The sequence below is a fragment of the Vidua macroura genome, chromosome 2 (assembly GCF_024509145.1).
Source record: "Vidua macroura isolate BioBank_ID:100142 chromosome 2, ASM2450914v1, whole genome shotgun sequence".
In the NCBI taxonomy this organism is placed as follows: domain Eukaryota; kingdom Metazoa; phylum Chordata; class Aves; order Passeriformes; family Viduidae; genus Vidua; species Vidua macroura.
This window is the reverse complement of record NC_071572.1, coordinates 55,986,052-56,058,140: the sequence shown is the minus strand read 5'-3', so window position 1 is coordinate 56,058,140 and position 72,089 is coordinate 55,986,052.

Sequence of the window (72,089 nt, the reverse complement as noted above, 5' to 3'; positions counted from 1 at the left end):
AACACAGTACCTGACAACACAGAAAAAAATATTTAGTTAAGATCTAAGTTACAGCAGAGATAAAGAAAGCATGAGTCTCTCTAGAAAGAAATGCTTGCAGAAAGTGATTTTCAAAGTTTAAAACACAGAAATTGCTGTAACCAAAAGAAATTTTCAGCTTCTATCCCACATTTATTATGTGGCTGTTAGTAAAAAAAACAAATTTTGCAATAGTGATGTTTCTGCCACAACCCTGTTTACTGTTAGCACATTTATGCAATAATATGTCTAATTTTGATTTGACCTATGTCAGACTGAAAAAAATGAAGTTTGTGTTTGATTAATTTACTTCTAGTCTTAAAGATGTGGAAACAATCTGCACATCAAGACCTATTAAGTGTAGGTTATTTTTTTCTAAACAGCTTTAAAGAAAAGAATGACTGACAATTTGAAGGAGGGGGTTGTTTTTTTCCATTGACAGTTTGTTAATTAACTTTTTATTCAGTTAAGATGATTGAAAATCTAAGGGGAGTTTTATGGATTATTTTGAAAACCTACATTTTAATAACATCTCTTGGCATTAGTAGTCTAATAAGTCTAATTTTCTGAAAGAACATTTATATATAGATACTTATACATATTTGTGTGTGTATGTCCTGCAAGGGATAAAGAAATGTAAAAAACATACTTACAGTGACTTTTAAGTAGAATTTTCATTAAAATAATAGTTTTAATTTCAGATATATCTTGATATTTTTTAATGAGGAGGCCATTTTCAGAGAAAAAAAAAGTTGGCAAATAGGCTGCTCACTTTAATAGAATGAACTGTAATAATTTTTTAATAAAAGTAAAATGGCTATAACTTGCAGTCATAATATTAAGGGGCTTCAGAAAAAAATAAAATGTACAATTACTTATTCAGTTTCCTACTGGAATTTTTTAGCAAAGGGATTTTCAGTTTTGGTTTTGTTGTTTGGGTTGTTTTTGACAGAGTAGAGACGTTTGATCTATATTTTAATTTAGAAATGTGAGACTATTACTCTGAATCTCACCTTCTTTTACTATTCCAGAAAATACACCTGATTTTTTGCACCTTGACTCTTTGAAGAAGTGATCTCTTTTTAATAACTGACTGAGGAGAATCTGCACTGTGCTCCTAGGTCATGCACAGGTTGTATAGCCCAGAATTTGAGGGTAAGACGGGTAAGACTTTTGTGTCACCCGACTATTTATAGAGATGCTCAGGCATTCTTCCTTGGTTTTGCCGAGATAGAACCACTATTTGCTTCTTCAAAATTTTTTCTTATATAGCATTCTCCTATTAGGTTTGACTTTATTCATATTAAAGATGGTATTTTCAAAGTAGATATTGATAAGTTGCTAAATAATCTAGCTCTCTTCTACTAGACTGGGGCCTGCTCCTGTGATTGCCTAAGCCATTTTATTTCACGCCTGGGGTCTCTGTAGGAATCATGAAACTAGAGTATTCCTAAATAATGCATAGGTCAAGCTCTGAGTCAAGGGAATAGCCACAAAATGCAATGCAAACTAGATAACATAAATATGTGATTTGACCCATACATTACAGAGTGCTCCAAAGCTGTCCCAGCAGGTTTGGCACACTTACTGCTCCCTAAATCACACCACAGCTATGCAACACATGCAAGAGACTCATGCCATATAAAAAATACTTTGGTGGATGCAGCACTGCTTTTGCCGTGTTTTGCACACTTTAAGCTGAAGGGCAAAAACAATAATAAAAAAAAAATTAAAAATACACCAAAAAGAATTATGTCTTACTGTCACAGAAATGGTGGATGAGGCCAGAAGACCCAGTGCTGTGGAGTTCGTACATAGTACATAGCATCTAATTTTCCATGGAAGAAAAAAATCCCTTTCCATGCTACAGAAAGCCTTGAAGAGTGTCATTGCAAGCTACTCCTCATCACTTTCCTAAGACTAAGAATCACTTCCTGGGACCAGTGCACTTAGCAATGTACATTTAGCTAAGGGTATGTCTTTAATGGTAGATGAGAAAGGGCATAGAGTGCTAGTTCTATTTTACAGGATGCCAGGGCCTGTTCTCATTCCCTGCAGGAAAGTGCCAATATCTACAATGTGTCCATACTACTGAGCAGGAAATCACATACACAGGGTCTACTGGAAGCAGCCTATGGCTGCTGCTTTTCCATGAACAGCATCAAAGATCATCTCAGAGACCGAAGCTGGTCCAAGTGCAATGGATGTGAGCAGACAGTGTCACTTAGTTCTAAGAAACAATGCTTGCAACCAAAAAGTACAAGAAAGGCTATTTATTAAAACAACACAGATTTCTTTTCATTATAAGGTTTCATGAAAAATGAGTCACACATTTATTGCTTATTCAATTTTTTACTTTAGCATTTTTTCATACAGAATTTGTTTACTTCAGACTCAGAGGTGGTCTCTCAAAGGAAATACCAGAGACGCACTGTCATTTCTGTCTCTGTGACTCAATGCTTCTTTTGTGCACTATTATGAGTCACAGTACATTTGCTTTATGTCATCTTGTGTTATAAGTTGATTTCAAATTTTTGCCTAACGTCACTCCCTGATCTGTTTAACTTTCATGTTTTAGCCCTCCTGTTGATTGCAAAGTAAGAGTTTCAGACCTTCATTTTTCTTTAGATGTGGTGGCTTACTTTTTTGTTTTACTTTCAAAATCTCATTTTGGTTTATATATCTGTTTACTCAATTTTTCTAGCTTGACTTTTTTTTTATATTTATGTCCTTGGTAGGGTTTGAAAGGTCCCTTGAATAAGTGCAATCTGCAAATACTATTAACATAATGGTCATTCCCTCCTAAGTGGTCTAATGAAGTTGTTAAATAAGGACAGTTGTGACACAGTTGGCAAGTTCTCCAGAGGTCCTAACACAAATTATATTATCTTGAGACACACAGTTTATAAGATCTATTTGTTAAGAATCACTAAACATGTAAACTTTTATTTTGTATTATTTTGGGCATTACGATTTCTTTGAATTAAATTCTTTTAATTCTTTTAAAAGAATTTTAAAATAATTTTAAAAGGAATTTTAAAAGAATCTCTAAATTCTTTTAATTAAATCCACTTGAAAGTTTGAAAATGTAAAAATCATATTAAACTGCACTGAACTGTTTTTAATAAATGGATGAATAAAGGAAGAGAGGGGAAGTGAGACATTTATGAAATTCCCAGAGTTAGAAGAAACTAAATTCATCATTACAGCATTGAAAGCTTTTCCCGAAATTGATTTTGTTCTAATACTCCTAATGTATATAAAAAACAGTGAAAACTCATAAACTTATTTGGTTGCCTTTTCCTTTCTTGGCTGACATTTTGGATTCCAAAACTGGAGTCCAAAATTCAAGCCAGATAGCTACTTTACTCCTACCACCCTTTGTTCATATGCATTTTCTGAATAAGGTTCTAACAAGCATGTGCAGAAATGCCTTTATCTGGGAAGTACTCAGAGACTTTTAGTTCTTTTTTTTTTACCTGACATATCTACAAATAATCTCTGCTTCCTGGTCTCATTTCATAGATACTTTCACAGAATATCTACTGGATTTAAGCCAGCAAAGGCCTCAGCCTTGCTCCTCTTTGATTGCTCAGTGATTAAGTAATCCATTTAGGATACAAGAAACCAAGACTCAATTTCATTCTTTGCCTCACCATTTCCGACGGGAATGCACTAAGGACGTGTTCTGCAATAGTGCAATTTTGGTCCACCCTGCTCAGTCAGTTCCACTGTACATTGTCTGGGAAATATTCATTAGGCTGGAGAGAGAGAACATGCAAAAGCCAGTAGAAGATTTTGGCCATTGACTAATAGACTGAAAGCACAGTCTTGGGCCCCCTGAACAGGGGATTTACAGAGTGTGGTACCTCAGAGTGGAGATCCAGGATGGTGCTACTTAGGCGAGATGCTACTATTAGCTTGACAATGAGAAATAATACAGAGTTCTTATCTTCCACAGGGAATCTGTGGCTCAAACATAGTCTTAGAAATCATCACCAAAGCAATAACAATCATTAATTTAAAGAATAAACCAGAGATTATGCTTTTTTTGCAGCACTAAATTCCAGTTAAATATGTAAATATAAATATATAAACATATTGCTTTTAATGTAGATAGGTATATTCTTGTATCTTCATATTAAAAAAGACATCTTCTCATCAGAAGACTTTTCCAAATACTATTGACTGAAGATCTAGGGACCACAGATTCACCTGTATCATGTTTATTTATTTTAATAATACTTAACTTTTTCAGCATTTTATCTACCTCAGTTACTAAAGAAAGGTTTTGTTGAGGGTGTGTGGAAACCCAACTACTAAAATCTGTACTGTCACAAGGTGGTGCTGTTGGATAAGAAAAATCTAGGGAAAGAACAGTGAGAAAGGTTTTTACAGTGAGTTAAATAAAATTAAAAGAACGACAGCTTCATTCACCTCTGTCATGTCCAATCTTTCATTTCTTCTTTTGACACAAAGATTTTAAATTAGGCAGAATCGTTATTCCTTGGCTTGTATTCTTGATAATTCACACAGTAGAGATCTTTAACATGAATTTCATGCCTCTGAAGACTGACAATTAATGAGGCTATTATTTTCATTTTTAAATTGGTCAAATGTGGGACATAAAATTGATAGTGTTACATCTCTTACTGTTACCTTTCAGTGCAAATTTTATTCTTCATCTTTTAAAACCTTTTATAATATAAGGTGAATGCCTAAATCATTGGATGATTCAATATGATATTTTCTATTGCAACAAGTATTTCACTAAGCCAATAACCTTGTTTACTAGATATAAATGGCATGCTTTGAAAAAAAAATGAATACCAGCTCAAATTACTTTGGCTGATGTAACATCTTGACATTGAACTACATGTCATCTAATCATCTAATTTACAATCTTTCTTCAGGAATGTCCTTTTCTCTAAAAAGATGTTCAGTGCAGTAGCCATAAACAAAGTCTTCAATTTGACAGTCTGTGCTTATAATACTGCAAGCTAAAGGTATTGAAAATTTCAAGAGAGCTCCATGGGATCTTTCAGTATCTTTGGAAGAGTGTGGAGGTGTCCAGTTTTAAAATTACTGAATAGACTAATTTTATCTTTCCTGATTGATAAAGCAGCAGGTAATGACATATTCCGGGTGTGCTGAAATTATTTTTTAATTGTGGAAGTCATCGTTATGTTAACTCTTTTATCAGATTTAGTGGATTTTGAACTTCTGGTGCTCCCACTAGGATTACATTATAGCACTGTATGTGAGGCCAGAAAATATGTCAGAGCTTTAGCAGGGATTTTCAATGACAAAATGAAAATTTTTGAATTGTACTTTGCCTCAAAGAAAGGGTCTCAGCAGTTGCATTCTTTGTGACATTGGTAGGCAGACACACCATTAGCATCTTTGACTTACAAGAATAGGAAGCCTGAGGGTCTAAATTTTACCCCTTTACAGTTAAAAGATGAGGCACTGAGATTATGCCTGTGGCCAACTGCTGTTTTCAATATAAGGGGCAGAGTAATCTCTCAGTTTATTTCCACCTTTCACCTTTGTGCCCCATGTGTAGTTTTTTGGGGGGCTTCGTTGGGGTTTTTCAATTTTTATCTTACTTTGGATGGAAATCCTGAGTGAGATCCTGACTATCTTTAACTCCCTTTGTGACTAGCAGAATTTGTAAATGCAAATTATGTTATCAGCACATTTTAAAATGCAGAGTATGTTATCAGGACCACTTGGGATCTGGTTCAAAGCCTTGATGTGTTTGATTTATTTTAGATGTGTTTGATTTGTATTTTATTAAAAGAAGCCCCTTCAAAGGTAATGGATAACATGGTTCAAAGACAAAATGTACTTGTGATCTCACAGAACCAGCATGGTATACTGGGTAAGTATTAACCTGGGAAAATAAGGTTGGAATTTCTCGGTATTTCTATCATCATTCATTACACTGCTGAATTGCCTGCAGCAAGTGGTTCCCTCACTGTGGCTTTGGTAGTTTTTTTGTTTGGTTTTTTGTTTGTTTCTGTCTGTAAATAGAGATGATTGATGAAAAGCTGATGTCAAAGTTTGGCATTGTTACCACACTCAGAAGAAGATAGTGCCTCTTTCCATTGGGGTAAAGGAACATGAAGAGAAGCCAGAAATAAGCGTGAAAACTCTGCATGTTCTGTATTGCTTTACACACATTTGTATCTAAATATAGCAGTGTGTTGTTTCTTTCTTCTTCCTGTGTAACTTCTGTGTTCTTCTTTTGTATTACTAAGTATTTCTAAGCTGTTGTGTATAAAAACTTTTTTCAGAGAAGGCTAAAAAGAGCAGTAAGTCCAGATACAATACAGAAATACACATTTCTCACTGTACATGTATTTTTTGTTCCTCATCCATTATTCAATCTGCTGTAGGAAAAGCTTGTACGTGTGACATGAGACTAACAAAAACATTGCAGTCATCAGTATTTTCAATTCCTAGCATCTTATTGTTTGGCATCTAAATCTGCATGACTTGTTTTTTTCCTGCTGTGGTAAACAATCTTGTTTTCTTACCATTTTCCTAAAGATTGTAGACATGGAGAATAGCTGTGTCTCTAGGGAGTGTGTACACTACAGTTGGCACCTCGAGTCTCAGAGTAAACATAAACATTTATGCTCTTATGTCAGTAATATAATCTCAGCACTCCAGCTGAGTATTCCCCTGATTATGCAGCCACATTAGCCTCTCAGCCACAGCACCACACTGGGAGCTAGCAAGATCATGTTCAGCTGTTTTTAACTTGAAGGAACAGATTGTTAGAAAGCAACATGTCCTCAGCTTCGTTGATTTAGAGCTTGGGCAAACCTCTATGAAGTGAGAGTTTGGGGATTTCAGTGAGATCAAATGAAGCCATATTCTTGCCTAAATAGGAAATATTTAATGCAGGATTACAGTTTAGCTTGCCTATTTAACATCATTTTGTAATGCTCATGTCTCCTACGACACTAGGCAGCTGATATTGTCACTGAAGTGAGCAGGAAGGAATTGATAATTAAACAGATAATGAGTAGTAAAAATTCACTAAAGAACACAGGTGATATTTCCATGTCTGTCTTTTTTCTACACTTCATTTTCTTTTTGCTCTGTTGTCTTGATGCAGCCAGTGCAACTGAAAAACTTGATTGCAGAGCTTTATTTTTTTAGAAGATGGGGGGCCAGGTTTTTGTGATGCTGTTCCTACACCAAGTACAAACTAGCCCCAGAGCTGCTGTAAACAGCCTGGCAAGTCCATTAAGTGCAGACGTGATCCAAAACTAAAAGTGAGCAGGGATTTTTCTCTCTCTTCTCATGCCTGAAGCTGGGAAATACTGGCATTACTCTAAGAAAACACAAATGGCCAGTGTGTTGCTGTGCCAGGAGTATTTTTCCTTGCAAGGGAAGAGAGTTCAAAATCACTTCCTTTTTGTAGTTTGATGAAATGAAGACTAAAGGCGTTTAGGATTCTATAGGGGTCCTAGTTTAAAAATAGCAACATCAAAACTGAATTGATAATCTAAGTCCTTGTTAGTGGGAATTTTGCTGCTAGTGTAAGCCAAAGGGACATCATGATGCTCTGATTCAACACAGAGCCTTATGCCACCCTCTCAAAATGGTTGATATCCCAGCTGATATCCCTGTATCAGCTGATGCCCAGTATCTCACCTCCATTTTTTCAGTTTTATGCAGAACTGTAACAGAACACAATGAAAAATACCTATATATTTATACTGTGGTATATTTATCTGAACTCTGACTTTCTTTTAACCACAGATCTAAAAATAATGTTTCCATATGCTGCTTCAGCAAGGTAATTTCTGAGCTCTATAGCCTGTCAAGGTCCTAAGTTTTTCCTAATATTTATCCCTTTTTCCTAACTTCTACTGTCTGAGGACTTGGGCACCCACACCATAAACTATTTCAGGGACTTGATCCAGCTAAGGACTAATAAGTGGTTTCTTTTCTTCTTTCTCTCTCTCTCTTTTTTTTCTTTTTTTTTTTTTTTTTTTAATTTCTTCTACTCTGTGAATTTTTGGCCATTCAGCTCCCATAATATTTCAATACATGATTACACAAGACACAGTGCCAGTGCAAGGCAGGAGAGTGCACAGCTGGGGATGGAAAAGGCAGCTGAGATCACAGCAGTCTCAATTTAGATCTGTTGAAATGATTATGGATATCCACCTTTCATTTCCTGAATTTTAGCTGCTGCTGAGACAAAAATATTTTTAACCAGACCAGTTCATCATGCAGCTATAGGAACTTCATGCACTTGGCATTTAGAAGGTGGCAGAAGCTAGAGGCAAGCAACTGAGGGAATGAGTGATATATCTTTAGTGACAGTTTATTTCATCTTATAACTATACTGAAACTTTGTGTGTTTTAATTGAAATTTATTTAAATTTTTTAAAATCTGTTTAATTTCTTAAGGAGTTTAACAGAGCTACAGTTGTGTTTCTTGAAACCTTATATGCTTAGCGTTTTTCCAGAGGAATTTCAACCTGGCCATTCTTCACAATCTCCCCACCTTGTTCAGTCTCTGTTCTTTGCCTTCTCAGCTCCTCCAGATGCACAGAATGCAAGGAATTATGTAGGAGAATAGAGAATGGGTTTTCATGTTGTTATTATCTAGTGATTTGCAAGATTTCAAAGGTGTTGGTCTTCAGTTCAGAGATAAACAATTCTGATTGTCTCTAATCATATTAGTTGCCTTTGAATACTATTCAAACGTATAAAACATTTTGCAATAAATTGGAGATGACACACAGTGAAAACCAAATATGTGTGAACTTGATAATTAGGAATATGTCATTATTCTTGATAAGTGTCTATCTGACTGGCAAACCCCAAAGATTACAGTACCACACTTACTAATTATCAATGAAAAAGGTGGCTTGTTTCCTAAGGTATTACACACCACTAAAAATACTGCTTTTTCTGAGTTGTGCTTAGGGCATAACAGTAACATGGTTGCAAACTAGATTTATTTTGCATCCTTCAGGCTGAGCTCCTAAACTGAAGTGTAATTGATCAAATTATGTATTGTGAACAAATCAGACAAACATGGGAATTTTTCCTTACAGAAATTTTTTCAATTTTGTTTTCATTTTCTTGGTTTAATGGAATAAAATATGATTATATCTAAAGTCCTCTATCTCACAATTTTATAAAATAGGTAATTATAAAATTGATTTTAACAAAAATGAAAATAGGAAAGTGGGAAAGAAAATATTTAACTAACACTGCAAAAGGAATCTAAGTATTTAATATGAACCGTGATACTGGTACTAATTTATAAACCTCTTTCTATTTAAAAATTAACAATATTTGATAAAATGGATGAATACAAAGCCACAATAAATATGATTTTTTTTTTCCAGAAACATAAAAGTTGGGCTTAGGACACATATAATAGAAACGGAATTCTACCATATTTTTTCAACCCTAACTAGGCACTTTAATACACTTTTTATCTTAGTTCAATATCAGGTTTTGCATTCATTAATGAAGTTTTTACTTTTTGAGTAAATTTCTAGTTCCTTCTGTCTATTTTTAGAAGGTTTATAGTTTAATTAAATTACCTTATTGATTAGCATAAAATAGTCTTCTACTATACAGCTTCTCATAACTTAGTTAAATCTTTTGCAGTTCACTTGACTTGCTATTTTTATTTAGTTCCAAAAAAAACCTGGCCTATGGCATCTTCAATTTTCATTAGCATTACTAGGTGAAAAAAAATAACATAAACCCAGAAGTGCATCTTTTATTACAATGTCAATATTGGCATTTCATTGGCTAGCAAAGGTCTCCAGCTGACTTCATCAGTGAATAGATAGGTATAATTTCTCTCTAGTCAGGGAATAAAGTCACCAATATTTTACAGTTCTCATGCATATTTGCAGGCTGTGAAAACTAAATATATTTTTTTTGCAAAAGCCCAATATAAAAGCTCTTTACAACATCTAATATCTGTGTCCTGGCTTTAGAGATGAAGAAACTGGAGAGAAGAGCCTACACATGAATGCTAGAATGTGAATAAAAGGATGTATGTATGTAAAAGAGCCTCTAATTCTTTCAGACTAGCAATAATGGGTTTTGCTTCCTCATCCATGTTTCACCTTCAAAGAGCCAAAATAATCAGTTGTTATTTTAAGAATAACACATCAGAAATCACTGGGATCACAGGAGTTAAGTGTTTGTAAGCAGTACTGAATGCTAAAAACCATAGAATTTTATAGTACAAACTTGGAAAGTTATAATCTGTCAGTATAAGTTCAATTCAGATTGCTGAAAGCACTGCTGAAGAATTTTGGTTGGAACCAACCACTAGACCTTAGCCGGTCCAACTCCTGCTCCAAGCTTTTTTCAGAGCTAGAGCAGTTTGCCCAGGGTTTTCCACAGCTTCTCTGGGCACAGCTGGGACACAAAACACAGCTGTTTACTCAGGAACAGTGGGTCATATGGAGGCACACGTGTCTTCTTGGCAGGTGTTTGGTAGTCCCTTAAGGGATCTTTTGTTTGGCAAATGTTTACATGTATTCTTACAATCTTTGTCTGCCTAGAGAAGCCGCTGCTGTCTTGGAGGTACTCCAAGGCATAACCTTCACTGCTGATGCTGGTGTGTGCTGGAGGCCTTGGACAGGTTGAGTCCACTTCGAGTGCTCTGCATGGATCTGTTTTTGTGGTTCAGTAGCACATTACATTGTGGCAACACGTTACACTTCAACACATACTTCATTTTACTTTAGTTTGGTTTCTTTATTTTACTTTTTCTGATAACTACTTCTCACTCCACACCCATAAGTGCATCATAGAAGATATTGACATTAACTTTCACTTAAAGGTGTTTTCTGACATTCCCTGCAGCCTCAGGTAGAAAAGTCCCAGGAAGCCCAATTTGGCTGAGGACACTGCTATCCCTGAAGATTCCTGAATCTGCCAGAACAAGGTATCATTTTTCCTAGCACAGTAACACTGTCACCATGATGACATGACCATCTTCAAGCTCTTTTTGTATTCTTTTGTCTGCCACTCCCCATGGTAATGCCTTGTTCCTGTCTTTGTGTCCTTCTTCTTCTGCCAATGATTGCTACAACTTCCTGTCAATTAAGTAGGAAACCCATCATAAATCTACTGGGCCCCCAAAACCTTCTGCTGAGTATGGGTTGTTTGTTCCCCTTTCAAGGTTCATAGCCCTGGTGAGTCTGTCTCATATTTCTTTCTCATTTTCTATGCTCCAAAGGTGCCCTTTTTTCATGATTGCACCTTGCCATAGTCACATGGAACTTTTGGAATACACTGGATTTCAAAGTATAGTCTTCTTGAAACTTACTCATACAAAATATCCTAACAGATACAAACCAGACCCTTCCATATAGAAAATGTACATCAGCTATGTAGATATTTTAATTTTCTTTTAATCAATTTGCTTAGGTTTTTTGTTTATTTTTTTTTAAATGCCAGTCTTTTTCCTTCTTTTATCTAGCAAGTAACCTAGGCTAGCTATTTTATACATTTTTTTTCTTAATCTGCACCTGCTTTAACAAAAAGAAAACCAACCAACCAACCAACCAAACAAACAAACAAAAAACCCCACAAACCACAAAAAAAAAAAACAAAATTAAAAAAACAAATAATAGCTACTTTTTTCCCTGGCCTGTATTGAAGTACTACAGTTACATATGCAGACCCCGCTGAATTCTGAGCAACAACAGCTGAGCAAACAATTTGAAATAAATGCCTCCCTTAATTAGTCTTATCCATTTGCAAAATGTCGACAGGAAAATCCTTATTTCTTCATATTAATTCAGTATTTGAATTTTCTCAAAAGTTTTTCACTTAATTGATTGAATGGCTGGAAACAGTTCAAAGTACCTGTATTTCGTTCAGTATTCAGCTTGGCTGGCAATTAAAAAGCTGTTTCTGATCTTTAACTCATCTATAGTTTCTTCTTATCAAACATCTCTTCTTTTGGCCTCTATATCACAATATCTGAAGACCTTGCAAACTTAAATAAGCTTACTCTTATAGCTTATAAATTCAGGATTTTTTTTTTCTGTTTTCACTGTTCTGTGGATGAGAAGCAGCATATATAAAGCCAGGTTTTTTAAAGGTGCTTAGGCATAGTTCCACTAAACTAGAGAAGCAACACCTCATCTACTGCCAGCTTACTTCCTGGAAAATTCAGCAGCCAATAAATATTTTGGCTCCCAATAAGGTATAAAGAAGAGCCAAGTGCCTAAGGAATGGATTTTTCAGAAACCTGCAAGCTAAGCAGAGTCTACATCAGTTAGATATGAGACAAATCCATACCAAAGGACATAAATAAAAGCTGTGACTTACAATCCTTCCATTCCAGTCGTCCAGAAAGCAATTGATCCAACAAGCTCAGGTATGAGCAACTAATGCTGTTGAAAAAATAAGGACATATCAATCTCTTCTAAGTACTGGAGAAGCATAAAATGCCCACCTTCCCCTTGGGGATCAGTGGCAAGCTACTCATTTTTTCCAGATAGAAAATGCCTTCTGTTTCATATAGGAGCATCAGGGCCCTAGAGACATCAGTACACCTTAGTGTCCCCGACAAGCTTCACCCAGGGCTTCCGCTCCCATGGTGCCAGGAGTTCATGACAGCCCTGAGTCAGGCATCTAGTCCCTGCCTGAGCTATGTGTGCTGTGCTGGAGATTTTACTGGAGCCTGGCACTGCCTCTTGTGCTCAGACCCTGTGGGACTGTGACCTATTCAGGGCATGCTGGGGTCACCCTCATCTACCAACTTGTGTCCTTGGCTAATCATGAGAAAATATCAACAGAGCTGCAATCTACAGCTCTGTGATAGAACTGACAAGTGCAAAGACTTTGACTGGACAGAAAACTTCACTGGCATATTCTTTTCCCTTTCCTTCCTCTTCCAACTTGCTGTGTTCTTTTATGTCAATATTGTCTCCATATCAAAAAAAAGTTCCAAAAGCAACCAGTTTTCTGGAACAGCTTTCCAGGAAAAACAAAAGAATAAAAGGAAGACGAAAATCATACCTACCTTTCCCTAGGACAAACCCATGAACCAAACTGAGAGTTCTACTTAAAACTAGATTGCCTACCATTTTTTATCAGCCACTTTCTGGTTGTTTTCACCTAAACTGTTGAAATATATTAACTAAATATTTAATTTTTATTACTTATTAATTAGATAATTATAAATTATCTATATAATAAAATGGAGCTCTGAAAACATTCACAATGCAGTCAGGACTGTGTATAGTTTGTACAAAAGAAATCTGGAAATATAAGAAAGATTGCTTATAGATAGGATTCATTCTGTTTGATCTCAAACATGGGATTCAAGTACAGCTTAAGAAACTAATGTTTTAATGTTGACATTTAGATGTCTCCTTATAATTTTAAATGTTTAATTGACCTAAGTGTCAAAAACTTATTCAAAGTGATGTAAATCTTCATGTGTTTGGAAGGAGGGTGTTACTTTGTTGTTATTTCTTTGTTTTTTGGTGGGATTTTTTTTAATCTTTATGATATTAAAAAAGGCAAAGAGGAGTCAGAATTTCCATACTCAATCCAGGTACATGTACAATCGTATGTACACTTTTATGTTCATAGCTTGACAGCAAAAAACATTCTGAAGAGAAATGTTATTTCTGTTAGCTTTTTTATTGTTTAGTTTTTTAAACATGCAGTTAATTGTACGTATTTGTTGCTGTTCTCCTTATGTTTAGTGATATTTGATAAATGCAAGATGGAAAGACTTGTTCACAACTTTAACTTGGTGGGCTAAAATGAGCAAATATATAGATACTATGAAAGAACTGCCTTGTTTATATTCGTATTGATAATTCCACACCTTTTCAAATAAGTATCTTTTAAAGTCACAACAAACAAAGCTGGAAATCTTAAAGTTATTTAATAAAGAAACCAAAGAAAATTAATTTTGGTGAAAGTAGGTTGAATTGATAACCCAGTAGATAAATTGCAGTGACTCCAAATAAAATATCATCTTATGAATAAAACACAATATCAATAGATGTTATATTTCTTAGTCAAAGCTTGAATCTCAAGAATATATAATTCATTTAAAAAATTGCTTTTGAAACAATCTTTGACATAGAACAAGAATAAAAATAGGGTAAACACTTCACTATTACTTATAAGCTTGTATAATTACATAGAAGCATAGGTTCAAATTCTCACGTGAGATTCCAGTGACCTGCCCAATTAAAAATTTTACAGGGGATGTGAAAGAAAGTAAAAGAAGCCTCTAATAAATCATGATGTTTTGGATAAGTGCTGTAAAAACACTACAGTTCCAGCACTTTATCTGCCTGTGGTGATTTTATCCTGTGATTCTAAATTTGTATTTCAGAGAAATTACTATCTTACAACTGATTATTTTTTCAGATTAGTATCTTACAACTGATTACTTTTTCTTTCCTGAAAATATTGAGATACTTCTTTGATGAAGTTTTGCAAAGTTCTGTATTTTTCTTGTTCTGTTGCTCCAAAATGAAAAGACTATAGTAAATCACTATAATGAATCAACAGAAGATTCCCTGTAGTAATTTTCATGGGTGTCCTGAATCCTGTAAAGTTTACCCTGTGAATTCTTTCTCATCAGCAAATCTGAATGAAAAAAATTGAATAAGCCTTTAGTACAAGTAGCTTTTGCAAATCAGCGTCCCCATCAGAACTTTCCCCTTGTTTCTTACATTTCATTTCTGGACTTGAGGTGGCTGTATAAAGAGCTGATTTTTGAAGATTATTCCCTCAAAAATCCAATTCTTCATATACACAAGGAAGGAAAACTAAAATTAATGATTACTCTGGTTTTATAATTTATTAGTAGCATTAATTGATCTATATGTGAATTTCTCTATATATGCTGATTTCTCGATCAGAAAAGTTTTTATTTTATTAACTCATAAACATATCGTGAAATAACTAGATGAAGATAGTGCAGTGCTTTCTACGACACCTACATAAAAGTCTGACTGAAAAAAAGAGAAATAATGAGTAGCCATAATCGTGAGAATTTTTGTAATTTAAGGTTCTAGCACTATTTATATAGATTACAATATTTTAAAGTTTAATAGTAATCATACCTGCTAAAAAAAAGGAAGAAAAAGAAGAAAAAAGGAAGAAAGCTCTTAAAATTACACAGCTGCAAAACATATCTTCTAGATATAAATTATCAGCTCTGTCTATAATTCATGTTTTTTTCAAATCTGAGAGTTTTTCAGTACTATTAGAGAATGACTGGTAATCATGAAAAGAAGATATTTGCTAAAAAATGTATGTGTCACAGGTGTGTTTGCAATATGTATGTTTGTTTTCTAAATCCTGTTTTTTTTTTCTCTCTGCTCTAGTGATATGGAGCATATAAGGATGGTTTTGGAGCAGGCTACACATTATTTCAAATTATGTGAGATATCTCACATCCAGGAACTTCACTTTAAAGAGGTAAATATTGTGCTCAACCTATGAGAGACTCACTCTACCCTTGGCTGGCACCTTAAAACTGGCTGAGATATTTCTCACATAGTCATTTAAGTAACTGAACTGAGTTCCTCCATCTTCTCAAAAAGTCTGTAGAAATATTTGAATCACAGGGCATAAGAACCTCCTCTATTTTTAGAATCAAAAGGAGCTACTGTTTCCAAAATATTCAAAATGTCTAAAAAAATATTGAATTTTGAGAACAGCAAATTGATGCAACAAAATTTAGCTATTTTCTTGTAACAAAATATCTGAAAAATATATATGGGCCCACACCTGCTTAATCCTATAGCCTTCACCTAAGAAGTTGTACAATCACATACTTGTTCTAGCTGAGGTCCAAAGGATGTCATTATCAGAGAATTCACTATTATCTTTAACACATAATCCAGGGTGTGGCATCATCTAAGTTTGCATAATAAATTTTTCAGATGACTCTGGGGATTTTTAAAGTATTCTGTAAGCTGTGGAAGGTGCCACCAAAAGGATATTTCAGACCATATCGTGTCATGCTCAGCATTTAAAGTGGGGGAAGAAGGAAGGAGGAAGTGGGTGGTGCTCAGATTGATGGTGTCTTCCCAGGTCACTGTTACATGTAATGGAGCCCTGCCTTCCTGGAGATGGCTGAACACCTGCCAGCCCATGGGAAGTGATGAATGAAGTCCTTGTTTTGCTTTGCTCACATGAGCAAAGGCAAAAGCCTTTGCTTTACTTGTTGAATTGTCTTGATTTCAACCCACGAGTTTTCTCACTTTTACTCTTCTGATTCTCTCTCCAAGCCACCAGGGGTTATTGAGTGTGTGTCTGTGTGGTGCTTCATTGGCAGCTGGGATTAAACCATGGCATGCTGAAAGAAGCAGTATGAGTGCAGCTCGTACTTCTCAGCCTTCACTGGAGTCCTTGTCTTGCAACATCTGTTTAATTGTTCAAGGGCTGGTAATAGAAATTGGACAAAGCATGCTGGGGATGATCATTTGCTGAATGCCTGCAATGCTCTTTGAAGACAGCAAGTGTCTTGAATACTTAACACTAGATAGGTGAAAAAAAGTCCTACTCTGTACTTCAGTAGCGATTGCTATGGAGTGAGGCTTTCAAGAAGATCCCACAACACAGTGAGAAGGTGCATTTGGCAGCATGCACCTAATTCATGCTGTATTCTTCCTCAGACCCCTGACCAGCTCTTTGTTCAGGTAAAAAGAGAATTTGTATTCTTACTGATATTTCTGACAGCACTTGGTGCTGCAGCATTGTCAGATCTTGTATTCTTGTTCTGCATCTTTTGATACATCGTATAGTTTATAAAGATTCACATGACTATCTGATGCTCAGTTTCCATGAATTGAAAAACTATTATTGTTCCAGCTGTCAATCTGATTCCATTTCCTAAAACAGCAGCAAATAAACAACACAAAACAAAAAAGCCAACCCAAACCTTTTTATCAGTTCTGAAATTAGGAAAAAATAATTACACAAAACTGTACTTTTTAAAAAATAATCTCCAATTTTTAAGCCAGTGTAGTTCTTCAAACTTGCTTGCTGTTCTGGGTTAATCCCAATGGGCAGTCGAGCACCACACAGCCTGTTGCTCACTTTCTCCTCATGCCCCCAGTGGGGGAACAAGGGAATATTAAAAGGAGAGTAAAAGCAAGGAACTGGGAAGTCAAGAAAGGAAAAAAAAAAAAAAAAAAAAAGTGAATGGTAAGTGGAAAAAAAGAGAAATAAACAGAATAAAGAGAAATAAACAGAAGTGATGCAAAAACAATCATTCACCACCTCCCATAAGTAGACTGATGCCCATCCTATTTCCTAACAAAAGATGATTAAAGCCCTCAAAGCCCCTTCTTTCCCCTTCTATTGCTGAGCATGACACTATACAGTATGTATATCTCTTTGGTCAGTTCAGGTCACCTGCCAGGTTGTGACTCCTCCCAACAGACTGTGCAACCCCTGGGGGACAGAGAGAGAAACAGAAAAGGTCTTGATGCTGTGCACTGGTCAGCAAACACTAGAACACTGGTATGTTATCAAGACTCTTTTGGTTTCTTATCCAAAACATAGAACCATATGAGATGTGTGGAGAAAACTAACCCTGTCCTAGCAAGGCCAGTACACTGGCATAGTTCTTCATTGATTTTGCTAAGTGGATTTACCAGTATCAGATTGAAATTTCTAAGTCAGTCAAAGCTATTAGGTTCCAAATCTTTTGCTTTCTGTTTAAACCTGTGTACCTGAATTTTTGAGTCTTTTTATAATTTTCAGACAACTTGCTATTGCTTAAATGTGCTGTTAATTAAGTAAAATTTTAAATCATCTTAATGAAACTTCAAATTACACTTTCAAAAATAGTTGACTGGGAACAGGGGGGGAACCGAATGGGAATGGATATACTCACATAATCTAATATCTTCCTTCTGTAGCCAAATGTGAATGACTTAGGATTGATTTAGAGGACCTAGAACTGAGAGACATAATTTTCTCTTTGTTCTCAGTGTAGAAGATAGAGAGATGTAAACAGACCAGCAGTCATGAAGATGTTAACCTCATTCAGAAACGTAAAGTTATGCACTTTGTTTAATCATTACAATTTAAATCGCAAATTTACCTCTAAATTTCCTATTAATTATTTTATTTTATCTCTACATGAATTAGTTTCTGACTTCTGTCTATTATTTTCTTCTGATATGTTTTCAGAAATAAATAACATACTGTAGTAGGCTATAATATAGTATGCTTTGACACTACACTTGCCTAGCAAGGTTTTTTAGAGGCAATTTATGCTGTCTGTGTCTGAAATAATTTAAGTGTCTATATTGTGCTCTCAGACTGACATGACAACAACAACAAAAAAAAATTATAGAAGGTAGTGGTGACTCAGACTTGTTTTAAAATGCTGACTTTAGCTAATCAGAGTCACTTTAAACAATAATTCATCTCACTAATTCATCTTCTTTGCAACAATCTGAAAATTTTTACAAGAAATGAGCCACATTTAAATGAAAGATGATCCATTTCTACATCAAAACTCATGCCCAGGCTTGATCCTGTTGCTGCACAGTAACATAAATGAAGCAGACACAGCATAAAAGGAAATTGGGCTTTTTCACTTACATCAGTTGAAACACAATGGCAGTTTCTCACTGCATGCAAAATTATTTAATTCAGTATATGTAATTCTGTCTGGCTAATTACAGCAGGAACAACTGTTTGTCTTATAAACTATCAGTAAAATTATTAGATGTTTTAGGAATATTGTCAATTATATGCAGTTACCTAAATATATGTGATTCATTTGAATGTTGTATCTATGCATGTTCTGGAGTCTTGTAATGAACAAAGATTTAGTTTCTAACTCCTCTTTACTCAGTTTATTGTATGAGAGCATTTACTATAAGTAAGGTGAAGTAAGGGTTCAAAACTTAGACTAGAATCATTTTTCCTCTGTGATAGCCCAGTGACTATAAGTCATCACTGTGGTCTCATTTGGAGGGGGGAAGAAATATTTTATTACAGAATTCTCTTGATAATTTAAGGGTCATTGCGCTAATATTTTCTTCCTCCTTCAGTTCCACCTACTTGCTAATATAGCTATATATATCTTCTTCATATCTCAAGTTTTCCGGGATTTTTTCACAGAAACACAGAATTCTTGAGGCTGGAAGGGACATCTGGAGACCATCTAGTCCTCCTGTAGCAGTATGCAACAGCTCTGTGAAAATAACAGAAACAGTTAAATAAAACAATCAATCATATTTTTTTTTAACAATTTATCTTCAGGTTCATGATCAATAAAATAAAATTGAAATCTAAGAGATGAGTTGAGAGATTAATGATGCATTTTTAAGCCTACTTTTACCTTCTGTGAGCACTTGAAATTGAAGAACTGTCCTGTTACCAATTCTGACCTTATGTGCATGTCCTTGGTGCACAGTAGTGAAATATCAAAGTTTGTTTTAGTTTAGCTAACCTGGTTGCTGGAATATACATTATTTCTGGCAGTGTGTTTATTTAATCCAGTTTCTAGCTGTAAACCATGCTGCAGTAGTTTTACTGTGCACTGCGTGATTCAGAAAGGCATAGCCAGAGTTCAGGAGACCGAAGCATGGGGAGAAGTCATCTCTTTCTTCCAGATTACATTAATATCATCTGTTCATTCTTCATAAGGCATTGGCCTGATTTTTCCTTGGACAAATTTTGTCAAGCTCTGCTCTGTGTGTTTTGATTTACCCCAGTGCCGTTGAAGAAGGGTAAGGTTACATAGTTCTCATGAGGCATTTGTCAAATTCTGTAATTATAAAGACAAATTGTTGCACGAGTTTATGGTTACTATGCCACCAGGCAAGTGCTTTGAGTCAACTCAGCCAGCGCTATTGTGAGAAGAAGAAAATCTGTGTGTCTTGATTCAGCTTTACTTGAAAAGGAAATAAAATTGCTGTATAAATCTCCCTTTTCCAAAACCAGAATTGCAGAAATGTAATCTACAAATCTCTTGTCAGAGTTCACTAGCAAATTACTGGGAATGACCATGTTAACTTTATCCAGGAGATGTCACTCAAGACACTGGTAAATGTACATTTCAGAAATTTGCAGTAGAAACACAGAATGAACTATGGCATAAAGATCTGTTCACTCCAAAAATACCTTGGCCTATTTCAATATCATTACTGCTATATATACATGCCAGGAGCAAGAAGCAAAGTTTTGTTTCTGTTCCTTTGTAAAATACACTTGTTTGCATCAGTCTGTTAATGAGTCATCATTTATTTACATCCACAAGAGACTGATGGTCCAGAGAAGCTCAAAGATTGAAGAGAGATTTGGGACAAAAGGCAATTCTAACAAGAGTTGTTGCAGCCTAAAGGAAACAGATACTGCTGGCAGTTTACTACATATGCATTTTATATACCAATTTATATTACTGTTGCATTAAAATAAATAGCCTGTAACTACTGAGCACTGTTTCATGTTAATGGGCATTCAAATCAGACTGGGAAACCACTTTTAGACAGAAAACACATCTCTTTTTTCTTGTGAACAGAGAAAGGTAGGGAAAAAGAGAAGAGGAAAGGAAAGGAGAAGAAGAAAAAAGGAAAAAAATGGTGGGGAAGAAAAAAGGGAGAATGGGGCAAAAAAAAAAAAGGAAAGGAAAGAGGTAAGAGGAGATATTAAACACTTAAGTGCAAGAAGACAAAGATGGGGGTGTATTTCTTGTTATTTTCTTCTAGTTTTTTCAATGCTCTCAGAAAACCTTTGAGCGAGCAGTAGAGAGAGAAACTTGATAATTAGCCATTTAGTCATTGTTTGATAGATTAAAAGCATTTGAAAGAAATTGTATGAAGGAACAAAGATTTATGGTGGGTTGACACTGGCTGGATGGAGGTACCCACCAAAGCCACCCTATCAATCCCCTCCACAACTGGACACAGGCGAGAATATATAAGAAAATGTTTATGAGTTGAGATAAGTGCAGGGAGAGCTCACTCACCAGTTATTGTCATAGACAAAACAGACTCAGCTTGGGGATAATAACTGGATTTACTAAAAATGAAAATCAGAGCAGAATAATGAGAAATAAAATAAGTCTTGTAAACATCTTCTGCCCACCCCACCTTTCCTGGGCTCTGCATTCTCCCTTATAGTCATGCAGGGAGACAGGGAGTGAGGGTTATGGTCAGTTCATCACAGGTTATTTCTGCCACTGCACAGGAAGAGGAGTCTTTCCCCTGCTCCATCATGGGATCTGTCCCATGGGAGATAGTTCTCCATGAAATTCCTCAGTGTGAGTTCTTTCTACAGGCTACAGTTCTACATCTACTACTCCAACTACTCCAATGGTCGCCTTTACACAGGATGCAGTCCTTCAGGAACAATTTGCCCCGTGTGGGTCCCTCACAGAGTCAAAAGTCCTACCAGGGAACTTGCTTCAGCATGGTCTCCTTAGCTCCTCTCTCCACGAGTCAGCTGGTCCATCCCAGGACCCTGCTCCAGCACGGGCTTTCCCATGGTGTCAAGGTCTTCTTTTGGGCATCCATCTGTTTTGGTGTGGGTCTCTCTGTGTGCTGCAGGTAGATCTCTGCACCCCAGCAAACCTCCACGGACTCATTTGCACAGCCTGACTCACCATGGTCTGTACCACAGGCTGTAGGGGAATCTCAGCTCCAATGCCTGGTGAACTTCCTGTCCCTCCTTCTGCACTGACCTTGGTGTCTGCATAGTTCTTATTTTCTCACATTCTAACTTCTCCCTTCTCTGAGTGCAATTATGTTTGCATAAAACTTGTTTATCTTCTTAAATATGTTACCACAGAGGCATTACTACCAGCTCTGATTGCCTTGGCCTCTGACAGCAGCAGATCTGTCTTGGATCTGGCTGGTATTGGCTTTGTCAGACATGGGGGAAGTTTCTGGCAGCTTCTCATAAAGCATGCCCCTCTAGCACCTCCCTGCTACCAAAACTTGGCCACAAATGCCCTGTATATTAAATAGTGTGAAATAAGGACAGAAACTGGGGAATGAAAGAAGCAGAGAGAAAGGGAAAACAGAAGTAAGAATGTCTGTGGAGATTCTCCAGAGAATAAAGAGACTGGACCAAGAAAAGTGCAGTGGAGATTTTGCATGGCCATAAGTAGAGATACAGAAGAGGACTAAAGTTCTCAGAAGGAGAAAGGAGATGAACTGAGAGCAAGCAAATTAGAATAAATGAATCTATGAGGGATGGCTAAGATAACATGAAGGAAAGACTAACACATATTGGTCTTAGAATCTCTGCTAGCTCAAGTGGGAAGAGTCTGGGTTATTGATTTATAACCGACAGTCTTGGTGGAAAACAAAGGTTAACATCTAACTTTCTACTTTTATGACTATCATGTATAGCCCAGAAGAAATTATTATCATACAAAAATAAAGAGCTAAAACTGTACTAGTAAACAGAAGCATGGAAGGGATCCATTTCCTAGTTCTAGAGTTAACTGACACAGTTTGGTTATATTCACAATGTTAAAATATCTAAGATTCCAACACAGTGTACTTGAGAGCTGTTTTGAAAATTGTGCTCTGGCTTAAACCTCTCTGGGAGACTGAAACTTGACCTGGATCAAAACATTGGCAAGGATTCTTTTAACTGCCTAGCCATAATGAGAAATTGGTTTGACAGCAATTTTCCCAGTACAGGTATAGTAAATATTTACTATATGCAGTAAAATAATGGAATATGGACTTAAACAGTGAGAATAAGTTCAATGGCTAAAAATTATAAAAGTATAAAATTATAGTTGTATGTTATATCAGAAATAGTGTGGCCAACAAGACTAGGGTACTAATAACTCCCTTGTAATCCACACTGGCGTGGAGGCACCTTGAATCCTGTGTTCAGATTTGGGCCCCTCACTACAAGAAGAACAGTGAGGTGATAGAATTTGTCCAGAGAAAGGCAACAAAGCTGGTGATGGGTCTGGAGCACAAGTCTTACAAGCAACATCTGAGGGGGCTGGGCTTGTTAACTCTGGAGAGAAGGAGGTTCAGGGGAGACCTTAGAATTCTCTACAACTCCCTGAAAGGTGGGCGTTGGCCTCCTCTCCCAAGTAACAAGTGGCAGGACAAGGAAATCACTTCAGGTTGCTCCAAGGGAGGTTTAGATTGAATATTAGGAAAAATTTCTTCACAGAAAAGTTTGCCTAGCTCTTGAATAGGCTGTCTAGGGAAGTTGAATCCAGATTTTTAAATGACACGTAGATGTGGCACTTAGGGACATCATTCAGTGGTGGACTTGGCAGTGTCAGGAGTTAACAGTTGGACTTGTTAATTTTAAAGGTCTTTTCCAACTTTAAAAAAATCTGTGATTCTATACAGTTATATAGTTGTTATGTAGCCTGGGGGAATTTTAGGTGTCCCCATTAAAATTTAAAAACAAAGTCATAAACCACAAGATTTCCAAAATATGTTCTGATTTAGTGAGAACTGGTATGCCTCTTAGTAGACTTGCATTTGTGGTGAAGTAAAATTGTACAAAAAAGATTAAAGACAAAATAGAAATTTTAAGTTTTAATTAAAATTAATATTTGGCTAGGCCTTTTTTTTTTTGTGAAAATATACACTTGTTTGGCTGTAGTATATGTAAGATGTCCACACAAAAATAGATTCATGCTCATATCCATATGTGTATGTTGAACTGCCCAGGCATGTGATAAATGGTTTAGTATAAATTAGGATATGAAACTATCAGTGGTGTCTAATTTTCCCAAGCTATTGTTGGGTGCATTTGTTTTAGCATGTTGCATGGCACGATAATATACATGGATTATTTTCTGGATTATTTTCTGTGAGACATGGTTATAGTAAGAAACAACCAGGCATCCTACAGGAACAAATCCTAGCACAGCTGAAGTAGTCAGACTCTCTAGAGAAATAATTAGCAGGGATTATAGACCAATCTGGCAAGTTGTAGGTGGAAAGTGAAATTTAAACTTCTGGAATAGTTGTGTTGAGAATGGATTGGCTCAAAAAGCCTGCAAAGGAATCTCCTTTATAAAAATTCAGTATGTCTTAAATCTATTTAAAAAAAAGATTGTTAAAATAGAAAACTTATTAATATTAAGGAACTTAGAAGAAAGATAAATTAACACAGTACCCTTTTACTCTTACACAGAAAGACTTGTGTACAAAATATTGATGTTATTAATTCCTCATAATGAAAAAGAATCATCAAAAATTCATCACATAAATTGTAATTTCCTTGAATGTTTAAATTTATTGTTTATGAGCTCTACAGTTCTGTGAAGAGCTTTTTTCCCCATTCTTTGTTTAGCCTAAAGAAAAGAAAAGTCACTGTTAGATTCCAGGAAACTTTCCCATGTTGTAAATCATTTACATCTAAATGTTTATGAGTGTTAGAGGTTGTAGCTCATACTATATCCTAAAATAATATATATATATCTATATTTTCTTTGAGTGTGAAAAAAATTAAAACTATCAAGAGAATCAGTCTTGTATAGAGTGCTAATTGCTCATAAAGTAGCACAAACATCACGAGCAATATAAATAGTCTTTAAGTACCACAGGCTAGCTCCATTAGATTAATGAGCCAATGGCTCCAGTTTTGATGCCTTTTCTAATTATGCATTATTCGCCATTTCTTTCAAAAAAAAGACATCTAATTAATTAGGTACAAAATGTCATCTATAGGTCATTGGCAGCAAGGGAGATCACCATTCACTCGGTTTAGTCTTCAGGCAAAATTATTACTCCTCTGGGATTACCACCAAATGTCATTATTGAATCAAGAAGAGTTCCTGCAGTAGGAAGATTAGGAAAAAGAAAGGGAAAAAAAACCACAAATCCTTTCCTTTTCATTCTGACTCATACACAGAATTATCTATTCGACCTTAAGTAGGTAAATACAATACTCCTGAGATGCTACAAATTAAAGACTCCCTTTTAATCACATAAAATAAAAGGATATTACAAAGTCAAAAGTGTCCCATAAAGCTCTTAAACAGTAATGCTAACTGCTGAATTACCCCAGTAAAATTACTTATCTGAAAGTTCCTAATTTTACTCAAACTTTCAACTCCCAAACTGCCATCTTGAAGTTAGTTTCCACTTATTTTACAAAATGTGATACTGCAGCATCCTCTGAGATGTTTGTAAATTTTTGGCTTGATTCAGGGCATAATCCAATTCCCACTGATTTCAAGGCCACAGTCTGGAGAAATGCAGGATTGTTTAATGATTCCATCATTATACAGCTGCAGATCTGTTAGATTACCTTTAACAGAGTTATTTAAGGTGTATGACTCTTGATACCAAAAAGTAAAACTGGTTTATTCCAGCTGTTCTGTCTACAAATGAGAAGAAATGCTATCACTTGTAACTTGCAAGGAGATAAAAAACATTGTCAGGTGCTTTCTCAGTTTGATTTATTCTCCTTTTTTCCAAATGTAAAAGCTTAGATTCTTGATAGAGCAGTCCTAGTTAGACAATCTATAGGCCTTTAAAAGAAATCTCATGATCAAGCTGACTGGAATACAAAATTTGCATTCAGCAGTACAGTGTGAGGTATTAAGATGCTCTTTTATTTTAAACTGAGACAGAAAGTTAAAATATTTATTTATTATTTTTCTGGGTTTATCACTCTGTTTATCTTGCGGGGGGATTTTGCTTAGATTAAGTCTTAAATTTTTGGTTTGTGTTCATCACTAAATTATACTATATTTAATACATATTGGAACAATACAGTTGAAACTTTGATACTAACCTCCTGGAAATTAAGATAAAATGTGACAGTAAAATATTTTAATTTCCTGGGATGAGCATTTTCTGACAGTAAATAGGCTAATTAGAAAGAGAGGAAAGAATTCTGTTTTTTCTTAACTTATCACCCCAAAGATATGATTTACACTTAGTAGGTGCATAAAGGAAAATGCACTGTTTTGTTTTTTTTTTTTTTTTTCCCCTTATTTTTTGTTTGGTTCACATTTTACCACATGGAACAGAATGGGGCAGAATGGGCAGAATGGGGCAGAATGGGGCAGAATGGGGCAGAGGACAATCCTGTGCAAAGTCTTCTAGCTTCTAAACACAATATGACTTATTACTATCAAGAAGACCTAGAGTAAATTTTACTCCTGAGTTCGTGCCACTTTGGGTTTCATTGCTGGGTTTCAGTTTGCCCCAAACTTAACTTCTGTTCTGCTTCATAGAAGGCTGATACAGAGACCCACATAACAACAGATGTCTTGCCAAACCAACCAAAAGCTAACCATTCTATCAGACTGCAACCATGTATGGATGTAGAAGAAACCTTGTTCATGGGACTATGGACAGCTCCAGCCAAAGCAACCGCAAAGTAACCTCAGAGGAATGTGTGGAATTCAGGCCTTCCAATATTTAGAAATCATAAAGCAAGTTGCTGGTTTCTCTTTGGTCTTGAGTAGTAAGACAGTTTGAGTTAGTGGTAAAAGTAGAAGGAAAATTGGAGGAAATTCAGAATGACTGTCATCTAAATTCAGCCTTGAACAAATATAACCTAGACATAAGAGACTGATTTCCTTATACATAGATCAGAAATGTCACAATTCTCTGGGTGGTCTGGGAATTCCCTGTTAATCTGTGCATGGACAATGAGTGAAAGACTGAGTTCATAGCCACTGACACAAAAAAACATTTGACTAGTGGCTATAAGAATTCTTCAAATAAGAATTTTGGACTGGCCTGGAGATTGTCTCAGGTAGTCCCTGCTGTGTCCACAGCACTTAATAGACACCATTTGTATTCTTCCAAGAGTTGGGTGGAGAACCTGTCCATCTCAGAGATATTTCCAAGATGTCTCTGCTGTATAACAGAGCAAACTTAGACAGAACACTTGTAAGAACTCAGTAAAAGCTTTGCTGGAGATGCAGATATGGTCCCGTAGGACAGTGTTTTGTACACAAAGTTAGGACATGTTTTGTATATTGTTTAAGGTGCTCAACATTGATGGATTAATTCTTGCTGCAGGGTACACAGGGCAGATGGGTATCAAGAATTGGCAAGATATTGGTTTTGGACTGTCACTCATTCTGTCTAATGAAACCATTGTGAAGATGTTTGCAAGAAAGACTCCTGTCATTGTATGGATTAATAAGAAATTTCTTTCCTCAAAAAGTTGTTATTCTGTGCAGAGATTCCTGTATGTTTTTAATGAACACTTTGTTGGTGCTTGTACAACAGCACCGCTCCCTCATGCTATTCTTTTACTTTGCCTATAAGACTCTTTTCCTTGTTTCCTATAGCCAGAAATTCTTTGAATGTGGGCCAGGTTGCTCTTTAATATTCAAACAGAGATAGAAATGCAGTAGGTCACATCTGAATATGAGGAAAAGCTTCCTTACTTTGAGAATGTTAGAGCACTGGAATAGGCTGTTCAGAGAGGTTGTGGAGTTTCCTTTCCTGGTGGTATTCAAAACCTGCCTGAAGACAATTCTGTGAAATGTACTCTGGGTGAACCTGTTTTAGCAGCAGTGTTGGACTAGATGATCTCCAGAGGTCCCTTCCAACATGAAACATTCTGTGATTTTGAGAATCTTTGATGCCATGATTCTGTGATCATTAAGCCACATACTATCTGTGTGCCATGGAGCCACTTTCTAGTCCAGACACAGACCAGATTAATGCATATATGTATGTAAATGTGAATATCTCTGTATAAGAGCTAAATGAGTTTATGAGCATAAAAACTTTGTTATCTCAAATTAGATCTTCAAAAAACCCTCCTCTCTTAGCATCACCTTGTAGAAAATATCAGTTCTGATGTTGATGTCTAAGGTTTCTTAAGTGTTTGTAATGAAATCTTGCAAATTTGCATGTCATTACTTGTTCAGATGGGAAAGTGCATGTGAAAGTAGATAAGTAAACTGATATAAACAGGCAGCAACAGCATTATTATTATAGTACTATTATTAATGTATATAGTTGTAAATAATTTGCCTGTGTTTTCTCATCCTGCACGACAAGAATTTTTTATTGCAGATAATTAAGGTGTTCAGAGCTCTCAGTTTCTCTTCAATAGGTACTTCATGCAGTTAATTTGTTTTCTGCATTCCTGTGTAGTGATTTAAGTGTTTTACACCTAGGAATATATATTTGAAGTTCTGTTCTTTAACTAGAACTTTGTGATATTCAGAAATCACTTTTATCTGCAGGGAAAAGAGATGGAAGTGAGAAAAGAAAAAAACATTACATGACAAGCTGGGAACCACTGACTGGAATCCTCTGCTGCATGAGGCAAAGATGATATGATCAGCTTAAGAATTTTCATGATCCTAATGAAGAGCCAAAACCCCAGTTTCCTAACCTGACTTCAGCAAAATATCAAAGACTTGCAAATCATTTAGCATCTGGACTTTTAAAATTTAATCAGGGATTTACAAGTATTATTAAATTAGGGCCTGATCTTTCAGACCTTTAAGTCAATGAGAGTTTTGCTATTGAGTTAATTGGAAGCAGAACTAAGTCCTTTCTAATTCAAGGTGTCATAGATAACCACATGTTGAAAACAAAATCAGAACTCTTAATCTGTTTTAAAAGACTCCTTACCTGATCAATCACCATTCAATGCACTGTTTTGGAGTGGCAACCTTGTCTGAATGCAAATTGCCAAAACCTTCAGCATCCATTTGTCTCCATAAAAGAACAAAGAAATAAGGAGGAACATGTCTGTGCTGATATAGGGCTCATTTGTATTTGTGCTGAAAAGAGAGTTAATAATACAGAAATGTTTTCATTTTTGCTGAGCAGGGCTTACTGAGTGTCAACGCATCTCACCACACCCCACCAGGGAGGAGACTTGGAGTACACAAGAAGCTGGGGGGCAACACACCCAGGCCAGCTGACCTTGACTGACCAAAGGGATATTCAAGCCACATGACATCATGCTCAGCCTATAAAGCCAGAGGAAAAAGGAGGAATAGGGAGACATTGAGAATGACAGCATTTGTCTTCCCAAGCCACAGTTACATGTGATGGAGCCCTGCATTCCTGGAGATGGCTGAACACCCACCTCCCCATGGCAAGTGATGAATATATTCCTCGTTTTGCTTTTTTATTGCATGGCTTTTATCTTACCTATTAAGCCACCCTTATCTCAACTCACCAGTTTTCTCACTTTTATGCTTCCCATTCTCTCCCCCAGACCACTAAGGGTGATTGAACATGTTGTTGTGTGGTGTTTAGTTATCAGCTGAGGTTAAACTACAACAATATCTAAAAGAGGTTTAGGAATTACCACAGGTAGAGACCACAGAAGAAATAAGTAGAGGGAAATGAAAATAAACTATGTCTCTTGTCCACCTTTTCCTATAATCCTGTTTTTAGCATGCTCACATAACTTACAGCATGATGTAATATGTATTCTCTGGTGGGCTACACATCACAATAGATTCCAGCAACATTCTCAGCTGTAGCTCCTAGTGAAACCTTGATTCTGCTATAATCTTTATGTAGGTAGGTTTATGCGTGGCAAATGATTCAGTCTGTATGTACCACTCTTTACAGACTTATAGATCAATGCTGAGAGGAGAGGTATGTGTTGATCCTCAAGAGACAACCCATCAGTTAAGAAAGCAGGTGGAGTAGGAATTTCAGGGGACTGGTTTGCCATGGTGCATAGTAATGAAACACATTTATATGCCTCTTTCTAAATGAAAAAAAAAACAAAAAAACCAAACAAAAAAACCAAACAAAAAAAAAAAAACAAAAACAAAAACAAAACAAAACAAAAAAAAAAAACCAAAAAGCAAACAAACAAAAAAAACACCACACCACAAAACCCCACAAACCCAAAACAAAGCTTTAATTTTAACTGTGTTGAGCCTCCTCTTCTGAGATACTCTGTATATGTGATTGGAGATTATCATGGAGCAGTTGTCTTCATTGTGCTCAACCTTAGGTCAGAGACTAATGCTCTTTCTCATCTATCTCATAAGTTTTCTGTAACCTGGCTAATCTCAAAAGATCGAGAACATAATTTCTTCACAGTAAAGGGAGCAATTGCACTCACAGATATAATTTACAGGGCAGATTATGCATTCAGAGAATATAGTTCACACAATATAGCACAGAATATAGTACAGAATATAGAGAATATAGTACATCACAAAGTACCCTTTGACTGCCTCCATTAACTGTGAGGACACGGTAGAAAACAGGGAAAATAAGAATTAGGGTTGATTAGATCCTCACATTACAATAAGCCAAACTCAGGATACAACCACCTTAGCTCCCAAAATTTTGTTGCAGCTTTAAGGAGGGACAGTTTCTCTACTCCCTTGCAAGACAGTTGCTGTTTTTCTGTAATCCAAAGTAAAAGTCCTGGTTGTGGACAGGAGCTGAGATACTGCTTACATTCTCTTCAAATGGAGGATTTTTATAGAAGCCAAATCAATTGAAGCCCAAGTGAATCAGCTATAAAAATTGCTTCATATTTTGTAATCTTTCAAACGAATGCACTAACAACTATCTGGGTTTAAAAGAAAGGAGTCAGAAATGATCTTGCATTTGTTTAGAATTGTACACAATGTGTTAGCGAAAGCAATCAATACCTAATTACAAACCTATCTCTGAGACCATAGTCCACTCTATTCTAATGTTTTCCACAGAGATAAACCACTTGCTGCATGACCTGACGCATTTGTTTTGACAGCTTTGCTTCAAACATGACAGTGAATGTCATAGTGTAAGAATAGCCTCCATCTTCAAAAACTCCCCATAATTCTATAGGTTTTATTATGTCAACTGCAAAAGTTTTCATGATGAACTCTGGTTTGTTTGATTCCTCTTTTGTCCTTGAACAATGATTCCAAAGACACATTTGCACTAAAAGGTTTTTAATACTACTGCCAAGTTGTTCATAAGCAGTCAAGGGTTTCCAAGGCCTTTGCCGAATTGAATTCTACCTGAGAAAAGCTAGTTGTGGGATGCAGATTAATTCCATCCAGCTTTTGTAAATAAATCTAGACTTACAAGACAACAGTCTTGCTGAATTTTCTGTCCCAAATGCATCCAGAGACAGCCATCTCTAAACTCAGGACTGGATTTCAGTTTCCATTTCAGGAGCCAAATCACAGCAGTAGGAGCTGCTAATGGCTTAACTGTAATTAGCTCAAGCAAGTCAGCAAAATGAAAAATGTGACAAGGAATCAAGGTATAAGCATAAATTAACCTGTGCATACATAGGTGTCAAATAGATGTATAAAGAGCAGTCAGGCTATTAAAGGTTTTATTCCGGCTTGCATGTCTATTTTCCAAGAAGTAACCTGAATAGAAATAATTGTAATGAGACACCTAGGCTAATAGTAAAACCCTCCCAAATTTCATGCATGCTTTATTACTTTTCTCACTTTTCATGTAAAAACAAAATAAAATGAAGCTGGACTTCCCAAGATCAATATTTTTTACCATATTCAGAAGATTGAACATGAAAGGCTGCATGTAATGGAACTGACCCAGCAAAATGTGTCATAACAAGTCTTCCACATTCTCTGATCACCAGAGGGAACTAAGAATTATTCTTAGCTGAATCCACGAATAGTAGTGTCACACCTATGCAAACTAAGCATGTAATTATCTGATAAATTGCATAGGAAAATAGCTAATTTGCAACCTACTAGTTAATATTTAAATGTGAAATCTTTCAACTCTTCTACTTTCCTAACTTAAATCATCATTTGTCTGTGAACTCTCTACCTTGAAGACAAAAATTACATTAAGATTTTGGAGTCACAGTACTTATAAAAAAAGGATACTGGTGTCTAAATGTTTGAAGCAACTAAATTCATGTCCAACTTTAAACACTATCAGTACTTTATTAAAAAAAATACTTACTAAGTAAGTGAATCACTGCAATTGTGTCTAAGTGTTCTAAGCTCGTAGCTGAATGACTGAGTTGCTAATTATCATGGATCAGAAGACCCTGAAATAATAATAATCATCATCATCATCATCATCATCATAGAGAATAATAGGACATGAGAAACAGGGTGTTGACATGGATCTTGGATGTAGTTAAGATTTGATCTAGAGTTCAAGACACCTGAGGATATGAATGTGACTGTGGATCAAGACAGGAAGATGCGTTTGCCTGCTAGTGAACTTCAGCCTGTATCAGCTGGAGAGGACAAACGTATTTGTGCTGTGCTGCTCAAGTTTTTGTAGTTTTTGTGACTGCTGCTGGTGTTAATGTGGGTAGCAGTAAGGACAATGTTCACTACTTCTCTTGATTTTTTTTCTGTGTATTGGTTGTATTTGTATGTCTGCATATGTGTTTGGACCTCCTGCTGTAGAATGTATGCTCAACCTTGGTACTGTCTGGATCTACAAAAAAAGAACATCAGCAAACACTGGAGAGTAGAAACCTCCTGAATATTGAAGTCTGCTGGATTCAGGTTCCCTCAACAGATATATATAAAAAGTATATGATAACTGTAAGAAGGTGATCTTACCCATAATAAACTTTTGCTCCCCAAATATTGAACATGAAATGGATGCTGATTCTTGCTGATTTGCTGTCCTCCAACAGCCTCCTGCAGGAAACTCTAGATAAGGAGGAAGTCCCTAATGTCCTCAGAGTCACTGCTTTCTCAGGGCAATGGTTTTATTTCAATTTTTACAAGTTTTCCTTACATGTATTTACTAAAAGAAGTAACATAAGACATCTTATTCTGGGTGTTTTTACTGAAAAGGCTGGATTCACCTATTCAGCCATTAATATATGCATTCAATGTTCTTGCTTTCCTCTCTTGCACACATCCACACCATAAAAAGACAAAACACATGCCCTTAATATATTTTAGTCAAAGACAGACTGTTCTTGAAATAAATTTTATTCTTCACAGAGTAGCTCAAAAATTATAATTGAGTGATTTCTTTTACCAATAATTACAGCTTATGTTTACATTAATGATGGGAGAGATACAATTGTTAAAGCCCTTCAGCATCATTCCAGACTTTGATCTTTCCTCCCTTATTTTCATGCACTCATTAGTAATTATTGTGCAGTTTTTTTATATACAGTGGGTTTTTTATATAAAGTGGGTTTACTTTTTTCTAGCCTTCTTGAAAGGCTGTACCATTAAAAGTGAAGCTCCTTGACACTTCCATTGGAATGTCTTAGAGACACTAAGTATCTTGCAAGATATATTTATAACAGCAATCTTATCTGTACAAAAGAAGAAATGAGATTTAAGTGTTCTGTTTTTCATATTTAATATACTATTTTTTTCAACTGCACTTTACCCTGGTACACAACTTATTTGGTACTATATTTACTTCACTTAATCATTTCTAACAGCAATTATGAAAACTCCTCCTAGCATCTTATCATCTGATCTTTCATTTGCGTATTTTCTTTCAGTGTTGGCAGTAAAAAAGAGAGGTTTTTCATCTTACAGATACCTAGAGTATTTACCTCTCCATTTTAACACAATTTTCTATCAACAATCTTCTGAAATATTTTTATCTTTTGTTTGCTGGAAACAAAATACTTCAGAATAGCTTGCTATGTAACTGAATAACTCCTGTCATCAGCCTCTCAAATATGAAGTTTCTGCTATTGTTCATTTTCCATTGAATCTTTTGTATCTGTCACCAAGTCTTTACGTTATCATTTTTAGAATGAATTTTCCTGCAAAAGTTGGATGAGCAAAACATACCAGTTTGTTTATGCTTGAATTAATTTTTCTGATTTTTAACAGACAAAGCTATTGCTGTGCATTTTCACAGTAGTTATGAGTTAACCCTGGCCAAAACACAATGTCGATGGAATATTCCCTTATCCAATTTAGGTCCAATGCCCAAGTACTTTCCCTCCGAACTTCCTCACCCCTAGCCTACTCACTATTGGGGAAAGAGCAAGAAAAATGAGAAAGCCTTGATACTGTGCAAGCATTGTTGAACCATATTCAAAACACTGGTGTGTTACCAACACTGTTAGGGCAACAAATTTAAACTGCAGGACTGTACAGACTGCAATGAAGAAAGTTAACCTGTGTCAGCCAGACCCAGCACAGTGATCTTCACAAGACTACACAGTGGTGAGCCTCTCAGAATCTGAAAGAGCTTTGTGGCAATTAATTATGCTTATGAGCTGCAAACTGGTAGATACCCTATGTCTTCTGCCCTTCAGAAGACCTCTGAATAACCTTTGTAGTACATGAGAAAGAAATGTACTTGAAGAATGTTTTAACTGCTAAAAGAACTCATGCTTTTGAAAAGGTTACCAATGGTAGCCCTTAGTACTTCTTCTCTGTTTATGTTCTACCCTTGCAGCTGAGGGAGAGAATGAAAATTTTTTTGTCATTATGCATCTTTGGGAAAGACCCCAAACTCTGAAATATGTTGGCAGGGGCTCATAAACCCTCCTGTGACCATTTTTCAAAGGGTTAGTGGATGGAAATGCCAAATCCCCTGTCTTTGGTGGACTGGATGAATGCACTGTGTCCCTTAGGTGTGCAACCAAGATTTTATCCTTACTTTTATTCTACAAACTAAGTTTATGCTTGACTGAGCAAAGCAAACAAAAATAAAAATAATAATTACACCCTGGCCTTTCATGTAGAGTAAAAAGACAAACTATTACCTGCAGGATTAACATTGCTGAAACCACTACGAATTAAACACAAGTTGCTGTAACTTGTTTGACAAAAGGAGTATGGCTTTTCTTTATACAGTATTATATAGATACTTCAAAACACTTGTACTTTGGGTGACCTACCCTGAGAAGAAGGATCAGCTGTGGTAGAAGCAAAAAAGCTAATTTGATAACTGTTGGGTTTTAAAAGAAGTTTGGAATCGAGAGATAAAAAAGGTGACCACCCTGTTCTGGCACTAGTTTAGCCCTCACAATTAGCTTTCAGACTGATATTATTTCAAGGACTTTTTGGTGCATTGGTCTCTACAGAGGAGTCTTTCAGTGACTAGAGGAAAGGTAAATCTTTTTTTGATTCTGTCTGTGATGTGTAGCTCTGTGTGTCCATGCTAGTCTTAGTAGCCTTTTTTTGTCTACTACACCACATTGCTTGTAGACCTCTCACTCATTTGGAACATTTTTCCTTCTCATCCTGCATTATGCCACTTGGTCATTTCTGTACAGTCTAAGTTGCTCCCTGAGCAGGAGTAATTTCCCTCTCTTAGAAAAGGTTTCATACATTGCTTTGATAAATATGGTACATTATAAATTGTAGGCATGAGTCTGAGTAAATCAGTACTAGCTGCATAGTGAACCTCCGTAATCCCGCACCACAGCCAGAAGAACATATATTATTGCTGCTCCTAGTTGAGTTCATATTGAAGCACACGAGGTGTGCTCACTTAATTTAATCTTACGGGAGGGCTATAACCTCTAATAGAGAGGTGGCAGTGAGTATCTTAAGGTAATTTATTTAAACTCATCAGTTAGATTCAGAAGAGGGAGACTAAGCTGTCTTGGGTAATGATAGTGTTTAGCATGTTGTACAAAAGATCCTTCTCAATATCCTTGAGATAAATGACTTAATAAATAGCTGAACTTTGACTTCACAAATAAACTCTGCTTTAAGCCAGGTGTGAAGTGTTAAGTCCCCATGTTCCTTGAATTTTTCAATATTGTCTTGAGTGCATTCTTTCACCTTTTTTTTTCCTTCAGCTGCTGTGGTAGAAGCTCTTATAGCAAGGTCAAAAACCAGTTGCATTTATATCTGTGAGTGGAGCGCAGGTGTAGAGATGAGCTCAGGAGGGCATTGCAGGAGCAGTAGCACCTCTGCCCTAAGATGAAGCCTGCCATTGCTGTAACTTTGTGCTAGCTGATTCATGGAGCAGTAATAAAGGTTATGGCAGTCAGTAAATAACCTGTCAAATTCCTACTGCTTCCCTTACCCAATTCAAAGGTTTCATCAATCTCTGTACACACTTTTGCTGCACATCTGGGTTGCTTATTGATGATCTGGATCATATTCATCAGTTCCTTGCTCATTTAATGCTTCTATAATCACCTCAAGCCTGTGTAAACCCTTTCAGAACCACTGAGGTGTGAAATATCTTCCCTTTTGGTGTTCAAGGTGCCACTCTCTGCAATCTGACTATGCACTTAACAGCACTATAGACTGGTATAAACCCAGCTTCCTTTCCCTCTGGAAGTATCTTTATTGGAGAGCAGTAAGTATCCCTACCTTAAAAGATGCAAAAACAGAGACCCAGGCACACACACAAAGTGAAAGTATCCTGTCCCCCTGCACTGCCCCCGACTTCTTAATTAGATTTTTTAAATGCTATTTTAATGAAAAAAATAGAGGTTTTTTTGTAACATAATAGGTGTTTTAAACATTGCTTTTAGGAATAGGGATAAAATGATTACTTTTTGTTTGTTCCATTTTTCTATGAATTGCTAACGAGGAGACAGAAGCAGTGTTGATTGAGTTTTTAGGCCTGTTCACAGAATATTTCCTTCAAAAGACTAACATCCAGTAGAATTGAAACATTTCTTTTCCTGTGAGCATTTAGTGTAATGGCATATAGGTTATAAAACCAAAACCACGCTATTTTTTTCTGTCTTTTGTGAAAGGAAAAGTCATACTCCACTAAGAGATGCGCTAAACAGACAAGAGAAAAATACGTGAGTATATTTTCTGGAGAGTACCCTCACAAGAACAGTATTCATGCCATCAGATGTTTCTGTCTGGCTTCCCCAGGATATAGTCAACCTCCAGTGGAGACTCCTATAAATCTGGAAAGGCAGAAGAGCCAGGCATTCCATGACATCCATTAAAATCTTCGGTGTAATCAATCTGTTTTGTGTAGAATGTAGCTGGTGCAAACCCCCTAAGATCTATATCTAAGTAAACTGATAGTGTGTACCTAATGTGTTTTTCTCCTCTATGTTCATTGTCAGAAAATTAGCTTCCTGTAAGAAAACTGCTGTTGGTAAAAAGCCTTAGTAATCTTCCTTTGAGTGTTGCTTTCTAGTTAACAAGAAAAAAAGTAACTGCAACTGCTTCCACTTTAGCTGCCTACTGTTTGTTTTTCAATCTATTTTAAAAGGAAACCCCGGAGCTTTGTGATCTAGACATAGATGTTTATTATAAATTAAATTTTAAAAATAGGGTATGACTTCTCAATATTCTGTTGAAACTCAGATACTGAATGCAGTAGCTATGTCTTTATTATTAAATCTGAACTTTGAATATAAATCTATAGAAATGTGGCCTTCAGCTTTTGCAGATATTTTTGTGGTTTTTGGGATTTTTTAAAAATTCAAAGTCTTACTAAAATATTAAGACTCTTCTTGAAGCTATGAATGATACATATTCATTCATTGGAATTACATCATAACTACATTTTTGGCCTGAGTTTAATTTGAAGAATGCTTTTTCAGAACTGAATCTTGATATTAGCATACAGATGGAATTGAACAGTATGTCAATACAGACTGACAAAGCAGATAGATTTCTGGTTGTTTTATTTTAGATTAGTTCTAAATTTTCTCATGTAGAATATAAAAATGTAAAAGGGCATTTCAAATTCCCATTTCATTTAAAATGAGAAGAAAGCAATAATTCAAGGAAAACTAATAAAAGACTGATGTTAGAATATGATTGACACGTGGCTAAAATGTGTTTCAGTTGTAAAGACAGTCTAGTGCTAATAAAACAACATTGACTGACTTGTAACCTTCGGGCCCCCCTTGCTCACATATAATTGATTTTAAAACAGCATCCAAAAAAGATAGGATGCTGTTCTATGTCTGCATGGATTTTTCCTGTGTTCTTCTGTCATTGTTAGGAAGCATTTGAAATTAAATTACAACATATTCTAGGGCGAATATAACTAGTTATTTATTTCTTTGCTATTTTATGAAGAAAAAAAAACAAAGAAGAAAGAAATATTTTGAGTTCCACTGTGAAGGTAAAATGCTTTATTTGTGTACACTTCCTAATAGGTGAAAATGCAGGAGAGGAAGTGAGATAATCTGATTATCTGGATGAAACAACTTCTAAAATATTTACAATGCTGGAGACAGAAGGAGCACTCAGACGTACCTTGTTATCAGGGTAAGGTATACTAATTACTTTATTTGTTTATATGCATTAACATCTCTCTTTTTCTGAGTCCAAGTACGTGGAAGCAAATCCCAGAAAAGTAAATATTTATATTCATAAATTTGTTTTAGTGGCTAGGAATTGTCTCATAACAAATTCAGCCACCTTATATAATCAATAAAGAGAAGCATTCTTCTCATTCTAAACTAAACACCACACAGATGCTCAGTCACTCTCCTCTAGTGGGATGAGATTAAGAATCAGAAAAGTAAAAGGTAGAAAACTCGTGGGTTGAGATAAAGGCAGTTTAATAGGGAAAGCAAAAGCTGTGCACACAAGAAAAGCAAACCAAGGAATTAATTCACTGCTTCCCATGGGCAGGCAGGTGTTCAGCCACCTCCAGGAGAGCAGGGCTCCATTCCATGTAGTGGTGACTTGGGAAGAAAACACCATCACTTTGAATGTCCCTCCCTTTCCCTTTCTCCTCCTGCTTTGACACCCTGAGCATGATGCCATATGGTCTGGGCTATCCCTTTGGTCAGCTGGGGTCAGCCACTCCATCTGTGTCCCCTCCTAACTTCTTCTGCACTCCCAGCTTCCTCACTGGTGAGCTGGGCTGAGAAGTTTCAGAAAAGGCCTTAACATTGTGCAAGCACTGTTCAGGAATAATGTAAGCATCCCTGTGTTATCAACATTGTGTCCAGCATAAATGCAAAATATGGCTCCATATTATTATGCAGAAAAATTTTCATATTATTATGAAAATAATATTATGCAGAAAAATCGGTTTATCACAGCAAAAAACAGTGGACCAAAGGACTAGCTCTATAGAGCTAGTCCAAAAGACCAAAGGAATAGCTCTATAGAATTCTGTTTTCTGTTTAATGCAAATGAGGTGATTAGTTCAGAGGCAAATGGCTGCACCACAGATGTCTGAAGAACCTATAATAAATCAAGCAAATCTGTCACTGTAAACCAGCAACTCAGGCTGTACATACCAATGCAATCTCTCAAAAATGAAAGGATTAAATATGAGACTTTTTTCTTTTTTCTATTGCTTGTTGGGATTTTTAAAACCCAACATCACTGAAATGAACAGTAAAACTCTCATTTCTTCCTTTCTATTTCAATTTAAACCTCAATGTGTGATTAGTAATTAGTATAATTACAGAAATGGCAATCAACAGATGCATAGGCTTTGTTTTTATTCTATCTCTTTCCCACCATTATGGATATATATGCACTATAGAACAACATAGCTCTTGAGAAGACTCAAACACCCAGTCTGATGCATAAATTTTAACTCGGCCTTGGGATCCAAGCTCAAATGAACTAATGTTTCCTCAAAGTAAAACTTGAAACCGGGTCTGCATCTGGCTAATGATATTTCCTCAGATCTGCATCAAAAGACATTATGAATGGGCTTTCTCTCCCTCCATTCTTCTTTTCCAGGCTACATAGGCTGCATTTCCTCAGCCTTTCCTCACAGGCCCCATGTTCCACCACAGGTCACTGTGGTGAACTCGTTCACCTCACACGTCTTCCTTATTTTGAGGATACAAAGGCAGACACAATATACTACACACAATCTTAAAAGGTGTAAGTAGAGAAAAAAATATATTTTTGTCAGGTGGGTGTATTCCCCTTAAACAGCTTGGAAGGCTTTTGTGCTTCCTCAGTGTCATGTTGCAGGTTCCATGTCCTTTCTGCAGAGCTGCTTTCTGGCCACTCAGTCTCCAGTCTACTGATGCAAGGGATTCCTCCTTTCTAGACGAAAGACTTTTTATTTGTCCTTGATGAAATCCATAAAGTTCCTGCCAGCCCACTCTTGCTGCCTGTCAAGTTTCTGAATGACAACCATGATACTTTGACTGCACTGAATGTGCTTTTCAGGGCAGTATCATTTGCAAACTTCACACAGGTACATATCAATAACGTGATTTTGCCTCTTTGTTCAAATTAACTTCATATTTGTACACTATTGTACTCAATTTGCTGCCTACAAGTCTTGTGCTAAGCTGATAACCAGCGGCAGTGCAGTGGCCATTGGAAGGAACTGAGTTTCCTTACCTGCCTGCAGTCAGTCAGCTGGGATAAAGCGAGGCTGAGAGGAACTAGGAACTTCCTTCACAATCAACTGCTATGAGCAGGTAATACCATAGGAAGACCTAGGAGCACTTGTAGCAGGAATTTATAGACCCAGTCTACAGCTGAATAAATTCTGAATTATTAAAAAATATTTAATAAATTCTCATTAAAAATTTGGGGGATAAGCAAGTGGAGGCACAGATATACCCCATTTTCTTTAATATCTTTCTCTCTATAATATTATTATATTTGAATGCATCCTCAGATTGCTAAACAATTCCTGGGTTTAATATCTCTTCCACAGCTGTGATGGAGAATTAAGGGAAAATTAATTGTTTGGAGAGAGGTAAATATGGTAGATGAAACAAAATGATTAGGGGGCACTTGCTGGTTACTATACAGTTAAAGGAATACTTACCAGGGACTCATTGACAAGAGAGAAACTAATATTTGAAATGTGAAAATATGAGGTTATTGAGAAAGTGATAATTTCTTTTTTTTTTTTTTTTTAAACTGAAGTATTTCAAAATCAAAAATCACAGGTTTCCCAATGATTGTTCCTGCTCTGAATATATCAGTCAACCTATAGTCTAACCTCAGAAAAGATTAGAAAATATCAATGACAGAATCAGGACAACCATAATTTTGCTCTTTTATAAAAAATACACCTGGAGATAGGCAGCATGGATCCCTTTCCTTTTAATCATGAAGAGATATGATAGTGTCTTTCATAATACTTTATACATGACTGTGCTGTTTCTTTATTAGAATTATGCTGTATCCAGCCCCTTGCAAGTACAGAAGGCTAGGGCTGGCTCATTGCACCCAGTTTTCATTGCGTGTTTAGAGAAAATCTTGCCTTTAGGATGGTCATAGCATTTCTCCTCTTTTCTCTTCTCTTCTCTTCTCTTCTCTTCTCTTCTCTTCTCTTCTCTTCTCTTCTCTTCTCTTCTCTTCTCTTCTCTTCTCTTCTCTTCTCTTCTCTTCTCTTCTCTTCTCTTCTCTTCTCTTCTCTTCTCTTCTCTTCTCTTCTCTTCTCTTCTCTTCTCTTCTCTTCTCTTCTCTTCTCTCCTCTCCTCTCCTCTCCTCTCCTCTCCTCTCCTCTCCTCTCCTCTCCTCTCCTCTCCTCTCCTCTCCTCTCCTCTCCTCTCCTCTCCTCTCCTCTCCTCTCCTCTCCTCTCCTCTCCTCTCCTCTCCTCTCCTCTCCTCTCCTCTCCTCTCCTCTCCTCTCCTCTCCTCTCCTCTCCTCTCCTCTCCTCTCCTCTCCTCTCCTCTCCTCTCCTCTCCTCTCCTCTCCTCTCCTCTCCTCTCCTCTCCTCTCCTCTCCTCTCCTCTCCTCTCCTCTCCTCTCCTCTCCTCCTTTTTTCTTTCTTTTTCTCTCTCTTTCTTTTCCTTCTTTTTTTGAAACCTCCCTTCAGTTGTTGCTTCCTCACCATTTAGAGGCACAAAAGCCTCTTTCTTCCTTTCCACTTTCTGCCACCAGAGGGGTAGCTACATGTTGTTAAGTCACAGAAATACCAAACACTTCAGAGACATGATTAATGGCAATAGCTACTTTGCTTGATGGATTTTGATCCCCCAGCAGAAATCTGGCATCAGTCATGTAGCTGAATTCCTCTCTGCTGCTAGATGATTTAGTGTCCCATGTCTTGTGTTCTACAACTTCCATTTGGAGCTGAACAATTTCTCTGTCACTTTGGAAGTGTAGCAATAATTTCCACTCTGCTTTAGATTCCAAGGTGTTGGCAAGTCACTGCTTTTAGCACATACTACAAAGGGGTTCATTCGAACTATGAGAATAGGGAAGACAATCCATTAATTATCCTTCGGCCAGTAATACATACTCTCCTCCCAACCCCATTATAGACAAAACAGAATTGCTGTATAATTTCAGATATATATGTGTTCTGTTTAGCATTGCAATTTACTATTATATTAATATGAATTCTGAGAATGCTAAGTAGGCTTCCATCTAATATTAGTATTATACAGTAAATTTAATTAGCCAGTCAATAAATTGTTGTAATAAACTATAAGCAAGTTAATACATAAAACTCAAACCAAGTGGAAAAAGTTTTGACAGGAAACAAAAGCTAAGAAAAAATTCACCACCAGACTCCAGATAAGTATTTTGTAAACTGAAGTATTAGCAAAATTAATTGTTTGAATATCTCTGTGAAACAATGATACAAATAGAGAGAATTAATTATTAAATGGCTTTGATCAGGCTCAGGGAACTCATGTATGGGAAGTCATGTCAAGAACTATGGGACTGAGTTCAACGATTTACAGAACCACTTTATTTCTCAGAATGCACAAATAATAAGCTGTCCTGACAATGTAACAGTTCATCCAAATAAATTTTAAAATTGTAACTCTTGCAAAAAATACATTAGTATCCCTTTCTGTCAAGAGAAATGTCTTACACTTCAGACCCTGAACTAAGCTAGGATTACTGGGGTAGCTAGTGTACTGTAGTTCTGGTTAAGCTATTAAGTTAGTACCAGCCTAAATCAAGATCCCAAGCATAACCATTTATATAACACAAATTATTTGACGTTAAAAAAAAAAAAAAACCAACAAATCAAGGAAATTCTCTATTACACGTTTTACTTACACCCCCCCCCCCCCCTCTGGCCAATATACACATATAATATCAGATTTTCCAAGCATGAGCATGCCTATCTACATCTCCTAGCATGTGTAACTAAGCAGCACCACCAACACCTGTGAATCCACAGATCACTGCACTGTAGTTTGCTATCAATATAAAAAGACTTATTCCTTCTAATCTGAGGAAGCCTGGTGGAAGCTTTCAGGCCAGTGCAAAGTTCCCCTTGAGAGCTACAGCATTAATTAATCAAATCCTATACTGTTAAAGGTGACTAGGAGTTCTCTCCATCATCTACTTCATGCCAGTCCTTTGTCTCAAACCCATCCACTGTCTCATTGTCTCTGTTAGCACTGTGACTGTAGGAGAGACCTATCTCACACTGATTACTCATAAATTAAATTTGGTAGTTGTTGCCATAGGACTGACCTTCTTGCCATGTGCAAACTGATCTTTGGGCCAGAGTCAGTAGACTTACTGTTGTACCTACAGGGAGTAATTTTGAGGGGCACAACAAAAATAAGAAATAAAATAAAATAAAATAAAATAAAATAAAGCCTTTTTCTCAAGTTAACCACCAAATATTTCCTCTTTGGTAGGCACATTATTAGTCTATTTCTTCTATTCTATCAATATGAAATGCCTTTTGGTGTGAGACTGTGTCATGCTTTGAACAGATGTACCTATGACATTATCCCCACTAGGAACTGAAACACCTTCAGCAGTAGGGAAATCAGAGTGCCAAAGTGAGGCCCTTAGGTCTCCCATATGGTCTCCAAGAAAGTGCTGGGTGCCTCTGGGAAAGAGTCAAGAAAGCTTTTGGAATGTAAACAATCTTCTGCCTTACAGCAGATATGCTTGAACTATGGGAAAGCTTATTGAAGCTCATGGATTTAAGGCTATTCTATGCTCATTGGATCTAGTGTTTGCAGTTCCACAGATGGATTTTCTCCATACAGAAAATCACTCCTGTAAAGAAGTTCTTGAGTAACAAAGAACAATAATTTAGTTCAGGGATTATAATTTGTGGTCCATAAACTGCTGCAGGCATGTAATTATTCCTAAATAGTCCAAAACAAAATTAAGAAAAACAATATTATTGTCAGTGGCTAAAATTCTTAGTGCAAAAGTCTGCACTTGCATGCAAATTATTTCAGAATCTGTAAACTGCAAAAGTTAGAAAAAATATTTGTTCATCGATGGAGACATTAACTCAGGAAATGGAAGACTTTGGTTCTGGTCTAACTTCAGAACATTGCACCTACAATTCTTATATCTTGGACATCAGCGGTGGTTGTTAATTATTTATGGAATAAGCAGGAAAGCTGGTTCTCTTCCTCTTCTATTCAAAATGTGTAATTCTGTAGTCAGGAATTAAAATGTCAAGAAACCAAAAGAAGAGCTAGAACAAATGACATGATTGTCATACAGAGTCTGGGATAAAGAAACTGCAAAACTGTTGAGTGGTTTTACATCAGTAAGACACTGAATAAAAGATGGGAACAGTTGATATAGAACAAAATATATTGCATTAGGGCCTCTAAACAGCATTATTAATTTCAAAATATTACACAATTTCTAAAGCATTTCAAGCCATATAAAGAAGAGGAATCAAAGCACTACATGTTACCTAATAGATTATTTTGGATTAATGAATATGATATAATACTGCAATATCCTGTGATCCTTCCAAAACTGCAAGAATCATTTAGAAAACTGGAACTCCAGTTAGTACCATTTTATACATCTTTGCAAGGAATCTTGAGACAGGATATTCAAGAGAAATGAATAAAAAATTGTATTTATGTTCTTGTGGAATGATCCTATACAACTGGCAGATTGCTTTTTTACTGTGGAAAGAATCTCTATATCTCTGTGTCAGTGATTTATCTAGTGATTGTGTGTTTGCTAGCTCACTAAAGTACCACCTGTAATGTAATACCTTCTACTAAAACAGTATGACTTCCCAGAACATATTTTTTTGTAACATAATATTTGCAAATATGTCATTTAAGACAAAAATAATTTTTCCAGATTGGTAATAATTTCAATTCAATGACAAATTATAATGTCTTTTTAGAAGTAATATACATGAATGAAAAGGAATAAATCTGATGACCCTTCACTGAATTTTTATTATTTTGTTATATCCTCCCAGACAAATGCTTTGTTTCGAGAGGTAACTTTAAACACTTGATTACCAGAATTTTAGTAACTGAGACTTCAAGCAAGAGCACCCTCCCTCCAAAATCACTGCATGAACTTTTGTTAAATAAGGATCTGTTTTCTGTTAATGACATCAGTGCCTAAACTATTTTCTTTCTGTCAACAAAGTGAAAATACAGATGAAAGAAATTAAGGCAGGATGTGGGTAAAGAACAAATTTAATAGCAGGTATCATATGAAAACACAGACTCACAGGCAACAAAATCAGAACAGTGTCTGCACAGAGCACCAGCAGCCTAATGCAATCTGTTCCATACTGTTCTACCAGCAGGGTTCAATCTTGGCTCAGAAGAACCATCATAAACTCAGATGGAATAAAGCTATTTCTGTGCAGTCCCTTGTCTGTCCAATGAGATTGGTAAGGAGGCTGTCAGTGAGTATTTGTTGGAATGGTGGCAATAGGGACACCTGCTGAATTGATGCCTACTGCACATCTTCCTCTTGAGTGTGTTCTGGAACTCAACCAATGGCCTAAAACTGAAATACTCTGATAAAGAAGCATCTGCATCAGAGAGTTGAAAACTATTGGCAGCAAAGGAAAATAGAACATGATGGAAAGAGAAAAACAAAACAAACAAGGTGCATTCTATTATAAAAGGTTTTCTTAGTATGTGATGTAGCAATCCATAGCTCACATGTATAATAGGTATGGGTCCATCATGATTATAAATCAGAATTAATATTTTCCAAATTTATAATATAAAAACGGGTCAATACATGAAGACAAAAAATGTTATATACTTATATTATTTACTATTATAGCCCATTTTACTCCTTTGCTCTTTATTTCAAATCTTGGGTAGTATTTTAGGCATATCTACTTGAGCAAGAGTATGAAAATCTGATTTAGGCTTTGCTGTACATAAAATAAAACAATGTGTTCTACAGCTGAGCTTATAAACTTTGAAAAGTAAGAAGCTATTAATTTCCAACATAATACATCATTGATATGGTTGTGATTTGAGATTAGAATTGTCTTATTTTTTTTGTTGTTATCAAAACATTGTTCAGTTTCAATAAGATTTGTAGTTTTTTATTCCTCTAGTCCTAAAAAAAAAAAATCACCTTTCTCAATCATTTTGTACACAACCAAGAATATTATCAGTGCAAAATCTGGATATTATCTGAGGTCCAGTGTTAATCAGCTGCTGTGTTTTCTGTCATTCAACATATTTTAAAGAATCTCTTCAACTGTTTTTTATTATGTTTGTACTTCTTAGCCTTATTTTACAACAGTAAGTATTATCTAGCCATTTCTGCATTACACTCCACTTTGTCCAGCTTTGTTTTCAGAAATCGAATTTAAAAAGCATAATGGAATATTGAACTTGAAAGGGGCTTCTAGGTCATGGGTCCCTTCTTCCTCTCTTTACATTTAATCACTTAGCATAATTCACTTCATAAATTAGCCCATTCCTTTCCTAGCAGTACCTAGGGTTTTTTCTCTTTTTTGGGGGTTTCTTTTCTTTTGTTTAGGAGCTTGTGTTTCCTTCTTGGTTTGGTTTTGTTTCTATTACTCCTGTAAACACTTTTTCCAGGATTCATTCCTCAACTCACACACATACATTCTCTGTCAAGGCTCCATTGATTATGCATGGATATTCTATACCCATCTATGCTTTTGCCAACATTGTCTGTTAGCTAAATAACTCTTTTGTGTCCCTTAGGTTTACCACTGGTTTATTTGTAGGCAACAATTATATTCCCCCTCGTCCTTAGTTTTTCCAGACTTGTTCATTTTGTGTCCTTTATTTTTCTAAAGGTCACAGTAGTCCTCCTCCTTCTTAAAATAATTGGATAAGGTAAAGATACAGTGATTGCCCCATATTTACTGGATAGTTTGAAGGATGCATAACATGTTGGTAGAACATATTTGTAAATAGGAAATAATGATTGGGACTTTGAATGACTGAGTTATCCAAATATAGCTATTTGCTGATGAACCAAATAATATGATATAAATAGTAGCAGAATGTAGGAGGCCATCAGTTGGTATTATAACATGGAAAATCATGACAAAACTGTGCTCCTCTCATAGTTTTAATTTTCTGCGATGGACATTCACTATATTTGAAACTTTAATAATTACCAGGGACATAAGAATTTTGTGAATTTAAGCACTGTATATGTTTATTCCATGCAATGTAATTAAGTATAATCCTTCTAGAAAGTCATAAAAACTGTGTAGGAGCTCTGACAACTGAAAACCTACTATTTAGTTTGAATTATTTCTCAGACCAGTGTATACTTCTATGCTGACAGGTAACTGTTATGAGGAAGAAAATGATATATTACATGAAGTTTTCCTGAGAGTCTTTGTATATATTTCTTTTACCAGGGACAGTTGCAATTTAATAGTGCGTTAAAAGACCATGTGGTGTGCCATTTGTCATGTAGTATTTTTATATAATCTAAGTTATAATTTCCTTCTTGGGCCCTAATTAATCTAATGACCACCTCATTAACTTTTAGGGAAGCCCCACTCTAACTTAAGGTTAATTATTAAGCACTTTTGTCATCATTGCTACACTACCTACATATGTGCTTGTTTTTTGCTATTTATAAGATCCATTTGTAAGTGAAAATAAACTAATGAATACAAAAGTTTTACTTAGCAGAAGGTGATATTAAGTATATGATTTTTTTTAACAATCAGAAGAGAAAGAAGAGACACAACTATTGTAGGTTGGGTTAATTTAGTCAGGGGTTTTATTAATGTTAGTTAGGTTTGTTCCTTGTACTTCCCTATTTTTCCCTCACAGTGGTTTGTACCAAGTTGTTTCCCCTGAGAATTCCTGCTACCCAGATCCATAGTTACCTGTCAATCTCCTCACCTCTCCCTGTTTTCTCCTTGTCTGGTTCTGTCAGTCAAGGTTTGCCACTCCCTCTTGAGTGTCAATCTTGTAACCACCCCCAGCTTCTTCATGAAAGTTCTGTATCAATCACCCCACCTTTGCCTTTCTATTCGTCCCAGGACTCTGTACCCACCTCTGTTATGTTACCATTGGTTGTTATAATCGATGTAGTTTCTCTACTGTTTGTCCCCATTGGGCGAGCCAGGTTTCCACCCTGCTCCGCAACCCTTTGTTCTCTGGCATTTTGCACTGCATCACTCTGAGAGCATTTTGTTCTGACCATGCATGGGGGAATAAAACTCTTAGGGTTCGCAAACAAAGTGTCCTTCTCTCATCTCTTTGTCTCCTCTCAGTGTGTGAAGCTACCAAAGCTGCGTAACCCACACCACAGCACTCAGCACTACCAGGCTGGCAGACGCCATTACCCTGGAGTGCCCGCACACACATGGCGGCCACCCGGCCTCACACGGACAGTGCTAGCCAGTGCATCTCTACTGCTTGAGGTCATGGCAGGTAGCCACTGCAAACTATGACAAGAGGATTTATTTATCACTACATACACAGCCTCAGTGTAACCTTCCTTAGTCCCCTCAGCCTCCTTTCTCTGACAAAGGACAGAACAGACACTGTTAAGGGGCAATCACCCTCTACTGCATTCATCTGACACATTGAATGACTCATGCACTCTCTGCAGCTTGGAAAATGATAGTAAAATCAGATGTATACATCTACAGTCCAAAGTATGGGAAGATCACTCCATCGAAGTTGTGTTTATCCTCAACATATCATATAAATTATATGTATATTCATACACACAAATATATACTTATACTTGATATACTTAATTAGATCTTCAGCTAGTCAAATATTACAGAAAAATAATTTTAACAGTAAATGCTACTACTTTAAACAGAGACTAAATTTGAATTTAATTATATTGATAATTTATTTAGAATCCTTCCTTCCTTCCTTCCGCAACTTCCGCAACTTCCTTCCGCAACTTCCTTCCGCAACTTCCTTCCGCAACTTCCGCAACTTCCGCAACTTCCACAACTTCCGCAACTTCCGCAACTTCCGCAACTTCCTTCCGCAACTTCCTTCCGCAACTTCCTTCCTTCCGCAACTTCCTTCCTTCCGCAACTTCCTTCCTTCCTTCCTTCCGCAACTTCCTTCCTTCCGCAACTTCCTTCCTTCCTTCCTTCCTTCCTTCCTTCCTTCCGCAACTTCCGCAACTTCCGCAACTTCCGCAACTTCCGCAACTTCCGCAACTTCCGCAACTTCCTTCCGCAACTTCCTTCCTTCCGCAACTTCCTTCCTTCCTTCCGCAACTTCCTTCCGCAACTTCCTTCCTTCCGCAACTTCCTTCCTTCCTTCCTTCCTTCCTTCCTTCCTTCCTTCCTTCCTTCCTTCCTTCCGCAACTTCCTTCCGCAACTTCCTTCCGCAACTTCCTTCCGCAACTTCCTTCCGCAACTTCCTTCCTTCCGCAACTTCCTTCCTTCCGCAACTTCCTTCCTTCCGCAACTTCCTTCCGCAACTTCCTTCCGCAACTTCCGCAACTTCCTTCCGCAACTTCCTTCCGCAACTTCCTTCCGCAACTTCCTTCCTTCCTTCCTTCAACTTCCTTCCTTCCTTCCTTCCTTCCTTCCTTCCTTCCTTCCTTCCGCAACTTCCTTCCGCAACTTCCGCAACTTCCGCAACTTCCGCAACTTCCGCAACTTCCGCAACTTCCTTCCGCAACTTCCTTCCGCAACTTCCTTCCGCAACTTCCTTCCGCAACTTCCGCAACTTCCTCAACTTCCTTCCTTCTTTCTGCAACTTCCTTCCGCAACTTCCTTCCGCAACTTCCTTCCGCAACTTCCTTCCGCAACTTCCTTCCTTCCTTCCTTCCGCAACTTCCGCAACTTCCGCAACTTCCGCAACTTCCGCAACTTCCGCAACTTCCGCAACTTCCTTCCGCAACTTCCTTCCGCAACTTCCTTCCGCAACTTCTTCCTTCCTTCCGCAACTTCCTTCCGCAGCTTCCTTCCGCAACTTCTTCATTCCTTCCACAACTTCCTTCCGCAACTTCCTTCCGCAACTTCCGCAACTTCCGCAACTTCCACAACTTCCGCAACTTCCGCAACTTCCGCAACTTCCGCAACTTCCGCAACTTCCTTCCTTCCGCAACTTCCTTCCTTCCGCAACTTCCTTCCGCAACTTCCTTCCGCAACTTCCTTCCGCAACTTCCTTCCTTCCACAACTTCCTTCTTGACTGTCTGCCCGCCTTCTATCCCTTCAGTTTCTCAGTTTAAAAAAAATGTTTAATTGTATTTACTAACCTTTTATTTCCCTATTTTGACTTTTCATATTTATAGAAATACCTTTGAATAGCTTTTTTTAATGTAACATGGAAACCCCTCCCATAGCATAAGAAGCATTTTAAAAGGTCAGCATAAATGAAACAAACAATACCAAGAATTTTTTATATATTAAGAAACAGGGCTTCCTTTGTTGCAATTTTTTTCTTTTTGATTTTTAAGAAGAAAGTAACTAATTTTAAGTTCATAAAATGATCAATGAAATAATACTTGCTAGCCTTAGTATTTTTCCTACTATGTGATCTGTTCTATGTCATTCAATCATTTAATCTAAAGACAAACTTAAATCTACTGGATACAGGGCTTATTTGTATATGAAATTTGACGTTTTGGTCTCTGAGCCATAATGATTCCTGTGACTACTCAGGCTAATGGGACTTACAAAGCATTCATTTTTATTAACATTTTAGCAATTCTGCTTGGCTCTTATAAATTAATAAAATCATGTGAATGTTCAGTACATATATATTGTGACTAAGTCAGCAAAAGCAGGGCAGGCATGTGTAGCTATGCCTCTCTTTCAAATCTGAACCATCTATCAAGTTGGCTTATGATTGATTTTCTCTAAAACTTTCTGCATTGCAGTGCTGTGGCAGCACTCTGTTTTTACAGCATCTTTTTTTTTTTTTTTTTTTTTTTTTTTTTTTGTGCTCCAGACTCAGAGGACAATTCAGCAGCTGGTGCAAATTGTCATTCCTCCCCTTGATGGACAGAATGATGAGAATAGACATTGAGGATTTGTCCTTCAGACTTTGCCTCAGTATCTGAAGCTCAATTTTGCAAGAGCAAAACATAATAATTCACATTCCTCCATTTCTCCACTCATATATTGAAACTTAACTGAGGATATTTTCAGATATCTAACTCCTCTTCTCTTTTTTGGGTCTCAAGCTCCTAGTAAAACATCATATTTCCAGGATGCATAAAGCTCATTGTAATATTTTCTATATGACTTGAAATAGTCATACAAAAATACCTATTTTGTTTCACACTGGATTAAATTGTTTTTACATTAATTACGCAAAAGGGTTCTTGCTGTTTTGTGATTTGTTTGCTTTTTCTTATATATATAACACAAACTCTATCAATATTGCTACAAAATCCACAGTATTATATAGCTACTACCACAAAGAAAACTAAGTATATATTCATACCTGGAGTGCACCTGAAGAACTCAGAATAAATTGCTTGATGTTTTTTGGGGTTTTGTGCTGCAAATCGCAATATATATAGCTGCTTATTTTGCATATACAATATTTTAATCTTTTATTCCATTTAAAGTTATAAGTAGTAAAATCCTCCCTTAGATGCTTTAAAGTACATTTGCCATCTGCATGTGACTGTCAGATCTAATACAGGAGCTAGGCAACCCTCTGGAACACCAGGCAGAACTTGGGCAGAAGGTTCTGGAAGAAAATCTAGACCTCAGATACTTGTCTCTATGAGGTATTTGTATATGTCTGCAAGACTGCTGGGCAGGGAATTTTCAGGATGCAGGGAAAGAATTTAATGAGTTTAAACATGCTACTACAGTAGGTAGCAAAAGCCCAGCATAGAAAATTTAGGTGGATCAAATTTTACATTTTTACTTTCATTATTTAGGAAATTGCAATTAAAGCTGGTTAAGTGGTATGTATGGAACTGTGCAAACTGCAGGTCAATATATATTATAATATCTTTAATCAAGCAATGCTTTTCATTTTGGGAATATATGTGGAAGAAAATCCTGCTGAATGCAACTTAAACTCGTTTTTGACTTAAGAAAGATTGAGGGAAATATCTTCAGGAGCATAATCTTTCTGCTTTTCTTTCACAGAAAGATACATGCATTCCTAGAGATATTCACACAACAAAACCCACACTAAATCATGTTCTATATCTAGACACACACACACAGACAAACATTAAATATCAATAAGAAAGTAAGAATTCATAGTCATAACTATCTTGAACCTTGTAGTTTGTTTCATTCTCCAATTAGACTACTTGCTATCACTTTGTGAGCAGAAGCAACCATTTCCATTCCTTCCATCCAATTTTTCCCACTGTCAACTTGAAATATTTCCTCCTTTCCTGGATTTAGACAGGGCATCTATTTGGTTGTCTATATAATCAACAATTTAAAATAGTTTACAGATTTACATCACAAGAGAAGACAGCAGAAGCCAACAAATTCAAGTTCTGCAACTGAAAGTGTAGCTTTTAAGAACAAAAACATGAATGTTTTGACATTCTGAAAATAATACATTTTTAAAGTATAAGTGACAAAAAACTGAAATACTTACAGGACATGAATTACCTACTACTAGTGTCTTGTGATGTTCTTTTATTCTAAACAATTTAATTTATGGAAGTTATGCAAAGAGAATATCAAACAAGTAGTATCTAATCGTTTTCAGAGCCATGAGACTTTTAATAAAAAGTAAATTCTCCTATATATTACTTGACAGTACAGACCAGTATTTACAAAATGCCTGCTTGCATTTAGAGCAAAATGATGACATTCTTTGTAATTAATCACGTTTCAGTGCAAATATATGCAGCTTCATCCAGTTTCTGAGTCTGTAGGAGGCTCTGATTAGAAACTTGTCTGGTTAACTAGCAGAAAATAAATGAAAAGACCAGAAATGGTTATGAATCCAAAACGAATGAATGCCTGAGGTACATTAAATAATACTAGCAACAACTTAAATCAAAATATTACAGTCCAGGACTGATTAAAAACCCAGAAGTGCTAGAGCTGTTCTCAGGCTGCCAGAGGTGTCCTTGTCCATGGAGGATGGAGCAGATCCCTGGCAACAGCAGTGAGCTGCCACACTGCAGGGAGTGGGGTGACACTGACGGTTGCAGCATGGGGGTAACTGTAAAATCCCTCAGGGGGATTATACATCCTCAGGGATGCTTACTTGACAGCATATGTATTAGTCAATATCATGTTGCTAATAAATTAGTACATCGCTTTATTGATGTTTTATTTAAATTGTCTAGTTTTTCCCCTGGAACAATGTTGCACTTTATTACTTTACAGTGATAGATGGGAATAGATGATGACACTGATTCTATGTTACTGCTATGGTAAATCCCAGGTTCTATAAACTGCCAAAAAAGTGTGTTAATCTGATCAAATTATAAGGTTTTCTGAAATCTCTGTGAATGGATTTGCAATGGAAGTCTATATTACATTGATGCTGAAACTCACCTCAGTGTAGTGTTTGCAAAGTCTTTGTCACTGGCCTACAGCCCAGCAATTGCTGCTGGTAGGTGGTGTCACTGCTGAGAGTTCAAACAGAAAAACTGGGACTAAGGCCCTTGGGACAGAGAATGAAAACTACTGCATTCCTCTCCAGACATGTGAAAGACAAGAGGATAGTCAGGAGCAATCAATTCATATTACTGAGGTGACACCATGCCTGATTGCCTTTTACAGTGATCTATCAAGGCTGTACAGATGACAGTAGGACAGTGGATGTGATATATCTTAAATCCTAAAATATTTTCACAATCTTTGCCACAGCATTATCTCTTGAAAACCAAAGAGTTGTAAGTTATATCAGTGTACTGTCAGATGGAATGAAAATTGTCTGGATTGGCAGGTCCAAGGGGTAAAACTCCAAGGTTTGCTGTCCTTGTGACTGCTAACAAGCAGAGTAGCATGAAATAAAGGCCTGGGCTGATATTGCTCAATATATGGCAGTCGAGATGACAACATGCACAACAAACCTATGGATGATAACAGATATAAGTGTTGTCACACAGAGGAGAATACACTGATCTGCAGGCAACCAGAACACTTTCCTTGTAAGAGAAATCTGCTGACAAATACTAGAAGTCTTGGAGGTATTAGGAAGGCCATATGAGAATTTTAAGAACACAGTGCTTACTAGAATGGTTTTGGAACAATCCTAATGGCTTATAAAGTTGAGGGACTCTCTTCTCCCACTTCTTGAGAATACTTACTGGACTAAAATTTCCCCAGAAGTCATCCTACAGATTTTTTTTGTTTGTTTGTTTTGTTTTGTTAATGAGCTGATACTTATTTGGAGTGGAAGGCCAGGGGACCAAAATGCAGGAATTAATTAAGACACTAACTTTTAAGCAACAATGTCTCAATTTCCCTTCTTCTGAAATTGTGGTAGAATCAATCATGAGTCAAACATAGAAGAGTGAAGAGCACAATTGGGGATGGCAGTGGACATAAATATTTCCCCTTTCTCCTTAGCTTTTTCCCTTCTGTTTTTCCTTGACCTAGTTTATGTGACAACAGTCACACTAGAAGCCTACAGAGCTCAAAAAGGTTTCCCCCTCCTTTTACAGCTACATAGGGGAAGATTGCCCAGCATGAGCCCTGTTCTCACACAGTTCTGGCTATAACTTTATAAAGGATACTGGCAATTCCCCTCTATCAAGAGCAAACATTCATAACGGCATAACAGTTTATGCTTTCCACATGCAATATAAAAAATGTGCCCATTTTATGTCCTTTGTAGCATCTTATTATAATATGCAAATGTAATTTTTTCTTTCTGGCTTCTCAGTGAAAAGTATGGAAGTACACAGTAAGTAACACAGCCCTAGTAAAACAAAACACCAATTTAACCAACTGGCACACCAAGCAGTGCAAAAATTATTCTAATCCATTCCGTGAAATTATTTTCCCTGTGGAACAAATACTCTTCAGAAGTTACACTATATTTTCTGACAATGAATTCCAGAAACTCACTGCCAATTACTGCAAATATTTTTGTTGACCTACTTGGCAAGCCACTAGAGATCAAACTACACTTACAGCAAACAAGCCATAAAAAAAAAGGTTATTCTTCTCTTATCCTTCCTCTCAAGCTCCAATTCCTCTGCTAGCTAAATTGATGTTTACTTGGGTTGCATTAGGTTTACCTGGAGCAAATCCCTTTGTTCCACTGTTTGACAGTCCTCAATCGTACTAGGCTGTTCTGTCCTCTTCCAAAGTGATTAGAAACATAGACACTTTGCAAGGACATCATCCTTCAGAGCAGACTAAAGCAAGGCAATCACAAGTGCCATAAACTTTATAGATCTGTTTTGCTGTCTTTTGTTGTTGTTTAGGCAATATTTGTGTCATTTTAGCAGGAGTCTTAAAGTGACAGGATAGAAACAAATTTCTAACCCTTCAATCAGTATTATCTCTTTACTCATCTGGAATAAAATCTGTTTGTATAAGCATATAGTCTTTATATTTTGCTAGAATTTGGGGTACTGTTGTGTTTTGCTGGATTTTTTTTTTTTTTTTTTTCCTGGAGCATTATGGCCTTGAGGAACCTTTTTCCTGGAAAAAAAAGTATTCATAAAATACCAAGTATTTTTAAGCACATATTTAACAGAAATAATATTACAGAATATTAAGTAGAAGAGAAATGTTTCTTCCGTGCCAAAGGCATTCCCCAAATCCTATTTGTAGAATAAGTTTTTTTTTTAATTTTGAAATTGCCTTTTTATGAAACAAGTTAAAGATCATAGACCAGAGATATGTTTTATAGTTAGTCAAGCTCTGCTGCAAATTTTATCCTAATTACTCATAAAGTAGGGATTTTTTTTTTTTCAATTGCAAGGTTGACCTAGAATAAAGAAAAATGCAAAACCCCCAAATGTTGGACATAAAACAAGAAAATATATAAACAAATTGGTAAAAGTTGCAATATATTCACATGCTTAGAAAGCTTAAAGCAAATCAAAAAGTAAAAACAATAACTACAGTTTGAAAAGAAATCTACACCTGTAATATACTTACAAGAATTCAAATATTTTTATTATTTTAAGTGCTGTTATGATTTTTACATTCCAGTGATAAATTTTACAGTTGAAAATTCAAAGCTAACAATTCAGATATGGTTTTCAAGGCTAGCAATTCAGATATGTTTGAGAGATTAAAGTAGGAGAGGGAAAGATCTGTTGTGACATTGCTGAGAAAATGTTTTATAAGACAAATGTTTCAATGCTAATATCTCTTACTTGCTATTTTCACTGTAAAACAATAAACCATGGCAAATCTGAAAATCTGGGACAACCACCTCAGTCCCATTTGTAAAAAATAATACAAGAATTTAATGCTGCTTATTTTTTTGCAGGATTCAGATTTATTTCACATAACTTTGTGCACCTAAAATATAAAAACTAGGATGTGATTTTAATTATATCTTAACTTCAATTTTACAATTATGAGGCCTCTAATCTTACCTGGATGTTGTTTCCTTAAACAGACACTAAATATCACCTCTATAAAGCCATCTGTGTCCTCTGAGGAGACCCCACAACAAAGGCTGGAATCTAAGTTAGACCAGAGAGAAGTCATTTGCTGTCCTGTACCTGGGTCCCCATCTGCCTTTTGCATATCTGGACTTGTACAAGTAAAGGAAAGATTTACCCTTACTAAATGGCATCTAAGGGCTTGTTAGAAATTCTGTAGTACCTAAAATGACTGTAAAGGCATAAGTCATTGAAATTAACTCTATTCAATATGTAATGTGCCATAATTCTGGATAGCTAAACATTAATGTCTACTTATGTAGACTCTTTCTACAAAACGAGAAGAACCACTTCCAAATGGGAACTCATTCTGTCCTAAACTAACTGAAATGGTACAATCCAGCACTTTGTTATGGGATAAATAATCTTCTGGAGTGCCTAGAAGTAAAGGCACTCCTAGGACTAACTTAAATTAGGCATGTAATTTTGGCTTATTTTGTAGACTGTGATAAAAGTCTATGATAAAATTGCTTTCACTTTTGATATTCTAATACAAGTCTATAGAGTGGTGTAGGATTAAGAGTAGCTAGTTGCCTGCAGGAAATAGGCTGCATGCAATATTATAGGTGTTTTATTTTTGCTGTGCTCTTATCCTCAGGTGATGAGGATGGGGGGGTCACTGTTTCAAAGTAGGAACTAACATAAAAATACACTTTGTATTTTATTTATATATTTGTATTTACATAAAATATATGTAAAATTTGAAAAATATTTAGTATTAGATTAAGATTTTTCTGAGAGGGAGCAGAGACTGAGTTTGCTGGGATAGTAATATGAGCTGAAATGCTGTACTTGAAAGAAAGGAAAATTAGTATTCAAGATCTTTATTACCCTTTTTCTTTCAGCAATATGTTTTTTTTCTTTCAATGGGAATACATGGTGAATATCTTTATAGCAATGTTTATAAACATAATTTGATAATTAAAAAATAAAATCTACTTTATTGCATTCACTGGAAATAATTTGTGGAATACAAACGTACAAACACTGGTATTAAAAACATTTGCTTTGCTATTAACCGCAGCCACAACAATTTTGTAAATCCCTTGGCATATATAAATCCAGTTTTTTCCATTTTGCTGCAACAGAGAAACATTCACTACTAACTTGCAACTATTTAGGACATACCTTAAAAGAAAGAAACTGGTAAGGTATTTCTTCATTCTCAAAAGGACAATCATGTAGGCAGGTGAAAACTTTCTCTTCAGATGAACTTAAACCTTCAAAGAGGAGTATATTGATTTAGAAAATGAGGCAAATACTTTTCTTGTCATAGATAAAAGGGAAAATGTTTAAATATATGCACATGATTAATTGCTCACTGACTCCTTTGCAAATGTATAATTTACCAAAATGGCTGCCTATCTCTTTTTGAGATGATTTAGAAAAATACTTTTCTCTTGCAACAATCCTTTTACTTCCTCTTACTCATGGGAGATATTGAATCATAATACCTTTCTTTTGTGAAAATAATTGTGGCTAAATTTGGGATGCAAGAAACACTGTTTGGAAACCTCAGTTGATCTGTGTGTAACTTTCTGTTAGTGGTTTGTCTTCTGCAAGTATTAGCTGCTCTGAGGGGAACACATGCACACAGGTGTGGATTTAATAATCAGATGTCATATTATATTTTTCACTGCCTTTGCACACTTGAATCATGCATATTATATATCATTGAGTCCAAAATTGAGACAAGAAATCTAACATGATGAAACAGGTACACACTTTTTTATAAAATAAAAAAAAAAAGGAAAAATTATTATATACTTAGTGATAACATAACAAAGGTGAGACAACCTTGTTTTCAAGGGATACAGAGTTTTTCATACTCTGAAATAATAAAGCCTTGTAGTGTGAATAGCAAGATTCACACATGCTAGGTAGGGTTTGTATAGCCTGGAGGTCCCCTGTGGCTGAAGATTTTCCAGCATTGTCTGAGTACCACAGTGATTTGTGAAATGACCAACTTAATTCTCTCTGCTCAACATCTGTTTATTAATGCAAAGCTTGCTTTCTACAGGAAGCAACGTTAGCAATTATTTTCTTCTTTTTTTCACTTTGCATTTAATAATTTTATAGATGTGGCATGGAAGAAACAGTAATTTCCTTCTCCTGTCCATCACCCTTTTTTTCCTGCTGCATATTGTTGTTACTGCCAAATACAATAGTAAGTTCATGTAAGTTCATGATTGCTACAAAAAAGAAGCGCTGAATCTCTTGGAAGAAACCCTTGATTGCTAAATATATGTTCAAATTCACACAATTTCTAACTACATATGTTCAATTAAAGCAAAAGATGAAATGTAACTGGCTAAATGTGGTTCTCTTACAAACCACATTTTGGGAAAGAGAAGAAATGGATGCAAAGAGGGAAGCAGATGCCATTTTCTCTTTCAAGTGTTGCAATTTTGAATTAAAAACTCTTAAATTGTTGAAGTGAAATTTTAGCAAAACTATTGATCATGCTGCATGTGTAAATCAAACAACTGCTGTATATGTAACGTGTAGGATTATCAAGGAGCCTGGGATTTTTTCCTCAACCTATTTTTCAATAGTAGAAAAATGAAAATAGGGACCAAACTCAGAAATTCCAATTTGCCAAGAAAAATGTAACAGAACAGCTTAGAACATTTTCTCTATTATAATATTTTTACTAAGCAAATATTGTGAATATGTATATAAACTTGCATTTTGCTCTTAAATATTTATGTGTGTGTTAAAACTTCTATTGGAAGCTATGTGAATTGATATTATATTCTGAAAATTCTGAAACATTTGATGTAATTACTTGTGCTCTGCTGATTATAAAGATGAACTACATGTCCTTGAATCTCCATGATTTCTCTATGGAAAACATTGTTATGTTGATAAGTTAACCACTACTGTTGTAGCAAAGTTGTAAAATATGTCTAATTAGACAAGTCTTAAAAATATTGTTTCACTAAAAGAATATTCTTTTATCTATTTTTTTTATTTTTGAGAGCATTCTGTAAACTGCAGTGCAAAGAGAGAGAAATATTTTGATGTATTGCTTTTACAAAGAAATCATGGCTATTTTAGTTTTGAAACTTTGAAGTAAATATTTGGATCTAATTTTTCACAGGTAGATAATTAATTACCAGAGATTAAATGTGTTGGTGGGGAATGAATGGAAAATTATATCTGTGTAACATTTGGTATGCAAAATTCTGTAGGGACTACTTTTGAATATTACATAAATGTTTTCAAATCAGGCATCTCCAAATGACTTCAATTTATGATATTCTCTTAAACCTAACAGCTGCATCGTTTCTGGAATGAGTCTCTCCAGACTCATCAGTTTGAATAAAATATTCAGATGACCATTAATTATCTTGAATAGAACCTGGCAGTTCCCTTTTTTACTGGACAAGTCTAGTGGTGAGACAGAACAGCTCTACTTGATTAATGACAAACTACAAGACACACATAATAGATCATCATAACAAAGACATGCTTCTTAACTATCTATATTAAGTAAATTTTAAAAATTAGTAGTGCTTGCGCTGAATCTCTTTTTATATGGTCTATCCGGAAGATTTTAAGGCATTCCTTGATGAAGTCAGGAGAAGATCTTTGGGTTTCTAATGCAGTTCTGCTTGAAACTTACATGCAGGTCCCAGAAACACTGTCTTGGTCATCATAATGCTGAAAGGAGCTTTCAGATCAGACTTAAACGTATCCTACCTGAACAGAAGCCCACTGAAAAGACAGACAGTTCAGCTTTTATTTCAGTGTCATGGTAATTTAGAAAAAAAAAAAAAAAAAAAAAAAAAAGCAGAAGGGCAAAGTCTATTTTTTTCTGGTTTTCACCTGCATTTTTGTACCTTCAACCATATGCCATTCTTCAAGTATCTTTTGAGCTTAACACCTGAGTGGCATTTCAATTAAAAAAATTCTTAAAAGCTATGTTTCTGCTTTCCACTATTGAAAATATTTCAGTAGTGTTTTTGCACTCTTAGTAAGCAATGTTCTAGAGGTTAAGGGACTTTAAGGTGTACAGGACAAAGAGGGAAACTGTGCTTGAATTTTTTAGCATCAAGAACTCAACTCACTTCTCACTGTAGTCTCCTTAATAGACACTCCAGCTTGTACTGTTCCTCTTTTGTAAAACATCATGCAAGTGCATTTCACCCAAAGAAGTTCACAAAAAACGAAAAAAAATTGTTGAGATTTGAACAAACAAAAAGCATTAAAAGCTGCCACTATTACAATAGCTTCGTAAAAGCTATCACTATTATCCAGATTGTAGACATCTCTGTCCAGCACAATACCTTATTGAGGAAAACGACCCAAAGCAGTATGAACAAAAGGCAGTCACTGCTTCATGGCCTTGGGGACAAGGTCCCACTTTAGTTTGGTAATATAAGCATAATATATACAATCATGTGTATGCAAATTAGAAATTATTGGTATTGAAGATTATTTAAAGTATGTTTTTGCTGTTGGAATGCCTAAATCTCACCTCAAGTCAAAATAAACACAATATTGTGCAGTGTTTGTTAACAGAAGGGTCTTATGCCTTGTCACAGAAGGCAAATTTGATTTCATCTTACTAAATGTTCCTGTCTGAGGTCAGCCTGACGTGTATCCTCCTCTACTTGCTTTGTAATGACATAACTATCTCTGTGCTGTCTATATGTCCTGTGAATTTGGCATAGTAAGTGAATTGCTTAGAACCAACAGTATCCATTAGTTTTCAAAAAGCTGAGTTTTTTAAAGCTGATTCTCACAATCACTAGCACATAGAATAAAACAATTATGAAAAAAATAATATATTATATTTCTCTATAGCATCTACTAAATAATATTCCTTCCATTGTAATATAAAGGAAAACAAAGAAGAGAGAGATTCAAGTCTTTGTCCTCAGAATAATTCTCCAAATCTAGAGGTTTGGAGTTTTTATATAGTTTTCTAGTTTTCTTTTCTTTTTATAGATGTTAACCTAAAAACAACCCCAGAGGACATTGAAAAATATGTCTATTACTTGCATGGTGATACATGCTACTCCCTTAAAAAAAGTTATTAAAAGCTTGAAAATATGCAAACCATTGTGGATGCCATACACTTCTTGATTTTTCTAATATAAACAGTCAAAATACTGTTTGTTTTTCTGGAAGATTTTATTGTAATTTGTGAGCTTTTTTTTTTTTTTTTTTTTTTTTTAAACATGATTAAAATTTTACTTACCTGCTTTATACTAATCCCATAGAATAGGAGGATAATGAAAAGTAAGGCTACAGCTGGTGAAACATTCTTAAGCAAGTTCAAGCTTTTCTGAGAAATTTGAAATAACATGCTATTCCCATTAAGATCTTCATTGATTTTGGTTTCAATAGGCCACTTTTTGGAAAGTGAAAAGTTACATGAGGAAACTTTTTGGTGTATACATTCCTCAAAGACATATATGATAAATAAATTGCTTTAAAATTTATATTCTTCGCCAAAAAAAAAAAAAAAGCCTATGTTTGTGTTTGTTACAAGATATATTCCACTAGGAAAAAAAGGAAAATTACCATAATTTTATACTAAGGAAACATTGAAATCTAAAGTAAATACTTCATTGAGAGCTACTGTTACCACTGGAAGTTTGTAACTACAGAATGCGAACTTTCCTCTTTTTTTGATAAAAGAAACTCTTAGCAAAATATTGTAAAATTACATTAAATATCAAAAGTAGATTTCTTGTTTATCTACATATAATCATCTTTGATTTTTTTTTCTTTTAGATATGATGCAACAAAACACATCTTTGTTCTCAATCAACATAGATTTTACCAAGTATCAAAATTCCATATTCACAACTTCTATCAGAACTCCTCAGAGAGAAGAATGTATGGTGCTTTTGTGTTGACATAAGAGGCAAGAGAATGTCTAAAATGTGTAATATTAATTTTATTTACTCATTTAAGTAAATGGCATGACCATCACAGAAAAATAAATTCTGAACCATCATTTTTAGAAGGCACATTTGTATGTCAGCTTTGATTCTTTTGGTAGAATACTTCATCAGTGATTCAGCTTTTAATGAGTTTTCTATTGTCATTCTCTTTATCTTACTAAGGTTCTTGCTATTTTTAAATGTTCTCAAAACCCATGCATTTCAGTAGCATAGAAGAAGCAGCTATGTGGCTGTGATTTCCAAACAACTTCTTTTAAGAACTGTCAGTTGCATTCTTTTTCTTTTTTTTTTCTTATAGTCAAGCAGAGATTAACTTTTATTTTTCAAGTATGTGACCTCTATAGTGAAATGTCTTTTCAGAACCCATTTATGAAATAGTTCTCTCCCAGCCAATATTTGCATTTCAACAGCAAATTATCATATTTTTGTGAGTTCCCATATTAAAAAGAAAAAAAAATTACAAGAAAATCTCCTATATTTTCTTGGATGGCTTTAAGAAGTGCTAACAATATGCAGCTATGTTGAAGTGTGAAATCCCAATTCAAGGCCCCAAAGGCTTTACAACAGTAATTGTAACACATAGCATCCAAAGGTCAGGATATATTTTGTGAAAGTCCATCAATGACAGCTGTCTTTACAACTTCACTGCCAAGAAAACTGTAGTTATGAAGGCACTCGTGGGAAATAGAAGACATTTAACTACCAAAGGTTTATTGCTGATGTTATTTTTACATGTAAGTTCTGCTTACAAAAAAGGCCAGTGAACAGGATAATTTAGGACAATGTCTGTTAATGACTGACAGCTCGTGTTCTTATTTCAGCTTTAAATTAGTCAATTTAATTATTCAAGCACTAGAGGTGATTCATTACAAGGCAGGCAATAATAGAAGCTACAAGATACTTTTTTGGCAGAAAGCTGATAAGCTGATCAGTTACCTCAACAACTTCAAAAATATTGTTATATGTTAGCAGAGATTTTGAAAGAAATACTGTGAAAATTAATGCAGCTTGGTGTTTCAGTAATCCTGTGCCTCACTGGTCAGCATCCAACCCTGACTAACATTCTGTTCCTCTCTTGCTTATAATAATAACAACAACCACGATTCTTGTAATTACTGTTGCTATTAAAATGACAATTATTTCACTTTCACTTTGATGGTTCCTAAACACTTAAAAAGAAGGAAAGAGGCAAAAGGGATGCAATCACCAAGGCAAACCTACCTTAGATGGAAGTTTAAGTAATGCTGGAATTTTTCCACTTCAGTCTTTTGTAGGTGCTTACCAATATTTCTTTCTAAATCCTCTATTGCCTTAATTGCATGGATTCTAATATAAAAAAATGGTCCTTCTGTTATTCAATAGTAAGAGTGTTTTCACTGCAATGATCAGCTATTATTCTTGTTATTTTTTTTACTGTTGTTGTTATTATAACTTCAAATGTTAGCATTCAACAGTTTGGTAATAAATAAACATGCATACTGAATTTCCTTTTACATCATGTTTCCTGAGCTCATAATCTCAGGAAGAGTCTGCAGTGAAAGACCCACCTTCCCTGTCTCCTAAAGATATCACACATAGTCTTCCTAATTCATGCTTCTTATAATAATTTTTTTAAATCCTAGAGTATCTTTGTATTTTTTCTGTAACTTTGCCTGTGACAGTGATCCTTTCTCTGACTTGCAGTCTGTATTTTTTGTATAGCAAGTACCAAATAATTCTAACAATTTTGTAATGATATAATATTTAGAGTAATGTGCATAAACTTATCTTGGGCCAATTCAGTACATCCCCATAATTAAACTTCTCTGGGATCTGGCTAGATATCCTTTATCTGAGGCTTATATATTTTCTGTCACTTATCTTGTCCTTAATATATCTAGTACAACATAATTTTCAGCAATAAAATGGTCAGCTTCTTTTCCTTTTCTTTTTTTTTTGTCATTTCCTTATGCATATGTCACTTTCCCAAATGATTATTTTTCTTAAAAATCTGGATAAACTTTGTCCTCTTTAAATCCCTATACAATACTTTGTCCTCTTTGTATGATGGTTCACTTTGAATAAAATTATATTTTTCATTTAATTTTGCTCCAACATCTAATTGGACTGGATAGAAGCCTCTCTGTTAAGTTTCTGAAATCTCTGCAGATGAAGTAGTCATCCAGTTTCCCCTGCTCATAGAAAGGGAGAAAAAAATTATTTAGGGAATTAATCAGAATACACATGTGTACTCCTTTAGTGTGCAATGAGTTGCTCCCTCCAAAATGCATATTTCTCTCTTTTGACTAAGGGAGCTAAGACTGATCTACAAGCTGGATAGTTATATTTGGTCTGGTGAAGTGCACCCTTATCTTTCACACAGCCTAACATAAAAAAAAATTAATTCCTTTTTAAATTCTCTTAATATTTTTATATCCACCTTATCTGGAAATAAAAAAAAAATTCCATGAGATTTTAATGTATGTAATAATATCCTTCTCCTCTGTTATTTTTGGTTTCTTAAAAAAAAATACAAAAGACAATGCCCCCCCAAAACCCAGATAAAAAATGCACAGAACCACAAACAAAATGTCACTAACTTTTATCTGATTGTCAATCTCATGTCTTTCTGAAAATCAACATACTTGAAAAATTAATAATTTCAGGTCATGGATATGAAACATATTTGCAAAAAAACATCTAAATGGCTATTATTTTAGGTTACATTACTTTAAATAGCTTAGTATTGACGACAATGATAAAACAAAGATGGCATAAAATCTTTAAAAAAAGTCTCATCATGTCTGATTCTTTTTGGTACAGTTTTAACCTGGTAGTTAAAGCACAACATTCACCTTCCTCATCTATCCAACAGAATTTCTTCCAATAGTGGATGGCATTTTATAAATTTAATACACTTGTAATCCAGGAATTTTGCCTGGGTTTTTTTTGTTGTTGTTTTTGATAGCCTAGACAATTTACATGCTGAAAATTTTAATGCAGATATCAGTCATCAGATAGACCTCCCAGAACTGTAAAATTACTTCTTCTCATCAGAAAGACCAAAATTAGTTTAAATGCATTCAGTTGACATCATTTCAGAGAGTATATACCAAACTATAGGCAAATCCATGGGTCCACATTTAGGAAGTCATGTTTCCTCTTCCTTAAGAAGGAAAATCTGCCTTTCATCTTTCACAGAACCATTAAGGCTGGAAAAGACCTCCAACATCACCAAGTCTAACCTCCAACAGAATATCATCATACTCACTAACCATATCACAAAATGCCATGTCTACTTGTGTAGGATATGTGCTGATATGGGCCTGTGTTTAGGGTTTCTGCTGAAAACAGGGTTGACAAAATAGAGATTTTTGTTATTGCTGAGCACAGAGCCAAGGTCTTTTCTGCTGTTTGTGCTGCCATGCTGGCAAGGAAGCTGGGTATGTATGGGAGGTTGGGAGGGGACAGAGCCAGGACAGGTGACCCCAGCTGACCAAAGGGACATTCTAGACCACATGGCATCATGCTCAGTTTATAAAGTGTGGGGAAAAGGAGGAAGGGGAGGTTGTTTGGAGTTTGTCTTCCCAAGTAACTTTTACCTGTTATGAGGCTCTCCTCTCCTGGAGATGGCTGAACACCTGCCTGTCCATGGGAAGCAGTGAATTAATTCTTTGTTTTGTTTTGCTTCGCTGTCTGGTTTTTGCTTGCCCTATTAAACTGTCTTTATCTCAACCCATGATTTTTCTACCTTTTATGCTTCCAGTTCTGTCGCAGATCCCACTGGTGGGGCAAGAGGCAGTGTGTGGCTGCAATATTCTTGGTTGCTGGTTGTTTTGTGAGCACTTCTATTAGGAAGCTCTACCACTTCCCTGGAGAGCCTGCTGAAATGCTTAACTAATTGTGCATATATAATTATTTGTACCTTTTTTGATGATAAATCTATTTAAAACTCAAAATATAAATTATCTCCACTCTCTAAGCAATGATTATGAATTCTATTCCTTTGTTGTATTTACCACTTAGCTAATTTTCTCAGTCTGCTTTGTGAATTGTAATGATTTTGATTAATAACCTCTTCATACTCACTAGTTTGTTTTCAGTTTACCTTGGATTACATGATGCCTTCTTTTTCAATCTTTTTTTTTTTTTTTTTAATAAATCACAGTTTGTTTATTTCTTGCTATATTATTTTTATCCCTGTGGACTGATTGCCTGAAGAAATCCCTCTGGTCATTTTCCAACATGTTTTGATATTAATATTGTTTGTCTGTGCATGTCTCAAGTTCTCTAGACTGTATCAACAGCTTGTGTTTCAACTTTTCATTAAAATCTTTATGTGATTCATATTTTCTCAACAGCTCTATTAGTATTACTACACTTTTCAGTTTCCTCTTTATCTCATCCGGATGGTGTAACATTCAGTTAACAATTGGATCTCCAGACTAATTTACTTGTTTTATAGCGTAGTTCATTTTCCCATAGATCCAATGTCTTTCAGAGCTTTCAAATTAGACAATGATCAAGTTTTCCCAAAGTTACTAGGTCCTTAAGATTACCATTTTAAGGTACTTATAGGCTTTCTGGGTACATTTCTAGACATTTTATTTCTATTCCATAGAAATAAATATCACGTTTTCAGTAACATGATCAGTGTTTACAATGGGGTTTCTTTTTGTTTGATTTGGTTTTCTGTGGTGTGCATACCAAATAGCTATTTCAGGGTCACAGTATGCATAAAATTTTCAATTAATCACATAATAGAGTGTCATAAGGGCACAATCTATTCCACTCTAAAGAGCTACACAGGAATCTAGGGCATAACCATATTCTGCATTCTGTGGGGTGGGGATGGGGGAGTAATTTAGTAAAGACTTCAGTATTTTTTTTGCAGAACAGTCCCTCATCAAGAGTATTTTTGTCTAAAAGTACCTCTAGAAGAAATTGTTTTCAATGAAAAATGTCTTTAAGCAGGATCAAACAGATACTTAACTGTCACATAGTTTATTGGTCTGACAGTTCATTCTAATATTCCTCATTTTTCTAGACAGGACATCCTTATATCCATTTAATGTCACCACTCTTTCCAGATGTTTTAATATTAAAGAGAAAGAATATTGAAGATAGGATTCTGAACTATAGATCATGTCTATATAATAATAGTATATTATTTTAAAAGTCTTACCCTTTGAAGAGACACTATCAGTGATTGTTTGGTTATGACTGAGATCTTCCTTTCATTATAATTTTTCACTTTTAGCAACAGCCAGGACTTGTAATTCCCAATGCCTATTAAATGTTTTAAACAAGGCATAGCTCCCAGTTTAAAATATAAAGTGTCATAAAGAACTAAAGCAGATTTAAGAATATATAAAATGTATTAAATATGTATAAAGGAGTCTTTATGAATAAAAGTGTTTGCTTATGATCAGGTTAGTTATTTCCTTTGAAATTTATCACTAGACACTACCCATCATAATTAAAAATTCATGGCACCCCAGTGAAATTCTCACTGACTGGAAAAGGGGAAATATTACCTTCATTTTTAAAACAGGAAAAAGAAAGAACAGGGGTACTACAGGCTGGTCAGTCTCATATAGGTGCCCAACAAGGTCATGAGGGAAATTCTCCTGCAAAATATGCTAAGGCAAATGGAAAACAGAGAGGTGAGTGGTGACAAGCCAACGTGGCTGCACTAAGTGCAAATTTACCTGCCACACTTGGAGTCCTTTTATGATAGAGTTTTAGTGCCGATGAATAACAAAAGAGTGACTGATGTAATCTACCTGGACTTTTTCAAAACATTTGACATTGTTCCACAATGTGTCTAAACTGGGCAGACTTGGCTTTGAAATGGACTGTGTGATTGCTGTGGTCAAGGGCTTGGCGTCCAAGCAGAGAGCAGTGATGGGTAGTGTTCCTCAGGGAACTGGTATCAGGACCGACACTGTTTAACACACTTATTGGGAATGTGGACAGTGGGATTGAGTGTGGCCACATCAAGTTTGCAGATGACACCAAGCTGTGTGGTGTGACTGACATTCTAGACAAAAGGAATGTCCTATAGAGGCACTTTGACAGCTAAAGAATTGGTCCATGAGAACATAATGAAGTTCAACAAGGCTAAATGTAAGGTACTGTACGTGGGTAGGGGTTATCCCAAAAATGAATTCATGGTGGGTGATGAGGGGATTGAGAGAGGTCCAGTGGAGAAGGACTTGGGGTGATTGGTTGATGAGAAGCTCAACATGACCCAGCAATCTCTGTTCACAGCTGAGAAAGCCAACAGTATCCTGGGCTGCATCAAAAGAAGCATAACCAGCAGGTTAAGGGAGGTGATTCTTCCCCTTTGTTCCTGTGAGACCCCACCTGGAGTGCTGCATCCAGCTCTGAGGCGCCCAACATAAGAAGGACATGTACCTTTTGGACTCAGTCCATAGGAGAGCCACAAAAATGATCAGAAGGTGGGAACACCTCTGCTATGAGATCAGGCTGAGAGAATTTAAAGCATCTTTCCATGGTCTAAAGTGGGCCCACAGGAAAGATGATGTCTTTATCATGGAGTGTAGAGATAGGATGAGGGGTAATGATTTTAACCTGAAAGAGGGGAAATTTAGATTAGATATTACCAACAAATTCTTTACTGAGTGGGTGGTGAATTATACAAATAGGTTTCCCAGAGAAGCTGTGAATGCCCATTCCCTGGGAATGTTCAAGGCCAGGTTGAATGAGGTTTTGAGAAATCTGGTCTAATGGAAGGTGTCCTTGTCCGTAGCAGGGGTGTTGGACTAAATGATCTGTAAGGTCTCGTCCAACCCAAACCATTCTATGATTCTGACATTCTATGACTAGATAACAAAAAAAAAATATTCTAATTATAGCATTTATTAAGAAGACATAAGCTGACACAATTACTTTTTTCAAGAATTGTATGTCAAACAAACACATGAAATCATTGTGTGAATTTTGGTAAGAATGTAGACATCTGTAGAGACCTGGTTCAGTATGTTAAATCCATCAAAAAAAAACCCAACAAACTAAAACTAGAAGTCCAGTCATTGGAATGCCCCTGTTCCTAAGAAGCAGGAATGTGATCTTACCCATTTTGTGTTGCTAATAACTCCTCCCTTGACCCGAAGCCTAACTCCACCCCTGCAATACCCCATAAAAAGCCTACGACCCTGCCTTTGCCTGGTCTGTCATCTCCATCCCACCCCTCCTCCCCGGGGGTAATAAATTGATTCTTGAGCTTTCTGAAATGAGGACCCATCTCATTTGTTCCCATGCCTGGCATCAGCAGCTGCACTCTCCCTGGACACAATGAACCCAGTTGCAATGCAAAGCAACACAATCATACACAGAGAAAGATTTTGTTTTGTATAGTACAAATATGTTTTACAATGTAAATCACTTATTTACATGGCTTAAATTCCTAATAAAAATTAGGCATTTTTATTTTAGCTTTGTGTGTGCATGCATTTTGAATTTTAAGTGTGACGTAAATTTTAACTCTGAATTTAACTAATAGTAAGGAACAAATGGATATCACAATTTCCATTTCATATACAAAGGCACAGAAAGACATGTATGGAAACATGCGCAGACACACATAAACTTAGAAACTAGAGTCTTTGAATGTTCTGTGAATTAAAAAGAAAACCAAATTGTATAGCATAATCTGGATATCATAATGCTCACTAAAGATGTTAAAAAGTTGGTGTTTTGTTTTCTTTGCTGTTTTTTTTCTTTTGTTGTTTTGTTGTTCTTTTTTTTTTTTTTTCCAAAAGTGATAAAGTTGCATTTGCTTCAAGGTTGCATACAAAAATTCTTAATTTCCCCTACTTTGAAATATTGCAAGTGTGCCTTCTTGTATAATTTTTACAAGTTGCTGCAGACGTGCTTTCATTGTATTTTATAGAAACCAACACAATGCAGTCTTGGGTAAAAGATAATGACTTTTTGTGTCACCTAAAGAAATTTAAAACTATGATCCTACTTTTCCCTGAGGCATTTTAAGACTTTCTAATAAAAGTGGATTGCAGTTTTTCATTTTGTTATTAAAGCAGCTGCAGATGAACCATCTAGCTTTCTTGTGTTGCCTTTGGGAATTGTGTCTCTAACACATTTCCAAAAGTTGGGTTTAATGTATTGAGCTATCTAAATTGTTTTGTAAATATCACACCAGATACTGTGTGACAAGGAGACAGAAGAAACCACATATATACATATTTTTCACTGAGAAATACTTTAGTGTCTTGACGTTTATTTCTTCTATGGGAGCAATACTGAACAAATCCTTAGTCGATATTTACTCTATCCCTCATTATGGCAGTTATTTATGTTTGTGGGTCAATGATTGGATGTCAGTCAACTTAGTTCTTATACATCTTCACTGTATTAAAAATTGACAGTTCGTTAAATGAAAGTAATAAGGCAAAGAAATTATAGGGTTTTTATTAAGATAGAAAAAACTTGATTGTCTTAGTACCTATTTTAGATATTGGGAAACTTATAATCCCTTTTTAAGAGCATCTAGGTGAACACTGAGATGGCAGAATTCTCACAGCAGACAGTAGCTTTTGATTTGATCATTTTTGATTTGTATAAAAAGTTTCTTGGGGGTCAGTGAACAGGCCAAAACCCTCTGAACTGAGAGGGATTCTTTACCTTAACATAGGAATTAGCTGTACCTCTTCAAGGAGAAAAATTTTATAAGACATAAAAAAAAATATGGGAAAAAGTGAGTCACAGAACTGAACCAGGGAGTAAACTACTTATGAGAGGCCAAATATCTTCACTGAGTTACAAGAAGCAGAAAGTCATATTTCAGAGGTGGCATAAACAGAAGCTTTCAAGGACACAGGGAGGTCTTACTACTCAGATGTAATCTGAGCTGGTTGGTCATCAGAACGGAAAAGAGAAACTATATTGCAAAGACATAGTGGGCATGGCTAGAATCTTCAGATTTTCATTATCTGAAAAGTTGAATATCCTAGTCTACAATCTAATGAAACTTGACTTCTTGAGTTTTAGGCATATTGATCTTCACTGAGGAAAATACCATAAGGCAGAACCACGTCAAAGCTTTGTCTGCCTAGGTTTCCTCCAACAGATCTTTTTCTTGATGCTCTGAGACCAGAGCTTGTGATCAGCCAAGATGTCTTCAGTGTACAGTAGTAATTTCTTCCAATTCTTCCACAATATCTTCCTCAGAGAACTTTGGAAAACTGTAAGGAGAGAAAAAGTGCTGTTTTACAGTTTAACTTTTCAGGAGGTATAAACATAGACCGTTAATGACTGACAGTAACTCTTGTTGTTCAAAAATATGAGGTGCTTTGAATCTATGTAACCCAGTACATCAAAATTAGGTTTTCAATCACTTTTTGGACAAATTTTCTGTAACTAATCAAATTTCATTGCGGAAGTAAGAAACATTTCAACAGTAAAGATTGTCACAATATTTACAGAAAGAATTCTACGATAAGACTTTCACTGAGAGCTAAAATCAAGGAAAAACTATTATACATTTTGTTCTTTGGAAGGTAATTTTTGTTAGCCTAGCAAGCCTAAAATATTGACAAAAATATAAGTAAAATCAACACCATAATGCTGATATTTGCGTTAAGTAACACAAGTAAAAAAAAAGTTATTTTCAAGAGCCAGTTGAATGTAAAGTTTAAATATATGAGCAATTGATGTGATGATTT